We start from the raw sequence: 52,833 nt of genomic DNA, 5'->3' as shown, positions 1-52,833 counted from the left end.
CAACAAGGAGTGAAAAGACGTCAACAAAGACAGGCCTAACAAAGAAACAAGTGAGCTACTGAAAGCTGCCAACTTAGGTCTGGCCAGGATCTGTAAGGATGAACATCTAACTCTTGTAAAGATAAACCAACTGAGAGACACCGCAGCAGCAGTATCTGGCTAAATCAACCAAGGGTGCCGCGTAGGCCAGTATCTTGCGAAGGACCCAAGTGGAAGATACGAATTAAGAACAAAACTGCATCCCTTCGCAATGACATAGCAATTCTGTCCGAGCTTGGCAAAGGAGTCGCCTGTCAAGCACTGCAGAAAACATCATGACCCGCCATGGTATAAGCAAGGACCCTCAAGATGAACTCAGTCAAAAACACAGTCCCATTGTGGAACCGTGGGGTCCCCCAGTAATAGAGTAATAAAGCAGAGATTCGCAAAAAAGATAAAAATGAAAGAGAAAATCCAGGAAGAATACTCCCACCAAGTCAGACTCATCCTTGGCACTGAGCTTAACTCGAAGAACAAGATGCAAGTGATAAACAGCTTAGCAGTGCCCGTGTAGCAGTACAGCTTTGGAATTATTGACTGGAGAGAGCAGGAAATCCAGGAGATGGATAGGAAGACCAGAAAATTGCAAACAAAGAATGGTCTCCTGCACCCAAAAGCCGATCATAACTATGATGATATAAATCATATGTACAAAGGCCATCCTGTTTTTACGACTGTCGGTCAGGGACAGGGAACACTTATACCAATTAAAAAGCAGAAGGTAAATCCCAAGTCCTGCACCAAGAATTTCAATTAATCACACCAGCTAGAAGCTGCAGTGTAGTAATAATGAGATTCTACTTTAGGGAAGAGAAAATGCTCAGCATTGAGGTAAGCTTCATGCGAACGTCCGTGTCACTGAAGGTTAGGATGTCCCAGGTACGAAGTGACCCTGCACTATGAGAAGAGGCTCTTTCATGGCTGTACAGAATGAGAACTGTGTCAATACAACTAGAGCCTCTCTCTGTCTCTGGTCCAGTTCGATAATACACCTTCCTCACAGGGCGGTATGGATCACGCTAGTGTAGGTCTCCAATTTAAGCAGGTATTCATTATTAGCAACTGACATTTTATCAGTCGTGGAAAAAGTCATTACCAAATTAATAATATACGCTATGCAGTAGCAGACATAAGTATAGACATGCTCCAATGTTATTCAGTTACTTTGTGGCAAATGGAACCATTACCAGGGCTGTTCGACAATAATGCATGTTCCAGGTTTCTCAGATCCTCTACAAGCCATCCAGTATCAGCTGTAATCACATCCTCTGCCTGGATTAGGTCATTCCTTAGCACTCCTAACTACAGGTGCTTAATAAACATAGAAGAAATATCAATTTCAGGTATAGTTTAAGAAACAAAATGGATTCTAGTATTCTAAGTAACTAAATAGGACAGAATGGTGATGCAGTGGTGTGTCTTGCTAATGACAGGCAGGGCTCCTGGGGTCACACTGTCAGTGTGGAGTTCATATATTCGCATGGGCTTCCCTCAGGCGCGCTGGTTTCCTCCTGCAGTCCTGTCCTGAGATATACTGGTAGGTGAATTGTCTTCTGGGAAGACTGGTCCTTGTGTGTGTGTCTGTATGTGTGCTGCGATGGACTGGTGTCCCATCCAGGGTGTGTCCTGCCTTGTGCTCATTGCTCGCCAGGAGGGGCTCTGGCTCCCTTGCGAATCTGCACTGAATACAGCAGTTCCAAAAGAGATACACAGCATGAAAGCAACTAATTAAGAGAGCTGGAGATGAAAGGTAAAACAGCTGTGGCTGAGCCTGTATATGTGTATTTTAAATTCAGGTGGGGAGCTGCGTCAGCATGCAGTGGCTGCAAAGGAACAGGTAAAGGTTTATTCCTGCTGAAAAGAAAGTTTCGACTGAGAAACCTTCGGTTGACGCATATGACATTTTTAGCTTGAACTTTTAAAACGAGATAAATGACCAGTTGCATTTTATAAAAAAGGCACAGAAAAGAGGATGTCTAAAAATAAAGTAAAAAAAAAGTCTGTAAAAATCTCCCTCATATTTATTTTTATTATATTGAGATCTCTAACAACATTATCAGAAGAGAAGCTTTCATGATCTTAAATTCACTACACAACAAGTACTTGTTCCAGTAATGTGTGCATAACTGAAAGCCCGCGGAGTAAAAACAAAAGCCAATACTAACAGAGACCCTTTGTGTCTCTTTAGAGTACTTCTTTCTTATTTTTTAGGTAGTCTCTACACAAATAATATCTATAAACATTTGTATATGTGATGTATTCTGCCATACGAAGTCTTATGATGTGGTATGAAACAGATATAACGGGAACACACACAAACCCATACTATCCCTGCTGTGAAACTGCACTACCAAATTCCTGATCACAGCTGTGAAAAACGTCAAAGCTTCATCTTTCTACTTGTACATTTGTGAACTGGATCGTAGTCGTGCTCGTGAATTCATTTCTTAACTAAACACTGTCTGTAGTTGTGGCCTCAAAACACAAGTACATTCCAAAAATACAACCTGAAAACACAGTTCTGAAAAAACAGCTTCCCGACATTGTAAAATAGAACCAGACAAGAGCCTTGTCAGCTGCCATAAGTCAGGTGAAAGGAAGCGAAGTGGTTGGAGATCAGGACAGATCTCACTCGCCACTCCAGAGGAGCTGGAGCTGATGCCCTCCTTGCAGCTGGGCAGAATGCACTGGGCTCTGAGACAGTAAATGTCCTTGCAATTGTAGGTTCAGAAAATGAAGGGATTACTCTCTGGAGTACCAGGTTGTCTAATGAGTAATAAAACCTACCAGTATTGTTAAAACTACAAGTTGACCAAAGCAACCCCATCATGCCTGGTAACATTTAATTAAAGAGAAAATGATACAAGATAGTATGATTTTTTGCTTAAGTATTTAATAAAGTTTTAATCTCTGCTCGGTTTTTCATCCTAGAAGATACAACTGCTTGGCTGTGGAAGTTGTAAAAAATGTAAAAGGGTAATTTTCAATACAAATATATACAGCTCTAATATATACAAAACTACATAAAAGGAAATTGGGTGACTGCCTTTATTCTACACTACTAAACAGAAACTGAAATAAATTCTGATTCCCTTATCACTGACACTGCAGAGAAGTAATAAAAGAGATAAACGCCTACTGAAAAAAGAATGATCAGATTACAAACGACACTTCATCATTCTCAACTGGATGTTCTTTCAGGCTGCCAGTGTTAACGTACAGTATCAAAAGACAGCGGCATTATGAGTTGTTGCTTCCTGTTCGGAATCTGAAAGTGGTGCTTCAGAAGAATGCTAAGTCAAGGGGAATATGCTCATCAGCCAGATCTAGTTTAATCTTTTCCAGTCTGTTGTCAGTTTTACGGTTTATCGGGATACAAAGTTAAAGGGATGAAGATTATCTTCACAATGATGGATAATGGAATTTGTAAAGCAGCCACTGATCTGTGCCAACAGCAATTAATGACTGGCATTAGCCAAACCTCGTTTGCTGCTATACGGATACTTGAAGTCTACATTGGTGAGCTTTGGAGAAATTCTTTAATATTTAGTGTTTTTTCAATTTCTCCCTAATATTTGCAGTTGGTTGGACTATGTAGATTTAACATTATAACAGCCATTTCTGAGCATTGTAAATATAGGCCCTGTAAATGTGATATCCCTGTTGTCTGAGGGTGGATCCATTGAAAAAAAAATCAAGCACAAGTTGTTTACTGTCTACCCATGGGGAAAATTTGGCCCATTATATATTTGAAATAAAACTGCATATGTGACGGAAAAACCTGCATTAAAAAGATAGCTAAAGCTTGCATATTGTACTTATTTTCTTACCTTCCTGCCATGAAGATCTTTAATTGATTCAATGACCAATTTTTCCAGCTCAGTTCACTTCGTCCTTCCGATTTCTAACTGCTTTGCCCAATACGGGATTGCAGTCTTGACGAGCGATGGATACAAGGCAGGATACAGCCTGGGTGGGATGTCGGTCCATCGCAGGGCACACAGGCACAACCCTACACTCTCACAGCAGGGCCAATATCCCCAGAAGCCAATTAACCCACCAGCATGCGTTTGGACTGTGGGAGGAAACAGGAGCACCTGGAGGAAGCCCAGGCGAACACCAGGAGAACATGCAGACTCCACACGGTGAGCACTGAAGCCAGCACACTCATGCTGCGAGGAAGCAATGCTACCTGCAGTGCTGCCCTAATTCTATTCAATTCAGTTCTATTCTATGCTACTCTTTGTTATCCCCTGGAGGGTACCTGATTTACTGCAGAGTCCAACACAATGTTACAACAAAAGCAAATATCACCAACGAAGAATTTAGGAGGAAAGTATTTCAGGAGATAAGAGAGTTACTCATTGCTTAACTTTAAAGACAAAGAAGTTTTATCAATTCTGAATATCATGAACATTTAAGTTTGAGAATTAACCCTAAAAGAGTAGTTTCTAGAAACAAAGATCACAGACCTAACAAAAGTAAACTTCAACTCACTAAAAACTGAAAAAAATCCATTTTTATCTTGGCACAAACCACTGAAAAGGTTTGTGTATTCACTGTACGTGACCAATTACAGACCACGGATATTGCACTAGAGGGAATGTTTTGACCATTTAACATTCCTGAAAATTACTTTCATAACTGCGTGAATCTGTGTGCTCTGCAACCTTTAGTTTAGGAATGAGGTTATTATTTATCTGCATTTAATGGCCAAGTGCAGGCAAAGTAACCACAGCTTTAATACACACAACAGAAACAGACAGCCTGCGGGGCTTTTCACCCCCAGCTGTAAAATGAAACCCGTTAGCGTTTCGGACTGGAGTGGTACAGACTCACAGCACAGGATTCCCCTGGGGCTGTTGACTTCCTGCCTGCAGAGCAACTGCACACACAGCCAGCAGCCAGCAGCTGTCCAAACAAGACCTTTTTTAATATTTGACTACGGGTTTCAACTGTCAAGGTGCCAGGGCTCTCTTTCAAAACTCTGGGAAAGATTATGATTCACTATCAATTTCTTGTTTAATTTTAAAAATAGCAATAACCTCTTTTTCCCCAAACCTTTAAGTGATCAATGATTTCAGCCAGTAATCCTTTCTATGTGTGTCACACACATTACTCTATGTTTGATTATTTCTTCAAACTCTGTATGCAGAATAAACTCATGTGTGAGATGAAGAAGCAAAAGGCATACATTTAAATGAGCAATGTTTAGATGTACATAAAGTCCCTTTTCTGCAATCTAGACATCTGATAAAACCACTCACTCTTCCTTTGGTAATTAATTTCTTAACTGTTGCATAAAAATGTGATAAGAAGTTTTATGATGAATTTTCTACTGTTGCTTCTTCACAGCAACACTTCTAATATTGAACATTTAACATTTAACAACATCTTAAAATATCAGGCTCCTAATTCATCTGCTCTAGATTATTGTTGGTTTCGAAACAGATTCATCACTACTTTATGACGAGTTCCAGAAAATGCCTGGCATCCAAAATGCTTATTAGAAACTGCAATGTTTCAAAAATGTCAATGGAGACCATATGTTGACAGTAAACCACTGCATTTGTTGATATGATAGGGCTCTACTCTGCTGAATGCTGTTGTGATATGACAGACACACTAAAAGTATAATGATTTTGTTACTGTTTCTGATGATCCATCTCAGCTGAAATACTGATGACTCAGTTTCATCACCATTCTCAAAGTGACTGATGTCCCACAGACTGTGGGTTAAAAGACCCAACGACAGCTTCCAAGGCCACACTGTAGAGGCGGAGAGACCGGGAGAGACTGGGGCAGGTCTCGGGTTGGTTGGATGATGAGATACAATTGTTTACTGTACAGGAAACGTAACATTTACCAGAACATTTTGTAATGTTCATAAAAAAACTAACTACACTTTCTAGCCACTACTAGGAAGCCCTATTAAATGACCAGACTTCTTTAGTGGCAGACAGTGCCTGGATTGACTGTTTCAAGACCTTCCTGTCTCCAACAATTCCCAGATCTCAAAGCAACTATTAACCAGTGGAACTTTTACTCCTGGACCAGTGCTCTCCACCTCGCCACAAGCCCAAGGTGCCCGAATTAACAGGTCCCAACTTAAAATTCCAAAAACGTATCCAGCACAAAGGAAAATAAATGTGTTGCACAAAGTGCATATATGACTGTCCGCTGCCATATTTAAATGCAATTACACTTATTTATCACAATTAATCAATTAACAAAGTAAAGTAGCCCTGCTGGCCTGTCAACCACTATATAGCACAAAGGTATTACTACCAAATGCACAGACAAATATGCTGCAAAGCCCTAGAACCTGTGTGCTGGTGCCATTGTATTAGCATGGGAAAAGTTACCCTGAAGAAACAAATTAGCCATGACAGTTTCCTTCTCTTTCCTGTGTCATAGAACATCACGGGCAAGCTAATTAACAGGTAAAACAATTTTTCAACCCAATTGAATACATAATAATCACAACCCTTAAGACTAATTCCTCCTGGAGTAGACCCTGGTGCAAAGACTGGGGTGGATCAAGGCCACATCCTATACAGGCTGCTCCTGCTTGTGCAGTGGCCTAATACATTAATCAATTAAGGTTTTAACAGTAAATCTTTGTGAGACTTTAGATATCAGCATTATGTACAGCACAGCAGACGTCAATGGTAAAGGCTACTACCACTACTACTACTAATTCTTTACACTTATATAGCACTTTTCTGGACACTCCACTCAAAGTGCTTTACAGGTAATGGGGATCCCCTCCACCACCCCCAGTGTGCAGCCTCACCTGGATGATGCGCCAGTACGCTCTCCCCACACACCAGCTCTCAGTGGGGAGGAGAGCAGAGCGATGAAGCCAGTTCAGAGATGGGGATTATTGGGAGACCATGACTGGTTAAGACCAGGGGGAAATGTGGACAGGATCCTGGGGTTACACCCCTACTCTTCTTGAGAAACGCCCTGGGATTTTTAATGACCACAGAGATTCAGGACCTCGGTTTACGCCTCATCTGAAGGACGGCGCCTGTTTACAGTATAGTGTCCCCGTCACCATACTGGGGCATTGGGACCCACACAGACCCACACAATAGAGCCTCTGCAATAAGAACAGAACAGAATTTTTCATTTCAAGAAATTATCAGAGACTTCATGAGTGAGTATTACAATAGAAATAAACAATGAGTATACATTGTTCAAAATTTCTGACTGAATTGCAGAACTTCCTAACTACACTACAAGCAGGCCACATTAATTAAATTAATTAAAATCATTAAGCACGTTTCACTTAGAAGAATCCCAGTAATGAACTGCGCAGCAGATCAGGTAAGTCACATTTTCCACTGGGTAGCAAAGGTGCTTGTAGTCTGAAGAGAAAAACAAGCTCATGTGACCCGTTACGAGAGAGAACCGCAAACCCACAGGATGTTGCATGGTTACAGTTAACACACAAACGAGCAGAAGAGCCGAAAGCTGACACTCAGACATAAACAAAAGAAAAATGATTACAAACACACTATGGTAATATTAAATACAAAATATAATTGAACACAGAACCTACATATTCCCAGAAAATGAAGATCTACCGTTTAAGATGATTGATTTTGCACAACTTTGGATCTATTTTGTTTCTGAGGATCTCCTGGACACTTCCTGGGATCCTGGGTGAATGTCCCTGTATAACAACTGAATAACAAAGGCAATGGTAGTGCAATACTAGCAGTGCAATACTGCAATGAGGAAGACTGGAGCACAGGTGAAGTACGCCTGCTCTGGGAGAGGCCAGCACTGTGAACAACAGTTTGTTTTTATTAACATACAGGGTCTGCTTAGAGCATTCACCAAAATGTAAGCTTTTCTTTACTCGTGTGTGTATAATGTACAGGTGTGATTCAGGTCACTAAGCTTCTGGTTAATGGAAAAGAAGTAGGACCCATGTGTTGAAAAGAGACAGATTTTAAAAGTACTATTAAAGATTCAGTGAACAAAACACCGTGCAATAAATATGCCTACATCACATTCACCATCAGCCAAAAAAGACAATCAAACTCAGATTTAGAGTTTAAATATACAGTATGTAATTTAGTCTCATATATTGTAGCCAATAACACCTCATTATTTAAGAGCTCTCCAACACTGTATAGAGTAAACTGATAAGCCCTTCATTAAATATGCTCAACAGTTCTCGGAGAATCTAGAATTTCCGGGAATGTCTTCAGGTGTCCATGACAGCATTGTTTGTGCGATTGTTTTGAAAGCAACAAGTGCTGGTATGAGACGTCTGTGGTCTCCTGCTACAGGTATTGAGAAGCAGAAAGTACTGGCCGTGCGCAGTGAAGAGAGAGAGGCAGATAAAATCGGTGATGAAGTAGAAGGGTAATTCCACAGCTCTCGTTTTTTCAGGGACATAAACCCCTCCATCGGATCTGTGTCAGAGGAGGCTGGTATTCCCCAGAGAACTGAAGCCTCTTTTTGAAAAGGGCCGAGGAACCCCCTATCGGTTCTGTATTGATCTCTGAGCAACAGGGAGTTCCCGCCCTCGCAGGTAACCACAACCCCAGAGCAATGGAAACACTGACAGCAAGCAGCAGCGAATAGTGAAAATGAAAGCGCTGCAGTGTTTGTTTTTGAGCTGATAGTTGTTTTGTCTTCAAAATTTTGGGGTTTCATTTTTTCTTCAAAATTTGGGGGTATTCATGTGAGGAGTACAACAATAATAAGAAACAATAAGAAATGTTCCCAAGAAATATTTGAGAAAAGGCTAATTGTTTATCACCTTAAATTATTGTAGAGAGTATAAAGTGGCAATCGACAGGTTTGTGAGACATAACAGATAGAGGATCTTTCTTTATCACTCAGGAATGACCAGTAAAATAGCAAACAAATCTGAAGATAAACTGTCTGCAGAACCTACCACAACCAACACAATTGCTGGAACCAGCAGCCCTGGTCTGGCATTCAACCTCATCTCTAAAAAACGCAGATGGACTAATCATTTATTTAATCAACACAAGTTACCTTTTTTCCAAAGCCTCTCCATTCTCTCCCTATTTAAACCTGACCTAACATGCTCCTTTGCATCTTAATAAACTACCAGGTTTGTGTCAGCAAAAAGCTCCATTTCCATATTTCCATGACTTCCATGCTTGAAGGATCTGCTTGCTGAGCTGCCCTCTGACTCAGGGAATCTCCATCAGGGTGCCTAAACCGTTGCAGGAATCAGATGTTAGTGCTCCACTCAGTGAAAATGCTTATCTTCTGTGCTATACTACACATATTACTTTAGATATTAATAGCTTAATAGTAATCCATCCCCCCTCTCCTTATCGTCACTAATATTAAAAAGAAACTTAGCAAAACTCTACAGGATGTTTGGGCTCCATGCACCGCGTGATGTACTGTATAAGGTAAAACACTGGTCTGAAGCTGCAGAGCTCCCAACTCCGACCAGGCCTTCATGAAGAGACACAAGTTAAGTCAACTTCAGGGTAAGTTACAACAGTCTCACTGAAACCCACTAAGCTAGATCTCCAGGAACGCACCCTGAGCCCCCAACTCCTAGAATACTGAACAGAAAAGTCTAAGATATGACTCCATTCCAGTATTCAAAACTGTCAAAGGCATTGACAAAGTCAAACTAATTGACTGCATCGGAAACAACAGTAAAACCTGAACCAGTGGAAACTGTCTGGAAGTGCATTTAAAACTTAGAACTGGAGACAGTTTGAACCCAAAGGGCTGTGGAGCTTGAAACAAGCTACAGGCCATGTTGTTGAAGTCATTACCCTGGCCTCGTTCAAGAAACAGCTGGACGGGATCCTTACATCAGTCTGTTACTAGTAGCTACACAGAGCAGGTGTCCTGTCTTATGTTGTACTTGCATTTACAACCTCAGGCCTTCAGTCCGTTATACAGGGTGTATGACCAGCCTGCGCCTGATGATGTTTATGTTTTACCAAAGCAAAGTTTGGATTAAAAATAAGACTCAGTACAAAGTAACTCATTAAGAAGTTTTAACACCGCCTCACAGAGTAGTTTAATGATAATTTCATGCCTACCTAGCTTCCTAATGGCTAGCATGCCATTAGTGCTGTTTTGATCGAAAGGGCAAATCATCGATCGATCATCAGCATGTTAGAGAGGTGTAAGGACAGGGCCACATAGTGAGACAGGATTAACTTCCAGTGCTCATGGCTCGGCAGCAAGCTGTTGTGCAAACTTAGAATTAGTCAAGCTAATACCTATTAAAATTCACCACAGAAAATCTGTACAGCATCTATTTTCCAAACTATTTTACTATTTGCACTTTCATTATTTTGGCCATGGTACCTCAAGCAAAGGTATAGAAGCATGAATAGAAACAGAAATGTGAAGAAACTGAGAGAGAATCTGAATAAGAAGTTAATAGAATACAAAAAATAAATTCCAACAAATTCACAGTCCTAAGTCAATGTACAGTACTGTTAGATGAAGGCAGAAGTTCAGATAAGGACAAAGAAGTAAAAACATTGCTGATTACAATAATTATTACTGTGATTTACGTAATTTAAGTCCCACATTAAAAAACAATTTCTAAACACACAAAACACTTTTGTATGTTTTCATTTGATCATATTTTAATAGATCTTCTATCTGCGGTCTTGTAAAAAGGGTATTTCTGAAACTGTTAGCCTCAAAGCGCAGTGAGAAAATTAGTCACCAACAGACAAAAAAAATCCCTAACCACCCCTTCTGTAGGAAATCAAACACTCCCTGAGAGCTCCTTCACACAGTCCCTCACACCCTCTGGAATCTCCGGCAGCCCCTCCGGATCTTCTTCCACATGTAGCGGCTACAGAATCTGTGAGCTTCGTCCTTACAGGGCCTGGCCGGGAATCCAGGACGTGAATCCATTCAGAACAACCCCTTGCTTTCCTTGCATGGAACAAACATTGACATGCACACCTGCCTTTCCTCATCGGAAACATTGTATAATGTAAGGCAATTCGTTTCTGCTATGAAATCCAAATGAAGTCTTAAAAGGATATTGAAGTGAATTACTCAACTTGTTTTTTAATAAATAATAATAAATATATATGTATCCGTCTTTTCTGCTTCATAAGTTTTTGTATTCAAAGATACAAATCCAAACGGCAAACTAAAACAGTATTATTTTTTCTTGAACAGTATGGAGGTGAAGCTATAGATTGAAAAAGGAAGGTTATGAAAAAAGGAGGGCAGCACAACGGCGCAGTGGTTAGCATACCTATCTTGCAGTGCTGGCACCCCGGGATCAATTCTGCACCCGGGGTGCTGTCTGTGTGGAGTTTGTATGTTTTCCTTATGTTCTGCTTATGTCTGAATTTCCCTGAGTGCCCCAGTTTTCACAAACAGTCCAAAGACATACTGATACGTTGTACAGTGTCTCGGAACATTGGCCCTGTGTGCGCTCTCATGTGTGTGTGTGCGTGTGTCTGAGTGTGTGAATGTGTGTGTGTGTGAGTGTGTGTGCGCACTCATGTTTGTGAGAGTGTGTGTGAGCGCTCGTGTTTGTGGGAGTGTGTGTGTGCGCCTGTGTGTGTGTGTGTGCGTGTGTGTGTGTGTGTGCGTGCGCGTGTGCCCGTGCGCGTGTGCCCCTGTGTGCCCCTGTGTGTGCCTGCGCTGTGAAGGACAGGTATTCAGTCCAGGCCGGACCAGCCTCATGCCAGCTGCTTGCCCCAGGGGCTCCAGCTCTCCTGCAAGCCTGAATTAATAATAATAATAATAATAATAATAATAATGTTAGATGAAGTGGTTAGAAAATGGATGAATGAAAAACAATTCAAATAAATTAAAACTATTCTGATAAATTACTTTCATTCTATTGTTACCTGAAGTTTTTTCTATATTTGAAAACTACATGCAGAAGAGCCATGACTCCACGCTGGGTGCAAAGGAAACACAAGTAGATCTGGCATCTCCGTGGATGATACAATGTTAAGATAATTGCTGTTTGACCTTCCAACCCTTGAAGATTTCGCATGTACCTTTTAGCTATAAACCAAGACAGTTTAAAGTAGAGTGAAAACATTCTTGTTAGAATATGGCTAAGGTATCACCTCCTTCGTGCTTCATCTGTTCACCTGTATTTGTGGTTATACCCTACCACCTAGTGGTAAAAAACTGAATAATACATCCTAATTAACACAATGCAGCCCTTTCCCCGTTTCCCTACACTGTTAATCTTTCCTAAAATTCTGATCGCCATGTAAAGTTCCACTTTAATGATAGATATCCCCTAAACTAGCCCTTGTTATGTCTGTTAGCAGCATTTACTAAAGGTATTATAAACCACTACGATCAGAGGTGATACTGCCGAGCCCAGAAGCTATGGCGGAGCCTGGTCAGTACAGGAACGGAAGGAAAAAAGGCGAACCAGCTTGCTGGTAACAGGAATGAGAGATGACCGGAAGGTGTCACTCGTCCCTCTTTAATAATAAAAATCAATCATTATAATTGTTTACACTTATACAGCGCTTTAGTGGACACTCCACTCAAAGCACTTTGCCGCAGGGGTGCCCAACCTTTATTCATGTAATGTACGTTTTCATTTGCCAGTCCAGCGCGATCTACCAGTGTGAATTTGAAGCTCTGATATAGGAAAAACAGACTGTGGGCACAGCGGTACAATAACGATACCCATCACTAAAATGACAGCAAATAAAAGCAAGTGACTCACGCTACAGTGAGCCATTAATGTTCCCCATTAAAAAGAAGAGGATATCCTACCTTAATGTGAGCATTGGCACTGAGAAGCTTACTTGAGAACACTTGTAATTATGTTTTTAACGTGTTGACACTGCTGATCATGTCGATGACATTTTTATTGTGTTCCTGCGGCTCGACATTCAGCAGTTGAGTCAGGTCTGTGAGGAACGCTAAATCCAGAAGCCACTGGTCATCCTCTCATTTGGGCTTATTCACCTGTTTTGACGACTTGAGAAGCGTTGATTTCAGGCAACAGCTGTCTGAACTTTGCCAAAAATGTTTGCGAACTGTACAAACAGCAAGCCAGCAGCCTCAGCAAACACCTATTTTATGACTTCTCGATCCCTGAATGACTGTTGTTCAGCCAGGACGTGGCTCACACGGAACGGTGCGAAACGGGGTCGAGTTAGTTTGAAAGGTCGAAAATGATTTTGGCCTGTAGCTTTTTCACGAAACCACCTAGAGTTACGAAGACGCTTGCTGTGTGTACAAAGTACATTGTGACTGTTTTCACCGCCTTCACTATGTCGTTTTTACGCCATTGTTTTGACCACGCACGAATATTCTTATGTCTATATCTTCGCGAGATAAAGCCTTCAAACCAAACGCATTTTAAAGACCAAGACTTGTGAAAAATCCCTGCTATATGCAAAGCTCTATGAAATCCTTTGGAATGCAAAACACTACAAGAAATGTAATTAAAATGATATATCGCATAGTTTTGCTGCACATATTCTTGCGATTTTCTCCCACATTCTTGTTAGATTCAGGACGAGGCCCGTAGTCCTCGCTCTTACCTTCACGGGTTTTCGACGATCTTGCGCTGCAAAGCTGTTTGTAACTTCTCTTCTGACCGGACTGTCCCCCTCTACACAACAGCACAGGCCGAATAAAAATACAAACCAACGTGGCGTCCAATAGTGATGTGCCTGTGTGACACTTACTACACAAATACAGCCACAATTCCCTTTTACAGCCTTTGCTGTGTTTTTGTCTCAGATGCATCACATTCAAAACTAGATACTTCTGTACAGCATCATGAATACTATTTTGGAGCCAGGTGAAATAGAAACAAAAATGAATGTTCTGTTAAATTTTAAATATAATTTAGAATTAATAATGATATTTAATAGATATGGAAGAAATATCCACATAGCTCTATAAAAACCTCAATAATCAAGCTGCTTTAGGTGAGCTATGGGAAAGTGAAAATGAAGTCAAACCACTCTATTTCTTATTAAATACACTGTATCCCACACTCATTTTCTCTCAAATCATCTTTAGGTTACTGCTCCCAAAAAAGGAGAAGGAAAATATTTACAACATGTGGCACTGCACAAAAAGCTGTGGACAATATTTTGAAGGAATGAATTTTATAAATACAAACTATTCTTTTACCAGTCTTTATTCTAACAAAACTAAATTTAATGTAAATAACAAAAAGAATGTGTTTTTATTCTTTGTGACAAATATGCAGTTTCCAGTAATGGTAATAACGATATTTACAAGTTTTTGTGATGTGAAATTACTTTGGGTATGAAGCCTTTTCTGAGGGATCTACAAAGAGATCTAACCCCCTCGTGACCCAAACACATTCCTGCATGAATAACCACCAGCCTCCGTAAATGTTTCGCTGTGATATTATAATAAGTTAGAGAGACAGCTGTCACAGTCTGAAACAAAACAAACATCCCTTCCAAGAGAGGCATAGCAACTGCACCACAAACAGGCGAGACGCAGCTGTTTGTGCATTTTACAGCTCCGTCTTTGTGCTGATCCTTCATGTCTTCTTCTCCACCACCTCAGGCTCGGCCAGCTTCTGACAGGCCAGCTCCTGCACCAGCTCCTCCACACAGGTCTTGAACAGCGGCACAGGATCCTGGGGGCAGACGGGAACAACGACAGCTCATCACACAGAAGCTCATACACGAAAACCTTGATTCTCCGAGACAAAGTGACAGGAAAACATTATAAATTGGTTTCACAGTATTTCTCCTCTTTCCCCATCAGGACCCCTGAAATAGTGCCCTCTCGCTCGCCTTCTTGCTACATTTATTGCGACACGAGTGCTGTGCCAGCAGGGCCCTGTCCTTCCTTGCTGTACATGTTAAAGTGTCCTACCTTCTGTTCCAGGAGCCTCTGCTTCTCCACTGCTTCTTCCAAGCTGAGCCCCACCCAGTCCGCCTCCTCCTCAGGTATCACAAACTCCTAGGCGAGGCACAGAGTGTCAGAAGGGCAGCCTCCAGAAAAGCCAACAGCCCACCGACTGCACTTGCACTACTGCACCGTTAGGCAATATGTTAAGAAACTTGTCAAAATGTATTCTTTAATACTTCTGTTAACACCTCTTCTAGGTTTATTTATCCAGACGTCACGATCCTGTTAAGTACAAGCGAACGTGGAAAGCTGACCAGCAGCTGTGTTGGGAAATGGAGTGACAGCAGTCTGGTAAAAGTACACATTCGAGGCTCATCTTGAGCACCTTGTACTTGGTGTAAACCCTCTCTCTCCTCTCGGGGTCATCCGGATAGAGCGCGGTGTCTTTGCGTGCCAGTCGAAGCAGCATTGCCCTTTTCAGATCCATCCCGAGCTTCGAGTTTAAATCCTCCTTAGAGGTCTAGGATCAAAACAGAATGGATCAGCATTTCATACAGGAAAAACTAGTTGCAACAGTACAGCAGTGATAGCTTATTGAAAAAACATACAGGTCTATACTGTGACCTTTTCAGGGTCTGTCGGATCACCACTGACCGGGACTGCGACCTTGTACTTCCCGAGGAGAGCCAGTAAAGTCTTTGGCCCCAGGTTCTTCACAAAGTGGTGTCAGAAATCACACTCAAGTTGTCATGTTCAGGAAGAATAATATAAACGACGTCCTTAACATAAATACCAAAAACCAATAAGTTGGCATCTCAACCCAGACTAACTCTCTGGTTCTTCTCCAACAAAGACCCTGACTTGTCTTTGCCACACCCTTTTAAAGCCATCTAGCATGCAGGTAAAACCTCACAGCTGAAGCTGTCTAGACGGGAAATGAGCAGGCCATTTCCCCCTACAGCATCTTGGGACATGTAGTTTCCATATCCCCTAGATAGAGGAAACTACATTTTTTTAAAAGAGACAAGGTCACAGAGGGTAAAGGCTTCTCAAAACTCTGGGTCCAAAGTGCACTCCCTCTGTGACCCTGTCCAACATTTTGTCACAAAACATAAACAAAAGGCTTATACAAAGCATGATTATTAATTTCAAGGATAAGAAACTATTACTCATAGTAGCAATGTACTGTATGTTCTCCTCTCAGTAAGAAGTCTACAGAACCTGAACTTTGATTATTATGTGCAGCAGTACATAAATATAGTACATTTATTACCAAGAAGAAACTACTAATATTAACAATCAATGGCAGAGCTCCAGACTAAAACAATTACTTGGGAGCCACTGGCTCCTAAAATTAAACATTTAGGAGCCAAATGACTCTTTTTAGTCGCCAAATTACAGAATCAAGTTTGTCTGCACGGCACTCAATAAACTCAGCACATGCGGTGTCGTTATCATACGTCTTTGATACATCCATTCCATTCTTTTTCATGAGCGAGCTTTGGGAGGCATATTTTGGGAATGGTAATTCCTGGCGTGCGACCATGTAGGCTGCATTAAATTTCATTCGGCTGTTTTTTTCACAGGCGTGATCCAGATCCAGAGACCTAACTTGTACCACTTTTACAGGGGCGGAGCGGTGGCTCTGTGGCTCAGGATCTCCGCCTGTGGCTGGAAGGTTGCTGGTTTGTATCCCTCGGCCGGCAGAGGAATCCTACTCCGTTGGGCCCCTGAGCAAGGCCCTTAACCCCAGCTGCTCCAGGGGTGCCGTATAAATGGCTGACACTGCGCTCTGACCCCCAGCTTCTCTCTCCCTGTCTGTGTGTCTCATGGAGAGCAAGCTGGGGTCTGTGAAAAGACAAATTCCTAATGCAGGAAATTGTATATGGCCAATAAAGTGATCTTTTTTATATATATCTTTTTAGTCATCAAAAGAGTCACGATGGTTTCCAACTCAGATTTTCTCAAATAATTTAAGGTAGTGCAAACAACCACTCTGCTGTCACAAGTCACCTTGAGAATGTAGAAGTCAAAGCCATACGCCTTGTCAATGAGATCCAGCGTCCGAGCAGTGACGGTGATTTTAAACTTGTGGTCAAGGATCTCGCTGTACAGTTCCCTGTTAAAGAGCTGAGGCTTCCAGCATTTCTTCAGGCGTGTGGAGAGCTGTGGGAGAAAGAGGGAAACTAATACTGGGGTATTCATCCAATACTGACAAGCTACCCTGCAAACATGTCTTAATTTGTTCAAAGGTTCACATGGCAAGATTTAAATTTTCAGAATTCTAAGTATTTTTTATCATTGCAAAATTGTGAAGTCGCTTGTGGTGACCTGTAATGTACAGGAAACTGTAAATTTGAAGACCCGAACTGAGCAGTGCCGTTTCTCACCTTATCGTTATTGGCATATCTGTACCCCGTGATCCAGCCTTCACCCCCCCACAGGCCTCTCTGGGACTCGGGGGGGTGGTAGATGGGAATGGGGACATCCTGGACTCTCTCCCGCTGGCCGGTTCTGGGGTTGAGCCTGAACTTGACCCCCAGGGGCTGCCAGTGCACGGCCGCGGGCGGGCGCGTCTCCTGCAGGGAGCGGAGATAGTGCTGCGGCAGGCGGGCGTAGATGCCCTGCTTGAGCTTCAGCGCCTCCCACAGGCGCGGGGGGTACTTGTGCAGCAGCATCCTCCAGGACCGCCAGAAAGCGCACACTCGCTTGAGAATGGAGAACAGCTCTGAATACCCAGGCCAAAGCAGCCCCTTCACGGGCACGATCGGGAACTTGTAAGGAAACAGTAAAAACAAATATAGGATCGTGTGAAGTAGTTCAGGTGGGTAGCTCCGTCAGCACGCGTGGGCTGCAAAGGAACAAGTAAAGGTTTATTCCTGCTGAAAAGAGAAGAAAAGAAACACAACGTTTCTTTTCAGCATGGAATAAACCTTCACTTATTCCTAAAACACAGTGTGTTTCTGTTCCCCTGCGCCCGGGCGGTTAGTACTGTTCAATGCTGGGGCGATAGAGGGATAGACAGAGTGTAGGACCGCGGTGTCGCGTTTTATCAGTAAAGAATAAACCATGCGAAATATAAAGCTATATCACAACAGTTTCACAATCCAGTTGGTTTTCCAAAACGACGACTTACCCGATACACTAAATACACAATTAATAATTTAGTAATTTAGGCACTTGAGCACACTGAAAACAATTCCCCCACGTTACGTTTCCAATCAAGGACAAAGTTGTACTTCCGGGAGCTAACCCGCCCATTGAGCGAGGCGATTGGCCGTTGAATGTCGCCAAGGTTGAGATTTACATTCTTATTGGTAAATCTGCTTGTCAGTTTGGCCATTCAGCCAATCCCTGCCGCACTACTGTGCGCGCTGCACGCCGGTATTGGATAATCAACTTGTCACTATTCAGATCAGGTTTATACGAACCAGCCGGTTGAAACTGAAATTTGAGAGCGTTGTACTGTAGATTATTATGACCTTTGAAACACTATATTATTATTATTATTATTATTATTTTATTATTATTATTATTATTATTATTATTATTATTATTATTATTAGGAGAAAATGGATAGGAGCTTTGTGGATAAATTACACTCACATGTCCCCATGAGCAGACCAATGTTGGGTTATTAAAAAACATTAATTTAATACAGTTACGGAAGGGATGCTTGGAAATCCATTCTAGTAATTCTGGGCATTCAGGAGAAGATACAGATTTCGTAAAACACAAATGCAGTGCTCCTGGTAGCAGAAAACATGCACAGGAGCCGCTCGGGGGACAGTGGCGGCTGTCTTACACTGTTCGTTGTTCTGACAACTTTGTCAAGAGCCTGAGAAACGACAGGAGGTCTTCCTGCCCTTCTAGTCAGCTCGATAGTGGAGAATTGGCCATTTGTTTAAATTACAAGAATTCCTCTTAACATCAGAAAAGAGGCAATGAAAGAAGTTGCCTCTCATACTGTCCGAGGAAGGTCATTCCACAGCACCGGGGCAGCGACAGAGAAGGTGATTTAGTGTCTGACAGTTTGCCTCTGGACAGACACGTTGCCAAACTAAACAGCTCTATGAAACTGGGAGAGAGGGGGCTGGGACACTGTCTTTGTGATGCTGAAAATATTTGCACCCCCTCTGATCTGATTGTGTTAGAGACGGTCACTCCCCGTTTGTCAGTCAGTTTTTTTGTTTGATTCCGAAAGTCAGTTAACATCAACATCAAGAAATGAGATAAGATCACTTTATTGGCCATATACAATTTCGTGTATTAAGAATTCGTCTTTTCACATACCCCAACTTGCTCTCCATGAGACACACAGACAGGGAGAGAAGCTTGGGGTCAGAGCACAAGGTCAGCCATTCATACAGCACCCCTGGAGCACTTGGGGTGAAGGGCCTTGCTCAGGGGCCCAACTTAATAGGATTCCTCTGCCGGCCGTGAGATTCGAACCAGCAACCTCCCAGCCACATGTGCAGATCCTGAGCCACAATAAAGTGAAGAACTGCTTCATGTTCAACATGGCGCCGGAGAGTCGCATGTTGTCATAAGCATTTCATTGCACTTCTGTATTTCTTAATTATCTGTATTCTGAAATTTAAAGGAAACAGCAGGTAAGATAACACAATAAGTACATGAAAACATCTGGGTTGTGCAGAACACCACATACACAGGAAGAGAAACACCTCCTATTCTAGATATACCCAAAGCACCTACCGGCAGACTCAGCAGCCGATACAAGCCAATAGGGAAACCCACCCCAGCGCAGCGCCCCGCCGCCCGGAAGGTGGAATTGAACCACTCTGCCGTCAAGCAGCTGCAGGTTTGAAGCCTGCACCCCGGCCCACCGAGGCTCATCCGGGCGATGGATAAACGGGACAGGAGCCATATATATCCCGGGACATTTGCTCATCTGTCCCGCCTGGGGTGGGGAGCGAGAGAACAAAAGGGAGGATAAAAGAAAAACCGCTCATTGAAAAGAGCTTTAGCGTGATCTGTTATTACTGCTTGGTACCATCATACTGACTAATTTGTCTGTTTGTCTGGGATATCGAGACGTTCTGAAACAGGTCCACCTGTGCGGCGGCAGTGCACCGCGGGAAGGGCGGCGCGGGGCAGCTCATTGGGCGCCGGGGAAGGAGCCGGAGAGGCCGCCGGCGCGCAGGTCGGCTTCTCCTGACGCGGACCCGTCTCCCGGCCCGGGGAGCCAATATCGCCGAGGGGCAGGGGCAGGGGCACGGCTGGGAGTGTGCTTGGAAAATGTGAAGCGCAGACTAGACACCAGCTGGATTTCCACTTAGTTTTGCTGTGTTGTCTCCAGCTGTAAGGAGGTTCGCGTCTGCTGGAACGCGTTTAGAAAAACACAGCCACCCGGGAAACCCACTTTGAAGAGCATCCGTGGTTTCTGGGGCTGTGGAGCCCTCCACCCAGTTACAAGCGCAGAAGTTTTCCGAACTGGGTCTGTTACCGTCAGACCAAGCGCTGATCAAAGTTATTTTTCTCTTCCTGTGCGTTTTCGCGGGATTTGTCATGTTCACCCTTGGTAACTATTTGCTATAGTAACTCACACCACGGTAACCCGTTCGTTGCTGAACGAGTCTGAGATGCCTTCTTTCTGGGTTTAGGTCTATCGTGAATCGTACTGGCAGAAACATGCTCGCGTTCTGTCAGAGCTCTGCAGCCCCACTGCGCAGCGGGCCGGCCAGAGAGGGGACAGGCCACCACCACAACACTGCTTCTGTCACAAGCGGCCACGGGGTCATCTCGGTTGGATATCTCAGAGCTGACATTAGACACACAGAGATGTGTATCCCAGGCTCTGAGAACCGGTCGCGCTGCCGAAGGTGAACTGGGGAATAATCCTGGGAGGAGAAGTCTGTGTTTTCGAGGAGTTACCTAGGTGGTGTTAGGCAAAAACAGGAAATGTTGCAGTTCCATAAACGATTAAACATTCCTATTAGCTGAATACCGTGAATTCTCAAGCCGCCCCCAGGTTGCGAACGGATTCCAAGCGGCGCAGCTGTGGGGGCGGGAGGCGCCGGACAGGCAGAGCCTCTGCAGCAGCTGTGCGCTGGGAGGCTCGGGGTTTCTGTGCGAGAGGTTGAGGGAGAGCTTCATAGCCCCTCACACTGTCGCTGGTATGATCTGGATGGTTCATTCACAGCAGTGAGCTGGCAGGACTGCCACCGATCCCTGCTGCGCGGTGAGTGAAAAGGGTTGAGAGAAGTCGCCCAAGCTGTCTCTCTCCGGGCGGAGCGCTGACAGGTAGGGGTTCTCCATGACGAGCTGCTGGCTGGGAGCGCCGTGCCCTGCAGGTGGCGCCGCCCCTCCCTGGCAGCAGAGCTTGTTGGCGCACTCCTTCCCGCAGGCCAGGCTGCAGGGGGGCGGCGGCTGCCCGCGGCCGGGGGGCAGGGCGCCGGCCTCGGGCTGCACGGTGCAGCGGCTCACGCCCACGCCACGGAGCACCGCGGTGACGCCCGACACGAGCTCGGGGATCCCGGCGGCGGCGGCGCAGTGCACGTGCACGGACGCCACCAGGCAGGCCTCGGACAGCTGCCACACGTGGAGGTCGTGGACCGCCAGCACGCCGGGCACGCGGCCGATCCGGGCGGCCAGGCTGCGCGGGGCGATGTGCGCCGGGACGGCCTGCAGCAGCAGGAGGCCGTGCCGCTTGAGCTGGGGCAGCGCGCCGGCCAGCAGGACCAGCACGGCCGCCAGCGAGAAGGCGGGGTCCAGGTAGACGTAGAGCCGGCAGCCCCCCTCGCTGCGCTGGCCCTGGCAGCCCGGGGTCAGCAGCAGCTGGGTCAGCCCGTTGGCCAGCACCAGCACCGGAGCCAGGAGGCCCCGCGCCGCCCCCAGGACCCAGGGAGCCCCGCGGCTCCCGCCGCGCCCCGCCCAGCGCCCTGGCCTCTCGCCTGGCCCGGGCTGCTGTCCTGCAGCGCTGGAATCTGGGGAGAGTGTGGAGAAAAGAACAGCATTAAAATCCTCCACCCTCACTGATGCAGGGCAGGATGAGAAGGGCTCTGCTCCTGCCCCCCAGCTGAGCTGTTCCTGCGCCCTCCTTCCCCCCAGCAGGGCTCTCTAGGAAACAGAGATGGGCTGACGGGCGGACGGCGAGGGTTGTGCTGAAAGCGGTTTGTCAAACAGCACACAGGTGGAAGAACGCAGGCAGGGCGGGAGGCACCTTCCTATGATTGGGCTTGAGAGGGGAGAAGACTGATCACTCCATAACAGTGCAAGGAAGCAGGGCTGTCCTGTCTGGAGGCTTCACAACAAGTTAACCACAAGGTCACTCATGTCCCACAGACGAGACAGTGTGTGGTGATGTCGCAGGCGAAGTGATGTGGTTGCCTGCTATGGACTCACAAAACAGCAAGACCTGTGTCCAGGGTCTGTTCAGACTGCACTTACACCAGTACCCCGCAGGTGTCTGAAGTTATGGATGATGTCATTCAGAGTACTCGAATAAATAACAAAGCAGTTATTACTACTTTCTTCGCATACTCCAGTTGACTAGAGCAGCAGTTCTCAGCCCTGGGCCTGGGGCACTACAGTGTCTCCTGGCTTGTGTCCAGCTCAGTTTCTAATTGCTTAGTTCAGTTAATCCCAAATTCACGTTCTTGCTTGATGAGATCTTTTTAACCTGTTTCTGCTTGTTTCAATCTTCCGCTCCAGGAATACTCTGCTTCACGAGTGTGGTTGCAGAGCAATTCAGCACTGAGGTCCAGGCCTGTTCCACTGAGCTTGCTCAGTATGCAGCTCCTGGTCACTAGACAATAAAGGACACCCTGACACTGTGTCAAACACTCCCACGCACGACGCTCCTTCATGTGCAGTGTGAGAGGCTATAGGGGCTTTGCTGTGTTGTCTGGGTGAGACTCTTGCCGCCTGGAGAGCTGGCTCACAGACAAGTGTTTACCGTGCGAGTGTGGGGCACCGGCGGGCTCCCCGCTGTCCCTGTCCAGCTGGCCGCGGGAAACCGGGCTGGGCTGGGCTTTCAGGAGGGTGCAGGAGGCCCCAGGATTGCAGTACAGCAGCAGCTCCAGCGGGGGGAGCTCCAGTGCCGCTCCAGCAGGATTCGGCGGGCACCCAGCGCACTCGGCATCTTCTCCCCCGGTCGCCTCGCTCCTCTGCACCGGGAGCTCAGCCTCGCCTCCTGTGAAGGGAGAGAGCTCAGGCACTAGGTCTGGTGCACACAGTAGAGAGCAGCACACTGGCTCAGTGCACGACAGAGAGCAGCACAGTGGCTCAGCGCACGACAGAGAGCAGCACAGTGGCTCAGCGCACGACAGAGAGCAGCACACTGGCTCAGCGCACGACAGAGAGCAGCACAGTGGCTCAGCGCACGACAGAGAGCAGCACACTGGCTCAGCGCACGACAGAGAGCAGCACACTGGCTCAGTGCACGACAGAGAGCAGCACACTGGCTCAGTGCACGACAGAGAGCAGCACACTGGCTCAGCGCACGACAGAGAGCAGCACACTGGCTCAGCGCACGACAGAGAGCAGCACACTGGCTCAGCGCACGACAGAGAGCAGCACACTGGCTCAGCGCACGACAGAGAGCAGCACACTGGCTCAGCGCACGACAGAGAGCAGCACACTGGCTCAGCGCACGACAGAGAGCAGCACACTGGCTCAGTGCACAACAGAGAGCAGCACACTGGCTCAGTGCTCCTCCTGGCCAGCGCATGACAGAGAGCAGCACACTGGCTCTGCTACTGGATGTAACTTGAGTGAGAAGATCTCAGCTACTGAAAACCTGAGTTTCCTGAAAGCCGTTCATCAGATTAAGTCTATAGCACAGTGGCTGTGCAATAGTATACAGTACCTGCAGCTCCCAGTGAGTTTATAACCAGTGGGTTCCATTGCATTAACTCTGAGCTGCTTTGAATGAAGGTAACAGTTAAATAATCGATCGATCAGCCAGTGGATCAATAGGCTAATTTCTAGCAGGATACCTCGCTCTGCCATTCTGCCTTGTTATTTAAGAATAATTGACCCTAATTCTGTCAGCGAAGCCTTTCCTGCTGCGGAAGAGCTCTCGGATGCCCAACCTTACAGGAGTAAAGGAGTAGAGCTACCTCTGCCCGCCGACGCCAGGCTCCCCTCGCTGGCGTCCCACCCGTCGACGCAGCCAGCGGCCAGCACCCCTGCGTTGAGCAGCACCCCCGTGGCCCCGGCAGCGAGGGCCAGGCAGGGCCGCTGGCCGGCGTGCGGCTGCAGGAAGTGGCCGAGGATGTCCAGCGAGACGGAGGCGCAGAGCGAGGCCAGGAGCAGCGCGGCCACCAGGCCGCCCAGCGGCTGCAGCCGGCGCCAGGGGCGGGCCGGGTCCCACAGGCGCACGCCCAGCTGCAGGAGCAGGTGCAGCGTGTGGAAGGAGTCCACCGCGATGATGAGGGAGTTGCAGAGGCGGCTGACGACGAGCTGTCCCAGCAGCACCAGCAGTGTCAGGCCCAGGAGGCCGCGGCGTCCGGAGCTCGGCGCAGCACGGGCCATCGTCCTGGACACACACACATGCACACCGTGACGCAGCTACAGCCGAGGACAGCCCACTGACTGCCCCCCCTCAGCGGTACGAACCCGACTGGCTCACCGGGGCAGAGGCTGCGCAGGGCGGGGAGCGCAGTGTGTGAGCCTGAGGCAAGCGGGGCAGGACAGAGGAAAGTGACTGCTGGACTTCAGCAGGGGTCAGCGATCGCTACAGTAACGCATGAGCCCCGGTCTCGCTGCTAGCGCCTCACGGTCAGCCTGGCCTTGGCCAGCAGGGGAATAACATGGAGACCCCAGCTGACAGCGTGGAGCGGTCAGTCACTCAGAACGCACACGTCTCGAGGAGGTGGGGAGATGGGCGGAGATGAACTGGATTAAATAGTGACATAAGCATGGGAGAACATACAGACTCCACACGCACCAGGCTGGACTCAAACCCAGGACTCGTGAGCTCACTTTCATTCCCCTGCTTCCTGTTGTTGGAATACTGCAAACAAATCCTAGAATTGTACTCCAGTAATTACATAGTATTTGTTATATTTAATTCCCCTAATGTACTCCTTCATGTTTTGATCATTTTAAGAATGTTGCAGGATACTCAGAGGAAGAGGCATCCTCTAAAAACCAAATGATGGTTACAATCTTAAGACATCGCACGATGGCCATAAAGAGACCAGGAAGAACTCTCAATATAAATCAATCATTAGACATTTTAAATGTTTGCAGTTTCTCACAAAACGCGTTAAAATCGACCGCAGTAATTGAGAGCATTAGCGGGAGTAGTACTGCGCGGCGCGGGACTGGGGTTCAGTCTGTGTGAAGCCTGCATGTTCCCCCCGAATTGAGGTGGGTTTTCTTCGGGGGTCCTCTTTCCTCCCGGACTCGAGCGGGAGGGAAGCAGGCAGGCGAGCGACAGCGCCCCCAGCGGACGGGCTGTTTCTACACTGTGGGTACAAACGGCCGCGCCGAGAGAGGGAGCCCCGCAGAAAGCGTGAGGACGTCCCGCGGACAGGTCCCTCGTGGCTGCGGTGGGTGTTTCGGAAGGAGGCAGAAAGAAACGGGATTCGGAGCTGCAGACGCAGTGCCACGGGCTGCAGGTGTGAGTTTGCCCTGCGTTTCCAGGGCTATCAGGCAAATGGACGTTAGTGATTGTTAGAATTGCCTTCCGATGGTTAGAGATGATTAGAGAAGGAGATTACGAGAATCAGAACTGATCTGTTACCTCGGGCGTGTCGGCGGCCGGCCGTCGGTCGGATCCCGGCGAGGGCGATCTGTGCGCCGCGCAGCAGCAGGGAAGATGATCTGCGCCCCTCTGCTGCTCCCAGCCGGGTTACCCCTCTCCTCTGGCGGTGTTAAGCGCTGTCATGTGAGAGGCAGAATCCTTTTTTTTTTCTAGCGCTTTTTTTTTTCTCCCTGTCTGGGCTTAAACGTTCTTCAGTGAGACAGAACAAAAACAAGAATATCAAAACACTCCCCCCTCTTTAATCCGAGTGATGCGGACAGTCCGGGCCACAGCTTTTATAACCCAAGACCTCTGCTTTTCAGAGCTCATTTACTCTTCCCAAGGAGAGAGCACAACCAAAAAGGTTTCTTTACCTACAAATCAGAAAACAACAAACCTGCCTGTGCTACCAGAGCCTCACCCAAGGTGTTCAGTGTCTGGCGTTCAGGTGAATTCTGCTCGGCCCACAGTGGACCTGTACACAGCAGGGCTAAGCAGTTTGTGTTGTCTTTTAAATAGTCTAATTTTTCGGCATCCTTAGTTTTCAGACGAACACGGTGCCCCTCCAGGATCACTCTGGCGAAGAGCAGCAGAGCTCAGTTAGCACAGGAGCGTGGGGACGCAGGAGTCCTGCCCAAGCCAGTCCCCTGGGGGTCAGACCTGCTGTAACTCCTGCAAGGTCCACTGTTTCCTGTCTCGCGTACTGCCGTGTGTTCCTCCTCTCCAGGTCAACACACACAGGTGAAACGGTCTGGACAGCAAGAGATTAATGGCATCCAGGCACTAGAATTGACAGCCTTTGACATCTTTCTGCACAGGGGAGCTAAAACAAAGGAGCCTGGACGAGGAAGAGGACTCCGGACTGAGAGGAAGCTGTGTCAGTTCTCTTCCCTGGTTGGTGGGGCGGCTGCTCTGTTCTGTTCCCAGGGCTTTCCGGGCGATTGCCCTGACAGAACCGCTTTCGCCCGTTTGAAGCTGTTCTCTGGTTCAGTGTGCTGGGCTGCTAAGCCAACGTGCCAAACGCAGTTTGACAGCCTGGAAAGGTCACTTTCGGGGAAAAAAAAATTCCAGTACAGAACTTCCCCCTTCAATAAAAGAAAAAGAGTAACATGATCATGACAATTTAATCATCAAAAGGTTTTACTGGCTTTAAGTGAAAATATAGTGGTGCAAAAAATAAGGCTTATTTCTGACAGCACTCCACCTTTCAACAGCACACAGACAGAGCTCCTGACCCGGAGTTCATCCATGACAGTCAGCAGATTTCATTTCAACAATTTCCCAGTGTTCCCCAGCTGTTTGTTTAATCAAAGCCCTCCGGGTGAAGGCCAGGCTGAACCTCAAGAACAAGGCTGGCAGCCTAAAACAGCAGCTCTGTGCACATTTTATCTGCTTGTCTCAACAGAAGGGTTCTTCTGTCCAAACAAAGAACATAACGAAGGATTCATTCGCCGTCGGCCTTGAGCTCATTCTTCGTTAGGGTCAAGGCAACGCAGAGCCCATCCTGCTATCCTGGAGCAGACACTGAGCACTGGGTGGATTTGAAGATGCCAGTACCGGAGCCAGCGGGTCTGTGGGGTGTAGCCCACGAGAACATGCCAGCGCCCACCACTATGTCATGGAATTCGTCTAGGACAAGGATGGATATTTCCTCCGTCGTGTTTCCTAGCAGCTTCAGTAAGAGTAGTGAATTGGCTGCAACAGTATGTCTGGTAATACTTTCTAAAAAACAATTCCCAGACAGTTTCAAGTACTACGGTGTAGCAGCTCAGTCCTGGGTGTGCCTTGCACTGCTGGCATGAACAGGGAGACAAATGAAACATTCCAGGACCTTTGAATGTTGAAGGCTGAACTTCAGAAACCTCCTGGAATGTTTTCCCCAAAGACAAGTACATGAGTTGTCTTGTATATAAACTCATCAGCAATTGAGACGGACAAAGAAAGTCTCTTTAGTGCAGCAGCTCTCCACAGAGATGCACGTCCGCAATTCTAACCCCAGACACCTCAGAGTGCATGCCCTTTAAAGACTTGATTACCCCCAAGGGAGAATGTGCGCAACCACCACTCCCAGCTGTGCAGCAGTCTGTCCTCAGTGCTCTACCCAGGGGTGAGCTGGGTCCCCTCGCCATAAACACCCCCCAGGGTTACAGGCTGGGTTCAGGGGTGTGGGGCCACTCCGCTCCCAGACTTGTCCAGGAGCCCACGAATGTCTTCAGACTGTGGATATCTGCAGAATCAGTGGTGAAATACAAATAGACATAAATACAGAGTATTTACTGTATAACTGGCAACAGGAGGCACTTCCTTCCACAAGAGCCTGTGGGATCACGGTGCAAGCTACTGGGCCATGTTCTTGAAGCCTGTCTTTCAAAAATGGCTGAATAAAGTCCTGAGATTAATTAGCTACTACCAACCACAGGGGTTAAATGGGCCACATAGCCTCCTCTTATAGGTAACTATGGCAGCCTGTTATCTGAGAAGATGATTTTGTTAGACAAAACCTCCCCTTGAGGCAGTTTAAGTCCACAATTAACTGTTACCAGTCTCAGCGGGGTGACTTTGGAGATGAGATTGATGGTGGGTGCAGGGGGCTGGTGGCTTGTTGTTTCATTGTGGTGCTGAAGTCCTTGTGGGTTTGGTCTCCTTGATCCACCTTAGTTAGGATGGTGTCTGTTCCATGTGGAGATGTTTTTGACAGAAGCAGGACACTGGACTGGCAGCAGCTGGTGTGATCCGGGTCAGTGGGATCTAGGTCAGTGGGATCCAGTGGCAGACCTTAACAGAAAGACCCAGGGAGGCTCTTGGGGGGGAGAAGCAGGGTGATGGAACCCAGCCCTCCATCAGAAGCAGGGTGACAGTGTCGGGGGAGCGGAGTGGCCCCACACCCCTGAACCCAGCCTGTAACCCTGAGGGGTGTTTATGGCGAGGGGACCCAGCTCACCCCTGGGCGGAGCACTGAGGACAGACTGCTGCACAGCTGGGAGGAATCTGCGCAGACCAGCGAGATCTTGACTGGACTTTCTACAGCTGGGAAACACACCTGTTTGAGACTCTTCCAACAGAAGAGCACAGGCAGCTGAAGAGCTGTGAGCTGAAGAGGGAGATTCTGCAGGCTGGAATTAGCTACAGGAATTGCAGTGGAAAGCTCAAGGCTTCGGCCAGCCCAAAAAGGAAACTCTACATGGGTTTGTCCTGCTCAACCCCCTAGGAGGAGAGGGACCCGTTCAGAACCCTTCTTGCAGCTCAAGGACCTTTTGAGATGTGTGGAGATCCGAGATGGCCAGCTGAGGGGTCCAGACGGTTCCCGAGGTGCGGGATGAGCCACAGTCGGCGGCGGAGGTTAGGGAGGAGACGTTGTCCTGGCCTAGACCTCCACAGTGGGAAGAGGTCGGAACACCCAGCTGTTGGCCTGTGCCCCCGATGCCTCTGGGGGGTCGCCATGGGGCAGATGACACTGCCTTTCCTGAGAGAGGGTGTCACCTGGGCCAGCACAACCTGCACCCTCTCCAGGCTCCTGCGGGGTGCAAGCTGGGGTGCTGGGGTGCTGGGGGTGACTGGGGCCCGGCTCCTTCAGCCTGTCCTGTTTGAGCTGATTTCTGCTGTTGTGAACTAGAGGCTGATAAACAGCCACTAATTGCTTAACAATAGTCATAGTGGGGATTTGTGATTGATTTGAAGGGGGTAGGAGTTTATTTGGTAATATAAATAATTAAATGCTACAGTTTAAAAGGATTTCGTGGTGGTGGTTGAGTTCTTAATGAGCCTCACTACAGGAGGTTGTTAGTATGTACTGACTCATTGTGGTCAAGATTTAAAATGGAACAGCTGGAACTGCGTGAGTATTGTGGTTTTTGAATAATCAAGGAAATGGCAATTGAATTATATTAATAATAAGAAGAGGTTTATTATCATGATAAAACATGGAAAACATTCATTTTGTAGCATTCACAGCTAATTTTGTATACAATAATTGATGCACAGTCTATAGTATTATGCTTCTTTAGAATCTGTGGGCGTCTTCAGACAGCCCTGCGCAGTGGCAAATAACATTATACTGTAGCTGTACAATACATTAACACAGGGGTTCCCAGTCCTGCTCCTGGTGTTCCACCACATGCTGAATCTCATTCCTCAACAACTTAATCAGATCATTTAAGCCTTACGCAATCCAAGAAGGTACTTCAGTTGAATATTTGCGTTTTATTTCTAGTCACAAGTTAGGGATTTTATTTCACTTACAAAATAAAACAGTAAAACTCCAACATGTTTAAGAGCTGGGAACAAACAGTGCAGATTAATCTTTAAGTCAATGAAGAGTTTGATTGTGTAACTGAGGGCTCGGCTGGAACAGAAATCATCAGGTGTGGGTCACCAGGCCCAGGATTGGGAATCACTGCTCTAAACCAGCACAGATGAATCAGCTTACACCAGTTGATAACATACACCGTTGGACAAGTCTTGTACAAACCCCTCTTTGCTCCTAAATTTGATTGTTCCATTCTAGCTGCTACTGGCTTGAGCTTGATGATTGTCGGTCTGTTCACAGCATCTCACATTGCATAAGACTGATGGTTACTAGTCCACAAACTGGGCTGTCTGTGGTGGATGCAAACACCAGTGCTGAGTATGCACTATTGCACATCAGTCTGCTCATCTGTATGTACAGGTCGCACTTGTTCAGTATAAGGCTCTGTGGAGCACAACACAGTGCAGACTAGAGATCTCGTCCTCTTTCTGGGGAGCATGCAGGAAGTTCAATTGTTCGTCGGGGAGTCTGCAGGAGGGACTACAGAGTCCTTCCATATTGCAGCTTCCTGTTGCACCAATAACAACCGTAAGGATGGCCATTCATTTTCATCATGCTCTTGCAGTATGTGATGCTCAAGATCACAGTTGCAGACTGTTTTGTTTGTGTCTGCTCCGTTTTGTGCCTGGTGTTGTGTAGAGGCTGATCTCGAGAATGGTAGAGACCTGTGTTAATGTTGGCAGTAACATAAAACTCTTTCTTGTAATATTTAATCAAAATTAAAATAATACATTCACAGTAGCAATACAGACAACCACAGAACAACAGTTTAGTGCGTGTTCTAGTCTCCTCCTGGCAGGATCAGGCCACAGTGGGAGAGCCTGCAGGAAGCCGAAGGGACCAAAACTTCTACTGCTTTCAAGTCAAGTTCAGTTTTACTGCAGCACCAAATCCTCCAATCTGGTGAGAGACTTTATGAAGTGGTTTGAGGTTATATTTTATTTTTTTATTTTTTAATTCACTCCCCTTACTAAGAGATAATACTGATTGTAAGGATGAAGAGATGGTCTCAATCACAAATACTTTTCTGAAGATTTTCACACATATTTGGAAGCAGTAACGCTAACTGCACCCATGCTACTGCACTAGTGCCAGGAGCAGTTAAGGCTGTAGGGAGGCAGTGTACTGTCACAGGCCTGAAGCTCTACACTCTCCTTGCAGTCCTTCACCTGCTTGCCCAGCCTGCCACATCTAAAAACTGCCATCTGATTCTGAAGGCTATTCACAGTATATACTGTATGGAAATATAGATGTGTGCAAATATTACATTTAAGATATAAAACAGATTACAGCGATATATGTGCTGCACAGCAGTAAAGGTCAAGATGGAGCCAGAATTATGCCATGCATAATGTGACTACCTGTCATTTGGTATTAGGAAATTTATTAAGCATTTTTAAAATGAAAATAAACCAGAAATGGTACGCATACATTCACAGTGATTAGTGTTCCATTCATTTCTGAATTCCAGGACTGAAATTCAGAATGAAATTAGATAGTTGAAATAGAATAACAGGGAGAAGTCAGGGGTAATGGTGTGAAGTGATCAATAGAGTTTGATTCTGTTTAACCAATCAGAGATTGGGATTTCACTAAGCTGTGCTTTGGATGTATAATATATATATACTGATGGAAAAAAGAAACACAACATCTCCTCCTGCACACTCTGGCCCTCCTGTCTGCGTGGAACAGGCTGGAGAGTGACTCATGCCACTGCTGACCGGTCTATCGCAGCCTCTGTCTGGCCCAAGCCAGTCGGGTGTGACATCTAGAAGGCATGAGCAGAGGGCCCCTGACAGGTCGCCTTGCTCTAAGGCCAACAGCATGGAGCTTCACTGCTCTGTCACTGATGTGGCCATTGTGTCTGCTGGCAGTTTCAGCAGCAGTACAGGTGGCAGATCTGAAACGATCTCTCAGATGGACCAGTCTGATGTGTCGGTCCTGCTCTCTAGTGTGGTCACTCGTGGGCGACTGGATCTTGGACGGTCATTTGTCCTGCCGGTCTGCTGAAACCTTCTCTGCAGTCGGGACACAGTGGAGTGGCTTAAACTCCACAGTGTCTGGCAACGCTGGCACATGACATCCTGCCTGCAGCGTGCCAGTGGTCCTCTCCCTTGCTTCTGGTGATGTTCTAGGCATTATTGAATGCACAGAAAACTGACTAAGTGTGATTCTTTTCATGCAGTGACCTAAGCTTTGAATTTAAGGCCTTTTTAAAGGGGACCTGATCAGGCATTGTTCCACCTGGACCTCGTTGGGTAAAAGTGCACCTAACGAGCTTTCATGTGATTGGCAAGTTACAATGCCTCACTGCACAAGCTGTATTGCTGGTCAGAGGGCTTAAAACACATTGACATCTTTTTGTGAAAGTACATAAGCTATAACTGTAGTATTCTCTTTCCAGAAACTGTTGCGTTTCTTTTTTCCATCAGTGTATTTGTAACTCTTTCAGTGTTGACGACAGCTTCACTGTTATCCATGGGTCACAGCTCACTTTAACTGGTAATAAGAGGTCCATTTATGCCTCTTAGATACATGAATAAATGTATAATCTATTTGAAAACAAGCACCACTGTCTTCTACAGTATAGAAACACCTGCAGCATGCCCTACATGATGGACAAGGATGCTCATCATGATGCTGGCGTCTGCTTTATGCTGGGTGTCAGGACATCCAACTCACTGACAATACAAAGTCAGCTAATTTGACTATTTCAGGGCTCTGTGTAACTGCAATGAGCCATTAAAATAAAAATAAAAACATTCCAATCCAATCCTGCCAGAATATTTGACTTTTCTACATTAGCACCATTCTTTTCAAACTTTGTTTAAAAACACATCTCATTTCTCTTGGCTAGTTATTATTCAAATCAGATGTTTTTTAACAATTGTACATGTTTTGGTAAAATATACCTTCATCAGAATGTTTTGATGATGGGCAATTGTTGGAATGCATTTTGGATTAGATTTTTCTGGGTGTATGTTCTTTTTCTCTTTTGTATTCCCAGAATTATTACTCACCACAAAATGTTTCACAGGAAAAATATTGACCACTCAAGACACCATAAGTAACAAAATCCCTTCCCCCTTCACGAAGAAAAATGATAAGAAATGGCTCGGGGCCTAATGGCTTGTAAACAACCCAGACCTGTTATACACTAAAGACCCTTCAGGGTAAAAGAAGTCAAGGTTGATTTATGAAGATACATAGTGCAAAGGCTCAGTAAAGTCACATTAAAGTTCGCTAACAGATAAGGAAATGTGTGGTACTAATATAATGCAAAAATACATAAATGATTAATTAACATAATTTGGAAGCCTGAAAAAGTGACTCAAAGGCTCTTCATTCATTAAGGAGGCTTACTTCCCGAGCTCTGAAGGCCTTTCTGGGTGGTGTGAGAGGCCAGGGCTGTCACGGCTTGCACCTGGCTCTCCGCTGCGCCAGGCTGTGCAGCGCGCTGGGGGACAGGAGTGGAGCGATGTAGACAGAGTCCCCGGCGCTGAGGGCGGGCTGCTCCTGCAGCTGGCCCGTGAGACAGAAGGCATAGCTCCTGTCCAGCGCCAATGGGGGGCAGCCACAGTGGTCAAGCTGGACCGCAGCGAGCTTCTCCCAGATCTGCAGTGCTCCACTGTGGCTCGCTAACACCTCGATGACCCTGGTCAGTCTGTAAACAATGCGGCTGCCCCTGATCGTCATTCCTGTGACTTGACCTACAAGGACTACGTGGTGAGAGTTGAGGAAGAAAACAAGAAAGAACCAAATCAGAGAGTGTTTCTGAGCTGTGCTCCTGGCACGAGGGTGTGACTGACGAGATGCCGTTCCTCTCTGTATCAGTACATAGCAATTCTAACACATTTCACACCGTCAGAGCTGGGACCCTCTGTGATCCCCACTGTGGACCAAGCAAGGACCGCTGTGTGACTCACTGGAGTCAAAGCTTGATTCACACCCTGCAGAATTCTTTAGACTTACAGTACCCAGTAGGCCAAACAGTCTCTTCTTAAGCAGTTCCATAACTTCTGTATATCAGCTTTATCAGATTCACCGTAATTGTTGCATGCAAACCCATTAAATCCAGTTTGTTTAAGTGAATGAAGTATTCATTCTGTCCTAGCTCACAACCTCACAAGACCTGGAGAATCCAGCAAAGCCCACCCCAGCCTCTTGCTCACCTGTGGCGTTACAGACAGCAGACTGGCTCATGTCCTCCAGCTGCATCAGCACACATTCTCCTGCAAGACACAGTCGTGGGGTTCAGTTAATGCCCTGGTCAGTGCTCCTGGCACAATAGTAATAATCATTACACTATTACACTTATATAGCTCCATTCAAAGCTATACAGGTAATGGGGACTCCCCTCCACCACCATGTAGCCCCACCTGGATGATGCAACAGCAGCCAGAGTGCACCAGTGTCCCCATCACTATACTGGGGCATTTGGACCCACCTAGACCGCAGGGTGAGCACCCACTACTGGTCCAGGAGGTCACCCTCCCAAATACTGACCAAGCTCACACCTGCTGAGCTTCAGTGGGCTGCCAGTTGTGAGTTGCAGCACGTAAGTGGTGCCCCTGTTATATGGCAAGTATAACAGGGACAGAGGATTTGCCCCGATATGCACACTAGCGGTGCTGCGCTCCAGTCTGCAGGGGCCCTGTTTTTCAATCTGGGCGTCACCAGGTGCTCCGAAGTGCACATCGGAGCGGACTGCGCTGAGGAGAATTCTGGTGACGTTTTACTCTCTGACCTACAGTTTCAAAGGGGAGAGAAGTTGCTGCGGAGGATAAAATATCCACGTGTCAGGAAAGTTGAACTTTTTTTACAGTTTTAAAACTCATGATATTTTATGTAGAAACATAATTTCTACTTTAGATTAATAATGTATGTATTCTAGGTACGGGAATTTGTCATAAAGCTTTTATTTCGTCACCCTGTTTAATCAATATTCATTTGCCTGCGGTGTATTTTGTACACGGAATATTTCATAATACACGTATTTAATAGTATAAAGCTTTCGGGTGCAATATTTCCAAATGCAAATGGTTACCGCTGACCCTCAGCACGACCCTGCGGAGGGTGATTTGTGTGGCTGTCCATGGGGAACCTCCCCCTACGCCAGCCGTCCAGGAAACCTGGCCCATGTTTCACCAGTCCTTTCCGTGGTCTTGCGCAGGTCAACCCAGTATCCTATCATCTGGCACTCCCTCCCACTCTTAAGATCCACCCTACCTTTTACATTTCCCTCCTCAAACTATTCCACAGATCCTCCTTGTCAAAGCCCGAGCCTAGTCTCCCACCTGACAGTCATCCAGCCTACACTATTCACCGAATCGTGCACTCCCGCTGGTACTGAGGCTCTCTACACTACCTGGTAGATTGGGAAAGCTACGGACCAGAGGAAAGATCCTGGGTTCCGGAAGGAAACAAAATCCTGGACTGCGATCTGATTCGAGATTTTCATCAAGCCTTGCCAGACTGACCAGCCAGGGTGTCGGAAGCTGCCCGTAGAGGGGGGAGGGTACTGTTATAACCACATTCCGCACACACCTTCACTAATTACCTCATTTTCCAATCACGCCTCAGCTCTCCGGTATTAAAACCCTCTTCTCTTGGTATTGGAGTCCCTGACTTGTCAGCTTGTCAGGATTTTTCTGGATCGTCTCAGATCTGAACTAAACACTCCGCATAGGATTGGTCCCTGTACTCTCGTTATGGGGAGAGGTGACATGAAATACATTCAGCAGTACAAAGCTTTGAATAAACGGATAGCGGTATTTCCAAATTTTCCAAATTTTCCCCAATTCCCCAAGTCGAGCAGCTCAACAGGAATGGACACGATGCATCACTACCTTTGTGCAGGGACAGATGCGATGACATTCAATTTCATCAGACTGCGAATACTGACATGCACATCTTCACCCCGAGCCATGACAAACAGCACGCTGTCATGTGAGGTGCACATTGTCCTTTGGTTTTTCCCTCTAGCCTAAGGAGTTGTGGGAGTCTAGAACGAGGTACCCAGTTCTTGAAGCTGATACTTGCTGTTGCTGAAGTCAATGCAGATCAATTACAGTAGCGTCTAGCTACTAAGAGCTATGTGAATTGAATGCCCTCCCGATTTGATCAGTTTTGTTATTTGTTACATTTGCTGCATGTTGCATTCTGAATCCCAATTTAGAGACATACAAATATGCAAATGAATCTCTGTGGAACTGCAGTGGCCTTGGTGCTGCACTGTGGCCCAGGGGCTTGAAGAGCTCCATACTCAAGTCCTGCAGGGTCTGACTGGCCTCGCAGTTGTCGTGCTTCTAGCCCATACTGACTGGCCACCCCCCATTGCCCAGGAAACACCTGAACAGCTGCATAGGTAGATATGGAAATGCTGCAGCTGCTTGGAAACTTTAACTTACTCCTGTGTATAAGCACACTGCCATACGAAAATAGAACACGTGTGTTGCAGGCCAAGCTCCACTGGTGATGCCAGGACTGTGTGACAGCTGATGACGACATGAGAGCTGGGTTCTGACTTGTCTCTTGAGCATAAATACAGCACAGTGTTGGGAAAACCCCCCTGACTCAGCATGACTAACTTGGCTTCCTGCCAACTTTTTCAGAACTAGTTTTCCTTGCATCTGAACATGTTGTGTTTCATGTGGTGAGAAACTGGAGGCAATTAGTGTCATATTACCATGGCTCCTATGGGAAATACAGTATTGATCATTGTTATGGTAGTTTTTCCTGGTAACTCTTCTAGTCTTGGCAGAGATAAGATCTCTGAACATCCAAAGAAAACAATGTTTAAAAGCTCCAGTGTGAAAGGGAGAAGAAAAGACTTCTGAAACTGCAACATTACCACACTCTGACAGTAGTGTCCCCCAGCAGATTGATGAACAGGCCTGGCCATGCAGATCTGCAATCCCTTTAACATGCCACCCCACATGATAGTTAGAGTTAGGGCGGTGCAGTGGCTCTGTGGCTAAGGATATGCGCCTGTGGCTGGAAGGTTGCCAGTTCAAATCCTGCGGCAGGCAGAGGAATCCTACTCCATTGGGCCCCTGAGCAAGGCCCTTGACCCCAACTGCTCCAGAGTCACCATACGAATGGCTGCCCTGTGCTCTGACCCCAAGCTTCTCTCTACCCCTCTGTGTGCCTGTGTGTCTCATGGAGAGCAAGAAATTGTTTATAGCTAGTAAAGTGATCTTCTATTATCACACACCCCAGGGCAGCACCCTGCGTTTTCACTTCAGAAGAAAGTGGTTTGGTTCTTTCATGCCATCGACTCACGCAGTGTTACAATACCAGTGGGTTTGCATGGTTATGTTGTCGCTTTTGCTTTGGGATGTGCTGCTCATTAAGCCCCGGCGCCCCTCCGCTGTGCTCCCTGCGGCCCCTGACTGACCTGGCGCGGCCCCGCGCGGCTGGCGGCCCCGGGAGAGGCGGTGGGCACAGCAGGACTCGCGGGACGTGTTGTAGGGCGTGTGGCCGCAGCAGGCCAGCCCCGGGGCCCTCCTGAAGGAGACCTGCTGGGTCTCGGAGGCGCAGCAGCTGTGGGTGTCCGTGTCCACGAGGAGGCTCCCGCAGCAGCGGAGAGACGCAGCCCCCCGAGGGACCCTGTGGAGCGTGTCTCCGCAGCAGCGGGTCTCGGGGTCCAGGGGGTCGTAGGCCCAGGCGCCGCAGCACTCGGCCTGCGAGTGGTGTCTGGGCCAGGGCTGCCTGTCACACACACAGACACCGTCACATTTCCGCCCTGCTAGAAGGATCCGTTCGTCAAGAGAAACGCAAAGCATTGACACTGCACAACATTTCGATCGACTGCAGCAACGTTTCTTTCAGCACAGCTCAGTCATGAGGCGTTTGCTGTAAAATGAAGGGGAGCTTACAGAAACAAAACAGACCCACATTCTCTGTTGCTACCACCTCAATGAACCAAAGAGGGTGTATGATAGCCCCAGAAACCCTTGAACCTCATTATTTGACATTCGTTAAACTCCTACTGTAGTAGCATGGAGTACCCCTCCAAGCTGGGGTATGCGAAAAGATCATTCCTAATGCAAGAAATTGTAAAGGGTTAATAAAGTAATGTTGTTGTGTTGTGTTGACAGTGACAGTGAAGTCATGATGCTGCACAGAGACACACGGTAATGCATTACACAAACTGTAGAAGTCATGATGACGAGGTTTCCGAGCAGTCTAGAGGTGCTCCACTGTGGCGCTGTCGGCAGGAGCTCACCTGCGCCCCCTGCAGCAGACCTCTGTGTCCGGGCGGTAGGTGTGCTGGCCGCAGCAGTGCTCGTGTGTAGTGCGGTGAACCAGCCCGGCGCACACCGTCTCCAGGGCAGGGTTGTAGGGGATCCCCCCCTGACACTCCCGCTCCCCGGCAGACACTCTGTGCAGCGTGTGGTTGCAGCAGATCAACCCGCCATCGTTCTGGAGGTAACTGCCTTCCCCGAGGCGCTGAGGGGAAACGTGAAATGACACAGGAACAATGCGGAGAGTTGGACGTTTAGGGGATTTAAAAAAAAGTTCATTGAAATCAAATTCTTTTTGGCATTAAAACTTTTGCTATTTAATATAAACTTTTTTATTTAATATGAACTTTTTTCTTCTGCTACTCTTTTGTCTGTTCCCTTGCTTGCAGCAGTCTGAGAAGGCCTATGCCAATTGAAACATTAATCTATAAATGGCACGCCCCAGGCTGGGCGTGGCTTGCTGCCTGTGGTTGCCCTGGGTAACTGCAGCATCCCCACGAGCGCTCGTATCCGAGCCTGAATCCCCACTAATTCCGTGCTCTGACATGGAGCAGGAACCTGTCATTGTGAGATCCTGATTCTCCAAAACACCGCTTTCTTCCGGCTTGCGGATACTCCTCACACTCGGCGCTGAATTTAGCAGCGTCCCAGTCCAGTCAGCCGCATGGCAGCAGACTCCCTCTCCTCCCGAATCCCTGCGCCCGGCTGGAAGCCCGCCCGCGGCAGCCCGAGTCCCACCCGCCAGTGCGCTCCAGACAGCCAAGGCGTTCTTTATTCTGTAGCCGTCGCGATGAAAAAACACAGCGTTTCCTTCCCTTTCTCACGGGGCTCAGAAACGTCGTGGTGGAATGCTGACCTGCCACTCGCTCAGCTCATGCGTCTGGCCAGAGCAGCAGAAGTCAGTCTCAGGATTGTAGCCTTTTCCATTGCAGCACCGACCTCCATTCAAAGCAGTGCCTGTGAATTACACATCAGCAGGGCTTACAGAACACGGTTACATGGAAGATTTAGCAAAGCCACGCGAGCATTCTCAAAGACCATGCCTGCTTGCTCCACGACTGGGGGCTGGTGGGAAGCTGGGCTGCACAGTGGTGTGTTGGTGGAGACAAACTGGTCAGCAGGGAGGGGTCACTTGCTTCAGAAAAGCTCTGTGCCGCATCCTCTGATCACACGCAAACAATCCCTTACCAAGCTGTAAAATACCAGTGAATTAAGTCTGTGTGAAGCAGCTCTGTGGCAAAACATTCTAGAAGCAGAACTGGCTGCCACCTTTTGTGTTGAACTGACTCATTCATGAACAGCAAAGTGGTGATCACCAAAGATTTTAGTACAAAGTTACGTGTACTAAAATGTAGGCTACTACGCTCATCATGATCAGATACATGCCAAGTATATTGTAATGCAGACGGCCGCCATTGCAGGCTGTCTTACCAGCGCGGTGACGTCACCGCCCTTCCCTGTGGATAGCAGGGACCGCAGCCGCTGGGCTGACGGGAGATTTCCCTTTGGCTTAAGAGGCTGGGTCTACAACTGCAAAATTGCAATTGTAAAGAAATAATCAGAGGTGACAAGGTCATGTGATTTCTGTGCTCTTGACCTCTTTGCAGCCTTTACCTGTTGTTTCATGAACTGTCCCATTGCAGCAGGTCTGGCCGGGCCCGTATGGCTCCCCCTTGTGTTCGGAGTTGATGCAGCAGCGCTGGGAAATGGGGTCAAAGTGAGCATTCCTGCCACACATGCTGAGGCGCGCATCGCTTCCCCTCTTTCTGCACACAGGAGAGAAAACCAGACATTTTTCACGTCAAAACATAGATGTCCATTTGCAATAAGAGGACTGTCTACCATGGACAGTGACACAAGAGGACACTGCCCTGTACACAGCAGATAAAGTGTCTTTTGAATTAACTACAGTAGGTCTGGAAAGCTTAAGTAAAAGATCCGGCCTAGTGGTTCACATTCAGGCATCTGATGAGCTCCTGTAAGTCTACAGAGTGCTCTAGCTCATGCAAGGTCCTCCTGTATCTCGGATACAATCAGCTCTGCACCAGGAAACCATAAAGTGCTCCTCTCTGTTGGTCACAAGCTCCCTAAACCCCCTGACACTCTGCTCTCTCTTCCACACCTGACCTCTGTGCTAGGTTTTTGTAATTCTTTCAATCCAAGACCGATGCTATAAATCTACAGTTATCTGAATCAAGCCTGAGCCTTGTACCTGACTCCAAGAACTATTTGAGCCCTAACTTTTCCACTGATATTCCCTCTGTACCAGATTTTTCTGAACTGAGCTGAACTTAGATCAACTTACAAAAATTATTAACAGCTGTAAAACAACTTTTTATTGCCTACTCTAGATCCAATTTCTGCCCCTTTACTGAAAGCTTACCTGCCAGACATCTGACCTATAATTGTCAATATTGTCAACAGTTCCCTTTCCAACTTTAAAGACTGCATCAGTCACTCCAATACTAAAGAAACCTGGCTTGGATTCTGATATAATAATGAACTACAGACTCATCTCTAAATGACCATTTCTATCTAAGGTTTCGGGATGCTTGGTGCTCAGCAATCACAGGCTCACATAACAGCTACTGCTTTGTTTGAACCCTTCCAGTCCAGTTTTCACTCTAGATAGATAGATAATACTTTATTAATCCCGTAGGGAAATCATGGTCCTGAGACTGCTCTTGTCAGGGCCGTGAATGGTTTGTTTTTGTGTCTCAATCAGGGGCTATAAGTATTTAAAATAATAATTGCTTACACTTATATAGCCCTTTTCTGGACACTCCACTTAAAGCTCTTTACAGGTCATGGGGATCCCCTCCACCACCCCCAGTCTGCAGCCCCACCTGGATGATGCGCCAGTACGCTCCCCCACACACCAGCTCTCAGTGGGGAGGAGAGCAGAGTGATGAAGCCAGTTCAGAGATGGGGATTATTGGGAGGCCATGATTAATACAGGACAGGGGAAAATATGTCCAGGACGCCAGGGTAACACCCCTACTCTTTTTCAGAAATGCCCTGGGATTTTTAATGACCACAGAGAGTCAGAACCTCAGTTTTACGTCTCGTCCAAATGAATGACACCTTTTTACAGTATAGTGTATTATGTACAGATAAGATAACATCACTTTATTGGCCCTATACAATTTCTTGCATTAGGAATTTGTCTTTCACAGACCCCAGCTTGCTCTCCATGAGACACACAGACAGGGAGAGAAGCTTGGGGTCAGAGCGCAGGGTCAGCCATTTATATGGCGCCCCTGGAGCAGCTGGGGTTAAGGGCCTTGCTCAGGGGCCCAGTGGAGTAGGATTCCTCTGGCGTCCGCGGGATTTGAGCCCGGCAACCTTCCAGCCAAAGGCGCAGATCCTGAGCCAGAGTGTCACTGCTCTGCCCCTACATACAGCATCCTTGGGTTTGGAGAGGTGCTTTATAAATACATTTTTTCTACTTTTCTGGTACTTCCAATGGTTCCAATAAAATCTTGATAAATGACCCAATAGCGACATGTATGGGTTACCATCTGAGCAACAGTCTCATTTGCTATACTGGTAAAGGAATGAAACCTCTCTTCTAAGGTAAACAAGACATGACCCTTCAGGCAACATTCGGCTTTCTGCTGACATGAACATGCAGCACTCGTGTTGCTCACCTGAAGGAAACCCAGAAGTGTTTGATAAGCTTTACCTGACTAACTCTCCAAGACACTGGTGTTGCGTTGTGTTGAACCAGGCCTGCCCACAACAGGCCATGTCATCCAGCTTCAGGTAGAGCTGCCCCCCGCAACACAAACTCTCTCGGCTGTCAAACTTATTCAGGGCTCCTCCACACTCTTCAACATACGCCACCGGTACAATCTTGCCATGCAGACATACCTACAAACAACACACAATCACAATCAAAACATAAAAAACAGGAAATACTCATCTTACAGGCCTTCAGTCCTCTCCATTGCAACACAAGTTGCTTGAGAGGTGAGCTGATGATCAGCAGGCAGCAGGCCCTGCGGTGAGGGGCACTGCTCTGGAGGGAGAGTCTCAAGGCTGGACTTAACTTGGAATGCCAAGGGCTAGACTACCTGAGTTTAGAAAAGTGCAGCTGACAGTATATGCACTGGGAATACAAAAGTGTTCAATCGACGTCTTACCGAGGAAAGAGAGTTGTACTGATTGCTTCCACACATCTTCAGATTAGAACAGCTCTTTCCCTCCAGCTCCGGGACTTCCTCGTGGATTACCCCTAGCAAGCCAACAACACGTCAGGGACTCACGTCTGCCTCCTCACCTGTACAGGTACAGCTCTCCTTTCCACGCAGAAACTCAGTAGCTCCCAGCAGCCTCGCTGGGAAGAGTCATCAGAGAACTAGTTACTCCTGGCTTAAAGAAAACCTGTTTGGCAGCTGGTAGACCAATACCTTCAGAAGCATAGTTCTTGGTACCTAGAACCAAGCAGCATAGCTCTTGGTACCTAAATTAAAATGGTAAAATGCAAATTACTGCACCGGTACCTGACCTCATGTGTTCTGGTAGTGCTAACAATTCCAAGAATCAAGCTTTCATTGACATGTTTTATAACAAAATATTTTCTTTCTTTCTTAAATACTGAAGGAAAGCAATGACTATGTGAGAGAATTTTCCTTGCAAAATGTCTTCATACAAACTACAGACATTTTGCATGGAATGAATAATATAAAATATTGATTTATTTGAATGAAGGTATCTGTTTTATTTAATATTTTATTGTTTTCATTTTTTATATTTTTGTTCATGCAGAGATTGAGTTTTGATGTCATCTGTACATTTCAAAGCAGCTTTGACATGACTCCAGATGAGACTGCAATGTTCATGTCCTGCTTCAAGTGTTTTTATAGCAATTATGAAAGCAGAATCATGAAAACATTTAAACAGGTACTGTAGAAAACAAGATCTGGTTTGTCAGTGAAGTACACCATCTAGCCTTCACTAACCGCATTATATCTGCAGCATATGTTTCCTTGAAAGGGGCTTCGCTGTTAAGAGCCACGATGCGACTGAACAGTTAGCAAGAGCATTCGTCCTCACCGTTACAGCAGCTGGCGTTCAGCGGGTTGTAGGTGCGGTAGGGAGTGCTAGCATTGCCACAGCACCTCACAGTCCTTGTGTAGACGTTGAGGTCCTCACAGCAGAAATGAGTCTCGTTGTCGTACTGCCTGTCACCGCAGAGCAAGGCGTGTGGCGTTTCCTTTTTGATAACCTTACTCAGATGATGAATGCATAACTCACTTGTTATATTGTAGAGAGCTGCAAGAGGAACAGGGTTTTGTCACGATCGGCATCCCTCCTCTCCCACCCTTTCGTATTTTAGTTGGTCATGTGCACCTGCTTCCTGTTTTGTGTCTCATTATTTAAGTTGGGTGCTCTCGCTATTCCTGGCTCAGCACTGGAAGACGCCCGGAGGTCCGCCTACCAGGAGACCCGACGGCACAGGCTTCACCTTGGCGTCCTGAGTCCGGGGCTCGGAGCGCCTGGCCTCATTACCCTGGTTTAATTCCCTGTCCCTGTTCTGGATCCCATTCTGGATTTTAACCTTGTTTGTATTGTCCTGGATGGATTCCCAGGTTTTGGACTCTGGACTGCGCTCTGGATTCCCCCTTGGACTGTCTGGATCTGTCTGCCTGCGCCACGCCCCCGAGCACCGGATCACCGTCGTCACGCCCCCCTGTCTGTCAACCCCTGATCCTGTCTTTCCCTGATGTCCTTCTCCACTTACTTCCGGATTATACCGTCTGCATAGGGTCCTGAACTACTGGCTCCCGTTACAGGTTTTATCGGAGGAACCCGGTGACGTTTCCCCAGGAGCTGAAGGAGCAGAAGGACCTGCTGCCTGTACCTTGTCCGCAGCACCGCAGGCCGGGCTGCTGGTCCCAGAGTTTGCCGCCGCAGCAGACCTGGTAGCGAGGGTTGTAGGGCTCAGAGCCGCAGCACTGCGAGATCAGGCCGCTGAGCTTCTCAGACACAACCCCTGAGCGACAGAAAAACCACACAGCATGAACAGAGGACAAATGGGAAAACACCTCTGAGTTTGGGCTTTTTCTGCTGGTGTCACTTTATGCAGATTGCCAGAGACACAGCTTGGTTTGTTACTTCAGCAGGAAATCACAGGGCTGCACTGTTCTTAAGGTTTTTCCCTCCTTGTCTGCTGGATAATTCTTGATCTTGTATGTTTTCTGGTAGAGGAAGATTTATACTACGAATTCCACAAAGACGATTATCAGAAGAAGTCAGGTGTGAATTGCTCTGTAACCTGTGATGTTGGCTTGTCATTTTACTTGGTTTCCTCAATGACACAACACACTTCTGTCAGACAGTCAGAATATACGTGACTGTAATTAGCCTAAATTGCCCAAAATAATGATTACCAGCACTTATAATCAAGCTTTTTACCTCTGGTATCCCTGGAGAAATAAATTGCAACTGAGTTTTCATGACGTTTCAGTCAACTGAATGTCAATCCTCTGACTCATCCAAAACATGTATCTACACACTAATGAAAAATTACAATTCTATTACTTGATAGTGGGTTTCCATTGGAAGAACGACAAAGTAAATCAGAAGACATTATCAGGTACTATACTGGGTACCTTACTTATTCAACTCATTGCCCTGTATGGCAGTGAAGTGTGGGGTCCATTAACAGACCAGGATTAAAAGGGACAAACACCTCATAGAAACTGCACATGGAAGTCCTCCAGGTTCAGAGAAAAACTCAGAATAATGGAGGCCAGTATCCATTACTTATCAGCATAAAAAGAGCAATCAAATATTGGTTACATCTGAGAAATGGTGACCAGAATTCGTACCACCACAAGACCCAGAGAGCTGAGCCAAGCCTGGAGAAGTGCCCCCTCAGCCAGCTGGTCCTGAAGCTCACTGACAGCAACCAGCCTCAGGACAGCACAGCTACAGCAACACCCATCAAAATCAACCAAATCAAAGCACAAAGCAAACACCACTACCTCACCCAATGGGACACACACACAAACACAACACCTGGCTGCCTAGAGAGGACAGGCTGTGCTCCCACTGCCAGCGGGGAGAAATAGAGACAGGGAGACACTTTCTGTGGCACTGTGACAAATATTCTGGGATGAGACGAACATTCTTTCCAAAAATAACAAATTTAATCCCAGATTTCTATGTGTTGTAGGTTGTATGTGAGTGTCCTATCATGTATTTGTATTAGAAATGACCGTAGATGTTGTGTTGAACTTGATTGTATGCTTTGGCAACACGTACTTTACTGGTCATGCAAATAAAGCTGTTTGAATGTGATACTGGGCTCATTGCAGGTGCTTGTCAGATAAGTCATGGCTGAGCTTTGACTCAGTGCACGTCTGCACACTCCTGCCTTTCAAACACTTGTGGATACCAGCCTGAGACGAGTCACATGTCAGAGGGGCGGCAGTACCTGCGCAGCAGGAGGCGCTGTGCCTGCTGTACAGCTCTCCTTTGCAGCAGCTCACTCCTGTGATGTTGACGATCTGAGCGTTGCAGCAGGTCTGCCAGGCGGGATCAAAGGTGCTGAACCCACAGCAGGCACTGCCCTGCTGTCTCTTCAGAACCCGGCCGTCCTCACAGCACACCTCCTCGAACCTGCAACAGCCAGGCTTGGGTGAACGCCACTGCGCAGAGCCAGCAGTACTTACCCTGCCTGTGGCCCCAGGTGTGAGAACCTGCAGAAGGCTGAAGAACACTTGAAGAAGGCTCCACGGCCGAAATGTTCTGTTTTCTTTCTTCTCTTTTCGGCATGGAACAAAACTTTTACTTTTACTTACACTTACTTACTGACGCAGCTACCCACCCGAACGTATTATTATTATTAAGATGTTTCAATACGTGTCCGGCAAGCCAGTACATAAAGACATTGCAGTAGCTGCCAGCAAAGGCCCTCTAACAATGGGGTGGTAATTAGTCAATTACATTATTGATGAAGGGTTTAGGTCTTAGATTAGATTATGGATGAGAGTTTAATTTTGGGGGGAGTTAAATCTTTCAGCTCTCTGTACTAAAGTGTTGTGAACTTAACTTTAACAGCCTCCTGGAACTGCTCAAGCCCAGGGTGGGTCTCTCAACACAAATAACACTGCAAGATCCCAGAAAGATGAGCTTGGTTCTCTGGAACAGCTGAGAGACAGTCTTAGTTGCAGAAGTGCTCTCAGACTGTCACGTAACTTTTTTCCATTGCTGACAAGTTTTGGCTGGTATCCCATATACAATAATATTTCTATTATGATTATAGACTCAGACATCAGAAAGCAGGAAAACCACAAGTGTTTAGCCAGAGTAATTCCCTAATTCCTCTGTTCCAGTGCCCAATAACTTGACATGCGATGAAACAAGACCTCACAAAAGTAAAGTACCTGTGGTAGGGCCTCTGATCACCTTAATCAGCCACTGTTCCTGTGGTAGGGCCTCTGATCACCTTAATCAGCCACTGTACCTGTGGTAGGGCCTCTGATCACCTTAATCAGCCACTGTTCCTGTGGTAGGGCCTCTGATCACCTTAATCAGCCACTGTTCCTGTGGTAGGGCCTCTGATCACCTTAATCAGCCACTGTACCTGTGGTAGGGCCTCTGATCACCTTAATCAGCCACTGTACCTGTGGTTGGGCCTCTGATCACCTTAATCAGCCACTCTACCTGTGGTAGGGCCTCTGATCACCTTAATCAGCCACTGTACCTGTGGTAGGGCCTCTGATCACCTTAATCAGACACTGTACCTGTGGTAGGGCCTCTGATCACCTTAATCCGCCACTCTACCTGTGGTAGGGCCTCTGATCACCTTAATCCGCCACTGTACCTCTGGTAGGGCCTCTGATCACCTTAATCAGCCACTGTACCTGTGGTAGGGCCTCTGATCACCTTAATCAGCCACTGTACCTGTGGTAGGGCCTCTGATCACCTTAATCAGCCACTGTACCTGTGGTAGGGCCTCTGATCACCTTAATCAGCCACTCTACCTGTGGTAGGGCCTCTGATCACCTTAATCAGCCACTGTACCTGTGGTAGGGCCTCTGATCACCTTAATCAGCCACTGTACCTGTGGTAGGGCCTCTGATCACCTTAATCAGCCACTGTACCTGTGGTAGGGCTTCTGATCACTTTAATCAGCCACTGTACCTGTGGTAGGGCCTCTGATCACCTTAATCCGCCACTGTACCTGTGGTAGGGCCTCTGATCACCTTAATCCGCCACTGTACCTGTGGTAGGGCCTCTGATCACCTTAATCAGCCACTCTACCTGTGGTAGGGCCTCTGATCACCTTAATCAGCCACTGTACCTGTGGTAGGGCCTCTGATCACCTTAATCAGCCACTGTACCTGTGGTAGGGCCTCTGATCACCTTAATCAGCCACTGTACCTGTGGTAGGGCCTCTGATCACCTTAATCAGCCACTGTACCTGTGGTAGGGCCTCTGATCACCTTAATCAGCCACTGTACCTGTGGTAGGGCTTCTGATCACCTTAATCCACCACTGTACCTGTGGTAGGGCCTCTGATCACCTTAATCAGACACTGTACCTGTGGTAGGGCCTCTGATCACCTTAATCAGCCACTGTACCTGTGGTAGGGCTTCTGATCACCTTAATCAGCCACTGTACCTGTGGTAGGGCCTCTGATCACCTTAATCAGCCACTGTACCTGTGGTAGGGCCTCTCCCCGCAGCAGCCCGTGTTCCTGTCTCTCGGGAAGCAGCCGAGTCCGCAGCATGTCCGCTGGCTGCCGAGCTGTGCTGTGAGAAAGCGCACAAGCTTCAGCCGAAAGGGGCTGAGAAATACAGGAGGCTTCGTCTCAAGAGCCCGACACTTCCCCCTAAGGCAGCGAAATCTCTTCACTTACACCACTTCAGCGGGGGTTACGTTAACTGTCAATAAGGCTTTAGAAGCGCCTTGAGTTTGGCAAAAGCTCATGAATAAAAACGCTTTGCCATTACACAAGCGTGTGAGTGCATCAATCGTGAGCCCCGTGTGCGCGGATACGCAAATTCGACAGCGCGAAAGCGACGAGGTGTTAAAGAATTCAAACAACACGGGTGGTCTCTGATCTGGAGGAGAGAGCGCTAATTCCTCTGGACTAATGCGCGACAGAAGGGGGCGGGCTAATAGTGATGCATCTAGACTCTTTAAAATGTTCGAAGTTCCGCGGTGCGACAGGCGCCGCACCTGTGAGCTCGTCCTCTGCAGCTGACTGAGCCCCCGGGCGCTGTCGTTCAGCCTAGTTCACTGAAACCGCTCCTTGATACTTTTCATTTCGCTAATTATGCAGTCAAAACCAGTCCTCCAGTGGTTTTAGAGTTTATCATACCTCACTCCCGGTGGCGGAAAAATCCGTTTCGATCGTGGCGATAGAGGCACATTCACATTGATTATTGGTTAGAAATCACAGATATGGAAACGAACAGTAGTCGCTGTTTTAAGGCTACTGCAAATGTCTCCACAAAAACAGCGGGTTTTATGGAAATCATGGTTTTCATCTTCCAAAATCTTGATCAGGATAATTTAATGCTGATGTTATAAGATTAAATTTATTCTGTAAGATATCCCTTTCATTAACAATGCTTGTAGCGATAAAGACTGAGTCTGTCTCCTGGGATAACGGATTTAGGGCGTTTAGTGCAGGAATTAGAGGTGATGACTTTCAATGTGATTAGCAGTTCGATAAATTATAAATAAATAATAATAAATAAATTACAAGGTGACAGTTGCAGCAGGCGGCCGGTGGAGTGGCAGAGGGTCGTGGGGAGTCTCCACGGAGCTCCGGGTTCACCCTCGCACCCGGAGCCCACAGCCCGGAGCCCGGAGCCCACAGCGCTTCCTCGGTTTGCGACCAAGGACGCTCGGTACTGCTTCGGCTGTTGCTGTTATGCCTTATTGCAGGCCCACTGCTTTAAACCATGCATTTATATTTCTTAAATTGCTGTTTTCAGGTCGATTATTACTGTGTAAATCTTTTTCGATCAAGGTATGAAATTAATGAATGAAAGTTCTCAGTAAACCAATAAACCAATTAACTCACCGCTCCCAAGAACCGACGGGCTCAGCACCAGTATCACAGCGGACACTGCAAAAAGTAATTCGAATAAACACTAATGAACGTTTATCCCTGATATTCCTACATTCACCTTCTGAACTTTAATTTGATTGTTGTACAATTATCGCTTCAAAAACAACCGAGATTTTCCCTAACGTACCCATAAAACAATTCCAAGTTCGCAATTAAGCACAAACATGAAACACTTTGAAAGCAGTGACTGATATCACTGTGTACATCATCGTCATTAGATCGCAGTACAGTACCTTGCAGACAGTCGTAGAATGGCATTGTTATTTCTTTCGGGATAGCCTCTGAATGAATAAAAAGGATTCCCCACAGAAATTTATAGTCACAAACAGAGGGGCGTATGGCATAGTTTTTAATGCTCATCTCTTTCATCCGGGGTTGTTTATAAAAAAGCAATCGCGTTATGAAGAAGATATGCATTACACAGCTCACTGTTAACACCCGAGGCATTCCGAGGTGCCACCGCCTCCCCGGCACGCCATGAACTTTCGCGACGAGAGTTAATTACTGTTTTCACAGCCCGCATCCCCATGAAAACACAGACTTTCGGCTTTTACAGAATTGAAAGATCTTGTAGGACAGATGAGCCCCAAGAATCACCTTCAGTGAAGAGGCTGGAGCTGCACGACCGTCCTTTCACACCGAAGGGGCTCAACCGCTGACCTGATCGCTGTGTGCTTCACGCTCTTTCTGTGCGTGGCGAGAAATCGACCTGTGCTCCTTCCCACACACTTTTAATGTTCACTTTCATTGTTGAATTATTGAATTAAGTCATCTCACAATAGCCCTCGGAAAACAATCCGATGTCTTTATAGATAACGGGGATTTTCCAATGGGAACTTGTAGGTCACTTATTTAAAACATAAAACGTCCCCAACAAAAAGAGCCATTCTTGCATCTGGCCTGTTTGGAAGTAGCTGGTCGAACCCAGGACCTCACCAGATGCCAGGATATCAGCTTCAACAGCAGGGCTGCATAGTTTCGCCAATACTCCCACACCCCTCTGGGTAAAGAAACGCCTGCTGGTTTAGTGTGTACTTCCTTATAGTTTCCACCTGTGTCCTCTGGGTCTTCACGGATTGTGAATCTCTGCATCTGTAGGATATTCTCTTCAGACCAGGAATGTACCTGACTGCTTTTCTCTGGATTGATTTCAAACCACAATATTCTATAGCCCTTTATTAAAATTAAATAATTTTAATACAATATTCCTTGATTTAAATTTTATATTTTTAATTATAGTCAGATTTAACTTTACTTCAGTGTTTTATTTTAATTTTGTCTTTGTTTTGAAGCCACCAATTTCAGCAGGAGTACGGGTGGCAGATCTGAAACGATCTCTCAGATGGACCAGTCTGATGTGACGGTCCTGCTCTCCAGTGTGGTCACTCGTGGGCGACTGGATCTTGGACGGTCATCTGTCCTGCCGGTCTGCTGGAACCTTCTCTGCAGTCGGGACACAGTGGAGTGGCTTAAACTCCACAGTGTCTGGCAACGCTGGCACATGACATCCTGCCTGCAGCGTGCCAGTGGTCCTCTCCCTTGCTTCTGGTGACATCGAGGCATTATGGAATGCACAGAAAACTGACTAAGTGTGATTCTTTTCATGCAGTGACCTAAGCTTTGAATTTAAGACCTTTTAAAAGGTGACCTGATCAGGCATTGTTCCACCTGGACCTCGTTGGGTAAAAGTGCACCTAACGAGCTTCCGTGTGATTGGCAAGTTACAATGCCTCACTGCACAAGCTGTATTGCTGGTCAGAGGGCTTAAAACACATTGACATCTTTTTGTGAAAGTACATAAGCTATAACTGTAGTATTCTCTTTCCAGAAACTGTTGCGTTTCTTTTTTCCATCAGTGTATATTTTAGCTGTCCTAGAACACAGCCCGTGCCAGTCTTTACACTTGGAGTACAACTTTTATAGGTTGACTGTTTGAGAACCATTCTAGGCAACAAGTATTCTTCTTCAGAGAACTCAGAGGGTGGGGCTTTTCTTGACAACAGCCTTTATTCTTCCAGTTAGAACATGTTGCAGTCATATTATTTTCTGAGTATATACAGTATTTCTGGTTTTATTTTTACCAGAGGCTGAATACTGTTTCTTTCTTTTTCTGAGAATATTGTCAATATTTTTGTGCTACAGTTTCATTGCCTTCGGATGGTCACACTTCTGATGGATGGTAACACATACTGTCAGCCTTTCCTATATGGATAGAACCAGTGACGGTGTCATCGGTAGTGGGCACGGGTCCACTGGCTCCAGGTGTGACAGTGTCAATAGGTGGCAGTCATTGGGGGGGCATGGCCAGGGCGAACACATCCAAGGAGCCCAGGGGGGAAATCCAAAAGCCCAAATGGGGTGATCCAGCTGAGACAGGACAGAACAGAGTTTAAAAACAGACCCAGATCTGGTACAGGGACGGGGAATAAAAACGGGATGACGAGGTGCTCTGAGCCCCGGACGCAGCTGGTCAGGACGCCGACAGGAAGCCTGTGCCCTCAAGCTATTGAACATTTTAATTCCCATATCTGTTTCGCCGTGAAGTGATGAACCAGCGTGTGTCGGCACGGGCCTGCGGTGCTGGGAAAGGGAGGTAAGCCCGCCCTGCCTTGGGCTCGCTGGCCTGTGCTCCTGGCTCCTCAGCGGGCTGCCCCCCAGGCCTGCGCGGGAGCTCGGGAACAGGAATCCACACTGCAGCCGAGAGGGCGGCACCCCCTGCTCCAAGGCTCAGCCACTGCGGTGGGCGGCTTCCCTGGAGGCTGGAGCTTTGCCATGCAGCCCCTTTCCTTTTGTCACCCGGGACACGTCTTTGCCTTTTTTCTCTCGCTGCTGACCAGCTAGGGCTATCGAAGCCCCACCAGCCAGTAATCAGTTATTCTATTAGCATCACTTTTTACTTCACCTTCCCTCCCGAGCGCAGCAGCCGATCCCCCACCAGTCGGTCCCCGGCCCCCTGCACCTGGGCTCAGCCCAAGCCCCACCCCTGTGGCTGTGTCCAGCCGCACTGTCACATCATGTGTGTGTGATTGATAGATACCTGATCTCTGAAATCTGTTCTGCTTATCAGCCTTGAAATTTGCTTTTAGACTGGCAAATAGATTGTACATTTATTCAAAACGGGAATTCCCCTGACAGAGGGACACATTGCCACGTCATACCTCTTGGAAACTTGCTCTAGCTGGCGGACCAGCTGCCCCTGGGGTTTCATTCCAGGTTACCTTCACACTTGGAATCTGTCCTGGTTTTCAATGTACAATATGTCATGGTAGATATTTTGGCAACATTGCAAATATTTTAAAAACTGTTTTTCCTCTGATTCTTCTAGAATTCAACCTCTATGTGGGAGTTTCTACTTATGACTCAAAAAGCTTGACTTCTTTTTCATTCCCTCCCTTGTCTCTTCATGTTAAGATATTTCCCATTTTGCCAAAGCATTCTTCTCCTCTGTCTGGAGGGTTATCATTTCCTTGGCAACTTGAAAGGCAGACAGTTTTTGTCTCCCAAAATCAAAACTTAAATGGAATATTTTACGTTAGCTGAAAGCTTCTGCATTTACCTCTTTAGAAAAGATTATTGTCACCAGCTATATCACTCTGAA

The 52,833-nt window shown here is 46.9% G+C and overlaps 3 protein-coding genes and 1 non-coding gene across 6 annotated transcripts; all 4 read right to left on the bottom strand.

Annotated features, from left to right (window-relative positions):
* Positions 1-14,160: 14,160 nt before the first annotated feature.
* mrpl28 (mitochondrial ribosomal protein L28) lies at positions 14,161-18,117 on the bottom strand. Of its 3 annotated transcripts, none has more exons than XM_015340903.2 (6): positions 18,005-18,117; positions 17,259-17,642; positions 16,882-17,034; positions 15,254-15,388; positions 14,893-14,979; positions 14,161-14,650 (listed from the first exon to the last, which is right to left on the bottom strand). In XM_015340903.2, exons 2-6 carry the CDS (start codon positions 17,544-17,546, stop codon positions 14,552-14,554), a joined length of 762 nt encoding a protein of 253 aa, XP_015196389.1. In that variant the 5' UTR covers positions 17,547-17,642; positions 18,005-18,117; the 3' UTR covers positions 14,161-14,551. The 3 variants fall into 3 exon arrangements, with proteins under 3 accessions (XP_015196389.1, XP_006627762.1, XP_069043810.1); XM_006627699.3 differs by having other exon boundaries at positions 17,259-17,577; XM_069187709.1 differs by lacking the exon at positions 18,005-18,117 and having other exon boundaries at positions 17,259-17,979.
* Positions 18,118-19,644: 1,527 nt separating this feature from the next.
* trnastop-uca (transfer RNA opal suppressor (anticodon UCA)) lies at positions 19,645-19,731 on the bottom strand. Its single transcript has one exon. It is a non-coding gene; the product is annotated as a tRNA-Sec (tRNA).
* A 367-nt stretch (positions 19,732-20,098) lies between these two features.
* Positions 20,099-26,783, bottom strand: LOC102687944 (proton-coupled zinc antiporter SLC30A1). Its single transcript, XM_069187708.1, has 4 exons — positions 25,583-26,783; positions 23,952-24,370; positions 22,787-23,023; positions 20,099-21,815 (listed from the first exon to the last, which is right to left on the bottom strand). Exons 2-4 carry the CDS (start codon positions 24,364-24,366, stop codon positions 21,022-21,024), a joined length of 1,446 nt encoding a protein of 481 aa, XP_069043809.1. The 5' UTR covers positions 24,367-24,370; positions 25,583-26,783; the 3' UTR covers positions 20,099-21,021.
* A 2,727-nt stretch (positions 26,784-29,510) lies between these two features.
* Positions 29,511-49,649, bottom strand: LOC107076641 (uncharacterized). The gene is made up of 14 exons (XM_015340962.2): positions 49,469-49,649; positions 49,188-49,232; positions 47,814-47,904; positions 45,582-45,766; positions 44,004-44,135; positions 43,196-43,414; positions 42,283-42,374; positions 41,823-42,010; positions 39,752-39,903; positions 38,994-39,094; positions 38,119-38,342; positions 37,288-37,601; positions 34,061-34,120; positions 29,511-33,607 (listed from the first exon to the last, which is right to left on the bottom strand). The coding sequence occupies exons 1-14, from the start codon at positions 49,602-49,604 to the stop codon at positions 33,300-33,302; spliced, it is 2,247 nt and encodes a 748-aa protein (XP_015196448.2). The 5' UTR covers positions 49,605-49,649; the 3' UTR covers positions 29,511-33,299.
* Between the last annotated feature and the right edge of the window lie 3,184 nt (positions 49,650-52,833).

The sequence above is a fragment of the Lepisosteus oculatus genome, chromosome 3 (genome assembly GCF_040954835.1).
Source record: "Lepisosteus oculatus isolate fLepOcu1 chromosome 3, fLepOcu1.hap2, whole genome shotgun sequence".
In the NCBI taxonomy this organism is placed as follows: domain Eukaryota; kingdom Metazoa; phylum Chordata; class Actinopteri; order Semionotiformes; family Lepisosteidae; genus Lepisosteus; species Lepisosteus oculatus.
This window is presented reverse-complemented; position numbering and strand designations above follow the sequence as displayed.

Excerpts from the sequence above, each read along its gene's own strand:
- LOC102687944 (XM_069187708.1), bottom strand. The coding sequence starts at position 24,366 with ATGGCCCGTGCTGCGCCGAGCTCCGGACGCCGCGGCCTCCTGGGCCTG. Across the intron at positions 23,024-23,951 it reads CCTGGCGTCGGCGGGCAGAG|GAGGCGAGGCTGAGCTCCCG; the intron begins GTAGCTCTACTC and ends CTCCCTTCACAG. Across the intron at positions 21,816-22,786 it reads CGGTGCCCCACACTCGCACG|ATTCCAGCGCTGCAGGACAG; the intron begins GTAAACACTTGT and ends CACTCTCCCCAG.
- mrpl28 (XM_015340903.2), bottom strand. The coding sequence starts at position 17,546 with ATGCTGCTGCACAAGTACCCCCCGCGCCTGTGGGAGGCGCTGAAGCTC. Across the intron at positions 17,035-17,258 it reads GATATGCCAATAACGATAAG|CTCTCCACACGCCTGAAGAA; the intron begins GTGAGAAACGGC and ends TTTCTCCCACAG. Across the intron at positions 14,651-14,892 it reads AGAGGCTCCTGGAACAGAAG|GATCCTGTGCCGCTGTTCAA; the intron begins GTAGGACACTTT and ends GTCTGCCCCCAG.
- LOC107076641 (XM_015340962.2), bottom strand. The coding sequence starts at position 49,604 with ATGAAAGAGATGAGCATTAAAAACTATGCCATACGCCCCTCTGTTTGT. Across the intron at positions 47,905-49,187 it reads CCCGTCGGTTCTTGGGAGCG|CACAGCTCGGCAGCCAGCGG; the intron begins GTGAGTTAATTG and ends GCTTTCTCACAG. Across the intron at positions 33,608-34,060 it reads TGCTGTCTGTAACGCCACAG|TCCTTGTAGGTCAAGTCACA; the intron begins GTGAGCAAGAGG and ends CTCACCACGTAG.